At 31.6% G+C, this 72089-nt stretch overlaps 3 protein-coding genes across 3 annotated transcripts; all 3 read right to left on the bottom strand.

Annotated features, from left to right (window-relative positions):
• Nucleotides 1-31883: 31883 nt before the first annotated feature.
• LOC130981276 (serpin-ZXA-like) lies at nt 31884-34624 on the bottom strand. Its single transcript, XM_057904878.1, has 3 exons — nt 34409-34624; nt 33787-34080; nt 31884-32297 (listed from the first exon to the last, which is right to left on the bottom strand). The coding sequence occupies exons 1-3, from the start codon at nt 34622-34624 to the stop codon at nt 31884-31886; spliced, it is 924 nt and encodes a 307-aa protein (XP_057760861.1).
• An 11774-nt stretch (nt 34625-46398) lies between these two features.
• Nucleotides 46399-49822, bottom strand: LOC130981274 (serpin-ZX-like). Its single transcript, XM_057904877.1, has 3 exons — nt 49379-49822; nt 48205-48594; nt 46399-46856 (listed from the first exon to the last, which is right to left on the bottom strand). Exons 1-3 carry the CDS (start codon nt 49820-49822, stop codon nt 46443-46445), a joined length of 1248 nt encoding a protein of 415 aa, XP_057760860.1. The 3' UTR covers nt 46399-46442.
• Nucleotides 49823-58287: 8465 nt separating this feature from the next.
• Nucleotides 58288-67517, bottom strand: LOC130982529 (DNA (cytosine-5)-methyltransferase CMT3). The gene is made up of 21 exons (XM_057906565.1): nt 67054-67517; nt 65804-65835; nt 65577-65676; nt 64900-65007; nt 64684-64803; nt 64492-64591; nt 64197-64408; nt 64034-64099; nt 62210-62467; nt 62072-62130; nt 61691-61757; nt 61278-61607; nt 61076-61144; nt 60587-60673; nt 60419-60506; nt 60147-60262; nt 59964-60068; nt 59811-59854; nt 59532-59601; nt 59036-59139; nt 58288-58689 (listed from the first exon to the last, which is right to left on the bottom strand). Exons 1-21 carry the CDS (start codon nt 67318-67320, stop codon nt 58518-58520), a joined length of 2574 nt encoding a protein of 857 aa, XP_057762548.1. The 5' UTR covers nt 67321-67517; the 3' UTR covers nt 58288-58517.
• Nucleotides 67518-72089: the final 4572 nt, after the last annotated feature.

Below are 72089 nucleotides of genomic sequence, written 5' to 3'. Positions count from 1 at the left end.
GGGCCGCGCGTACGCGCACTCCACGCGCACGCGTGGCTGGCCTCAAAAACTCATCGACGCGCAAGCGTCGTGCACGCTAACGCGTGGATTCCAAACTTGCCCATCGACGCGCACGCGTCAACCACGCGTACGCGCGGGTGTTCTCGTGCCCCAGGCACAACACCGGCACAGTTCTGGCATAACTCTCTGGAAAATGGCTGGGCATTGAGTGCAGCACAATCGGCGCGCCCGCGCACATCACGCGTAAGCGTGGATGGCACTTTTCGGAAGATCGGCGCGCAGGCGCCAGGTGCGCTCACGCGCAAGGGGTCATTCTGCTAAAAATTTTCTAAGTTAAAAGCTGCAGAATTCACAGATTTACACTCCAATCTTCCAACGGACATAACTTCCTCATTTTAAATCGTTTTTCACCCGTTCTTCGAACGGCATGGACATCCCGGATCCAATTTCATTTCTAAACAGATTTGGTACAAAACGGAGATCCGTAGTCCAAGTTATGTCCCGTCAAAGTATGCCCAAAAACCATATTTTCATACAAAACCACAATATGCCATTTTCAAACAAACCATTTTCAACTCTTTCCAAAACCAATCAAAACATGCCAATTTCATCCATTTTCTTTGAAATCAATTCAAAATGTATCAAATTCAACATCAAGCCTCCTCAACTCACACATTGACACATTACCACAAATTACCAAAATCACTATCTCATCATTTTACCCCACTTCACCCAAGTGACTTAAACACAAACACATTGACATATCATATACTATTCCTCATGCCAATTCTCAACAACACCAATTTCAATAAATCATTATTGTACACAATCAACATCATACTCACCACCAACATGGTTCAACCCACAATTCAACCATAACCAATCATCAAGCATATATCACAACATGCATATTTATTATACATCCTACCACCAAGGCATCAATAATCATCATCACATATATGACCACATCATATATCTCAATCATTCAACAACATCAACCATTCAATGCCTATCTTAGGGCCTCTAGCCTAAGTATTTCCTACCACATTACATATTAGATACGGGAAACCGGAACCATACCTTAGCCGATTTTCCCAAGCTCCACCGGAGCACTTCCAAACCAAATATCCACAAGCTCTCAAGGCCTCAATACCTCCAAGAACAGATTTTTCACCACCAAACCCTTTCCAAGCTTTTCAAAATCACCAATCAAGCTCCAATATCCACACATACACAACCTAAGCCACAACCATCATACCCATACACAACATCTCAAAATCCAAGCATCATAAAACAACAAAATACACTAGGGTTGAGGATCTTACCACACCCAAGGTCCAAGGAGACAAGCTTAACCTTCTCCTTCAAGAGAGTTTGGTCCTATAACATCAAAGAACCCAAAATCTCAACATTTCACCCATGAAACTCGAAAATAAGGGCTGAGATTTCGAACAGCAACACGTGGCTTACCTCAAGATTGATTATATGGGTTTTGTAGAGCTCTTCACGGTGAACGCGTGGCCGCAAACGGGGCGGCAATCGGAGCTCTAGATCAAAAGTTATGGTGATTTGAAGATCAACCAAGGGAGAGAACTTGAGAGAGTGTTCTTCCTCCCTTTCTTTCTAATTTCAGCTTGTGTGTGTAACAAATGAGGAGAGAGAGTGCTGAAAACTAGGGTTTTGGTTAAGTTATGTTGGGCCAAGGGCCCACTTTGGGTCCAATTGGCCCGGTTTGGCCCGTTCGGTCCAATCTTGGTCCGAATTCTATAAAATTGGTACCAAAATTCTCGTCTCAGTCTCCTCTATCACATTTAGCCATAAAAATCACATTTTAGGCTTTCTAGAATAAATTCTCATTTATGGGTTAATTAGCCATTAATTAACCAGGTTTTACATGCATTAAGGAATAGTGTTAGTCCATAAATAGAAGAATGTGAGAAGAGGGGAAGAAATTTTCGAAAATTAAGTAAAAGATTTTAAAAACATTTTGAAAAATAGTAATTGATTTTCGAAAACTAAGATTGGAAAAAAAATCAAGTGATTTTTGAAAAAGATTTTGAAATTAGAAATTAAAAAGATATGATTGAAAACTATTTTGAAAAAAAGATGTGATTAAAAAGATATGATTGAAAAGTTATGGTTTTAAAAAGATATGATTGAGAAGATATGATTTGAAAAACAATTTAAAAAGATTTGATTTTAAAAATTAATGACTTGGCTAACAAGGAAAGATATGATTCAAACATTAAACCTTTCTCAACAGAAAAGGCAATATACTTGAAATGTTGAATCAAATCATTAATTGATAGCAAGTATTTTTGAAAATAGAAAGGAATTGATTTTGAAAAAGATTTGATTAAAAATATATGATTTGAAAAAGATTTGATTTTGAAAAATTTTGAAAACTTGAACAAAATCTGAATTGAAAACAGAATCTTCCCTCTTGTGCCATCCTGGCGTTAAACGCCCAGAATGGTGCACATTCTGGCGTTTAACGCCCAAAGCACTACCCTTTTGGGCGTTAAACGCCCAGCCAGGCACCCTGGCTGGCGTTTAAACGCCAGTTTGCCTTCTTCACTGGGCGTTTTGAATGTCCAGCTTTTTCTGTGTAATTCCTCTGCTGTATGTTCTGAATCTTCAATTCTCTGTATTATTGACTTGAAAAGACACAAATTAAAAATTTTTTGGATTTTTAATAATGAGGAATAATCAAAATGCAACTAAAATCAAATAACAATGCATGCAAGACACCAAACTTAAAAGTTTGCATACTACTGACACTAACAAAATGAGAATGCATATGAGAAACAACAAAACACTCAAGACAAGAGAATTTAGAAATCAGAACAAGAAAATCATCAAGAACAACTTGAAGATTAATGAAGACACATGAATGAATGCAAGAAGAACAGAAACATGCAATTGACACCAAACTTAACATGAGACATTAGACTCAACAAAAAACATACAATATTTTTAGTTTTTATGATTTTGTAAATTTTTTTGAATTTTTTGAAAATTAAGTGGAAAAGAAAATAAAGATATCAAAATTCTTAATGAGAATTCCAGGAATCATGCAATGTTAGTCTAGAGCTTTAGTCTAAAGGAATTAGACATGGCTAGCCAAGCTTCAGCAGGACATTGCATTCAAGAGCTAAATTGATGAGAATCAATCAGCTTTGGTGATGATAAGAACATCACCTTGAAATACTAGAATTCATTCTTAAGAACTCTGAAGATAAATATCTAATCTAAGCAACGAGATGAACCGTCAGTTGTCCAAACTCAAAACAATCCCCGGCAACGGCGCCAAAAACATGGTGCACGAAATTATGATCATCAATGGCGCCATCAACATGGTACGCTCAATTGCAATCTCAACTCTTTATCACAACTTCGCACAACTAACCAGCAAGTGCACTGGGTCATCCAAGTAATAAACCTTACGCGAGTAAGGGTCGATCCCACGGAGATTGTTGGTATGAAGCAAGCTATGGTCACCTTGTAAATCTTAGTCAGGCAGATTCAAATGGTTATGAATGATATATGAATAAAGCATAAAGATAGAGATACTTATGTAATTCATTGGTGAGAATTTCAGATAAGTGAATGGAGATGCTTTGTCCCTTCTGTCTCTCTGCTTTCCTACTGTCTTCATCCAATCCTTCTTACTCCTTTCCATGGCAAGCTGTATGTTGGGCATCACCGTTGTCAGTGGCTACAGTCCTGTCCTCTCAGGGAAAATGTTCAACGCACCCTGTCACGGCACGGCTAATCATCTATCGGTTCTCAATCAGGTTGGAATAGAATCCATTGATTTTTTTGCGTCTGTCACTAACGCCCAGCCTTCAGGAGTTTGAAGCTCGTCACAGTCATTCAATCATTGAATCCTACTCAGAATACCACAGACAAGGTTTAGACCTTCCGGATTCTCTTGAATGCCGCCATCAATTCTAGCTTATACCACGAAGATTCCGATTAAGGAATCCAAGAGATAAACATTCAAGCCTTGTTTGCTTGTAGAACGGGAGTGGTTGTCAAGCACGCGTTCATAAGTGAGAATGATGATGAGCGTCACATAATCATCACATTCATCAAGTTCTTGAGTGCGAATGAATATCTTGGAATAAGAACAAGCTGAATTGAATAGAAGAACAATAGTAATTGCATTAATACTCGAGGTACAGCAGAGCTCCACACCTTAATCTATGGAGTGTAGAAACTCCACCGTTGAAAATACATAAGAACAAGGTCTAGGCATGGCCGTGAGGCCAGCCCCCAAAACATGATCAAAAGACTCAAAATGATCAAGGATCCAAAGATTCAAAGATCTAAAGATGAAAATACAATAGCAAAAGGTCCTATTTGTAGAGAATTAGTAGCCTAGGGTTTACAGAAATGAGTAAATGACATAAAAATCCACTTCCGGGCCCACTTGGTGTGTGCTTGGGCTGAGCATTGAAGCATTTTCGTATAGAGACTTTTCTTGGAGTTAAACGCCAGCTTTTGTGCCAGTTTGGGCGTTTAACTCCCATTCTTGTGCCAGTTCCGGCGTTTAACGCCGGGCAGTTTTGAGCTGATTTGGAATGCCGGTTTGGGCCATCAAATCTCGGACAAAGTATGGACTATTATACATTGCTGGAAAGCCCAGAATGTCTACTTTCCAACGCCGTTGAGAGCTCACCAATTGGGCTTCTGTAGCTCTAGAAAATCCACTTCGAGTGCAGGGAGGTCAGAATCCAGCAGCATCTGCAGTCCTTTTCAGTCTCTGAATCAGATTTTTGCTCAAGTCCCTCAATTTCAGCCAGAAAATACCTGAAATCACAGAAAAACACACAAACTCATAGTAAAGTCCATAAAAGTGAATTTTAACTAAAAACTAATAAAAATATAATAAAAACTAACTAAATCCTACTAGAAACATACTAAAAATAATGCCAAAAAGCGTATAAATTATCCGCTCATCAAAGGGAAAAATACATTGTGTCTTCATGAAAGACGACATACAATGTAATAAACATTCTTTGTGTTGGACGATAATAACATCGATACCCCTTCTGATAAGTAGCATATCCCACAAAAATACATCGCAACGCACGAGGACTCAATTTCTTGCGCTGGTGTTTATGGAAATGTACAAATGCTACACAACCAAAGACATGAGGAGGTAAGTTTATTGTGGTAGGAGCTTCAGTAAGAACTTGGTATGGTGTCTTGAAATCAATGGTACTGGAGGGAATTCGATTAATTAAATATGCTGCAGATGTAAGTGCTTCATCCCAATAACACAATGGCATATGAGCCTCTATCAATAATGCACGAACAACTTCCAATGAGTGACGGTTTTTTCTCTCAGCCACCCTATTTTGTTGGGATGTTTTAGGACAAGTGGTTTGATGAATGATTCCTTGTGCTTCCAAATACTGTTGAAAACTAGAACTCAAATATTCACCTCCATTATCACTTCGTAGAACCTTAACCTTTGCATTGCATTGAGTACAAATCCTTTTGTGAAATTTTTGGAACAACATATTTACCTCACTTTTGGATTTCATCAAACACACCTAAGTCATCATTGTACAATCATCAATAAAAGTGACATACCAGCGTGCTCCACCCAAGGTAGCTATTTTGGATGGACCCTAAACATCAAAATGTATAACCATAAAAGGAATTAAACTTTTATTCAAACTCAAAGGAAATGAAGCACGATGACTTTTTCCATATTCACAAGTATCACAACGGAAACTAGAAATATCAAATTTTGCAAATAAGCTAGGAAATAACTTTTTAAGATAACCAAATGAGGCATGTCCCAAACGTCGATGCCATAACCAGATATCTGATTTCCTTTTTGTTGCTTCATCGTTGTCCATTGTCAATTCTTGACATAGTTGATTCAAACTCTTTGATTCCATGTCTAAGTAATATAGATTCCCTCTCTTAACACCACAACCAATCGTTTGCCATGTTTGGATGTCCTTAAACACAAAATTCAGGCCAAAAAATTACAACACAAAATAAAGTTGAGGTGATTTGAGATACTGACAAAAGGTTATAATCCAAGGATGGAACAACTAAAACAGAATCCAAATTCAAAGTATCAGTAAGAGACAAGGATCCTTCTCCTATAACAGGGGCTGAGGTACCATTAGCAGTAGAGACAAATTTTTGTGAGGAAGGTTTAAGGGATGAAACCTGTCTAGAATCAAAGGTCAAGTGATCCAAAGCACCAGAGTCAATTATCCATGTACTATTAGAAACAGGTGCGCAAATATACCTCCATTACCTGCTGTTGCTACCAAAACCGAGCCTTTTTCCTCAATATCTTGTTCTGCCTTTGATTTTACAACTGTAGAAGTGGAGTTCTTGTGTGAATTCTTCTTTCGTGGATCACGATTATGATCCCACCAGTCCGGATATCCCGTAAGTTCAAAACAGTGACTTTTGGTATGGCCAGATTGATCACAATGGGCGCATCTATAAGTGGATTTGTTAGCACTAGCAGTAGATTTAAAATGATTGGAACCTGTTCAATCTTGCTGATTGGGATTAGATTTGTGCTGAGTGGATCGGTTCCGGCTAACAAGGGCTGAAGCTTCAGGCTTCTTAGGTTCTCCTTTCATTGTTGCAAGCTGCACAGACTCACGATGAACCAGTGAGTAGCATTCTTCTAACTCAGGGATTGGATATTTTCTCAAAACATCACCACGAATCTGATCGAACTCACAATCCAAACCAGCAAGAAAGATATGCACCCTTTGTCTCTCAATGGATTTGTGATACAGTTCTACATCTTTCTCACATTCCATACTCACCTTATTGCGATGATCCAACTCACCAAAAATTTTGATTAATTCACCATAATAGATAGAAAGTGTTCTGCCATCTTGTTTGGCAGAGAAAGCCCTCTGATTCAAGGTGAAGACTTGCAGTTCATCAGCCCCATCATAGAAAGCTTTTGATAAAGCCTTCCAAATTTCATGAGCAGTAGGAAGACGGATATATCGCTTCATGATTTTTGGAGACATGGATATCAATAGCCATCTCTTGACTCTTTGGTTGTCTGTGTACCACTTGTCATAACTTGTATCTTTTTCAATCGGTGGTGCTGTTTTACCACGAATAAAGGAGAGTTTCTCCTTCTGAGCAATATGCATCTCCATCATCTGGCACCAAACATCATAGTTCATTTCATTGAGGACAATTCCAGCATTGAAAGATAAATTTTCAGATTGAATAATGATGGGAGCAGTCTTAGTGCCAGCGGGTTCAGAGGGGTCAGACTCTGACTTGCCCATTGTACTAGACGTAACCTGGGATCTGATACCAAGTTTTGTTTTGTGAGAAGAAAATCAATTGTATTCTTTCTAACAATTTCGATGTATATGTACACATATATAGAAAAATTGTTTACTATTCTAGGTCCTATAATTTAGTATCCTAATTTATAGCTTCCATATTTACAAAAAAGAGATCCCTAAAAATAAGTTATAGAATTCCTATAATTAAGCATAAGAAATCTCAACAAGAAATATAGCATAGGCGTTGCATAGAACCAAGGAATTCTGGAACGTCATGGATTTGAACTCTAAAAAGGTCTAAATAAGTCAAATATTAAAGTTGTGAAAGATATGAATTAACATCTTCCAAAGCATCTATCACAGAGGCAAATATCATCATCAACACACAGTTATGGTTCTATATTTGAATCAGTGAAGAAATCCGAACAGGGATCATTGAGATCAAGCATGACAATATGTCAAGTGCAATTATTGCAGACTATGCCTTCCCATTCACAACAGTCACCATCGCCTTCCCAAGATGGAAGTAGTGGTTCCGTATCATAATAAACAGGATCCGTATTATCAAAAACAGAGTTCACACATCTTTTGAAATTGAGGAGATAGAGCGTTTCTTTCTGGCTGAAGGTAGGCATAGGAAGCTCCAATTTGAGTGAAGAGTAACACCACCACAACCACAGCAATAGCAGTAACGGTTGATGGAGTATTCTTTTCTTCTGATTCTACACCATGGAATTCAAACTCGAAAGGAAACGATATAGAACTCGCATCCACATATTTATAGCGTCTCAACTCTCAACAACAATGTGTTTATGGCTAATACCAATATTCTGAACCAACAATAAAAATACTTGAGAATACTTAGTTTTGATATCAAAATATTAGTAATGGCCATAAACATATTATTGTTGAGAATTTAGATGCTATAAATATGTGGATGCTCAAGGAGATCTATATCTATACCAAATACTATACTACATACATATCTTTGCCTTTTGAATTTGAACTCTTTGGTGAAAAATGAGAAGAAAAGAACTCCAACAACGCTACTGCTCTTGCGGTGGTGCTACTTTTCACTCAAATTGGAGCTTCCTATGCCTGCCTTCAGTTAGAAAGGTACACTCTCCTTATTTTCAAATGATGTTTGAACTCTGTTTTTAATGTTACGGATCTAGGTTATTATTATACGAAACCACTACTTCCATATTGGAAAAGTGTTGGTAACTATTGTGAATGGGAAGGCATATCTAGGATAATCTCACTTGACATATTGTATCTCAACGATCCCGGTTCGGATTTCTTCACTGATTTAAATATAGAACAATTATGTGTGCTGGTGATGATATTTGTCCCCGTGATAGATGCTTTGAAAGATGTAAATCCATATCTGTCACAATAAGTGGCGGATCTTGAAACAAAATTTTGGGGGGCAGATAAAGGATAATTGCCAAGATATTTTTTATATGGACCCATTTAAGATAAGCTCGTCTAACCTCATCTCTCTGGTTTGGGTGATATTGTCAAATTTGAAACTATTTTCCAAGGTTTTGTTCCAAAGAATTAAGGCCAAAATCATTAGATTCAACTTTTTGAACTTTTAAAGGTTGTATCTCACTTTCTTTGTAATTCATTAAAGTAGAAGAACTATCTACAGGTGTTGATATTATAAAAGTTATATGTTCTCCTTCTTAAATATTAGCCTTCCTCTTGAAAATTCATCAATTTTTTTATTTTTTATGATTATTTTATATAAAAATTTGAATATATATATACTGTAAAATATGTAAAAAAAGAAGTTAGAAGAACAAATATTAAAATTTATAATATTTATTGAATTTCTTTTATCAATTTATACAAATACAATAATATCAATACTTAGTGAATATTCTAATATTTTTTATCATATAAAAAATTAAATTAAATAAACAATAAAATATAAAATAATATTAAATTAAATAAATAAAGAATACTTAATTTTTTATATTTGAACTCAAAGGTAGAGAGAGTGTTGCTTATTGAATACAGAGCTGCGAAATGCGAATACACTCCGTTCAGTCTAAATCCATCATGTTTTGAATGTTTAAAACTAAAAACTATTGTGAAATAAAAGTAAGAGATAAAGATTGAACTTGGATATTTTTAAGTCATAGTAAAATATTTAAGCCAACAAAACTATTTTTTATTTTTTAAAAAAGTACTACTAATTTTTTTTATAAAAAGTTTGGGGGGGCCATGGCCCTCCTTTGTCTCAACTAAGCTCCATCCCTGGACTCACAGTTTTAACATTTGACTCATTTGGACCTTTCTAGAGTTCAAATCCATGCCGTTCCATAATTTCATGGTTCTATGCAATGCCTACGTTATCTTTCTCTGCAAGGAGAAGACGACGCTATTCCCAACCGTAGTATTAGCAACCTCACCATGCGTGCTCTTTATCTCGCAGATCTCACTTTCACTGTTACTGCAAGTACCTGGCTTGCTCAACTTTCTTTGTTGTTACAATATCTCGACTTGCAAGGTAACCTTGGAAACGTGTCATCACTTGTTTTTTATCCGATTTTCGCTCTTTTACAAATCTCACTCGTCTCTAACTCCTCAGTCTTGCATGGATTGATCTTATTCAACATTCCTCAGTCTTTGCCTTTTGAGTTTGAATTCCTTGGTGAAAAATGAGAAGAAAAGAATACTGCAACAACACTACTGCTCGATGGTTGCGGTGATACTACTTTTCACTCAAATTGGAGCTTCTTATGCCTGCCTTCAGTTAGAAAGGCACGCTCTCCTCAATTTTAAATGATGTTTGTACTCTATTTTTGATGATACGGATACGAAACCACTACTTTCATCTTGGAGAGGCGATGGTGACTGCTGTGAATGGGAAGGCATAGTCTGCGATAATCTCACTTGACATATTGTCATGCTTGATCTCAACGATCCCTATTCGGATTTCTTCACTGATTTAAATAAAGAACAATTACTGTTCTCTTACACTTACATCTACCTTTCTGTAACCTTGAAAACGTGGCATCACTTGTTTTTTATCCTATTTTCGCTCTTACAAATCTCACTCGCCTTTAGCTCTCTTGCATGGAATCATCTTAGTCAACATTCATGAGTCCTACATGCTTTTCAAACACCACTACTATCAAAGTTCTTGACATTTCAGGCAACCATCTAAACTCTGTACCCACATCGTTATCCAAGTTTGACAATCTTGTTAAGCTGGGTTTGTCTCCGAATAATATTATAGTCTTTGAGGAAACCTAACCTCCATTAAACACCTCAATCTTTTCTATTATCACAATTTAATTTGGCTGTCGCAATAGTTTGCTCATTTTGAGAACCTTCAATTAATATCCCTTAGGAAGTGTGGTTCTGGTGGTGAACTTCTTTCTACTCTTCAGAACATGACTTTCATTGGATCTCTCAACTTCAATGAAAATCGTCTGAAGTTCAATAGTACTGTTGGGAAGTTTGAAAACCTTGTTGAGTTAGATCTTTCGGCTAATCAGCTTTATGGTCTAGATCCTTATGCTTTACACAATTTGACTTCTCATACATATCTTAGCCTTTCCAACAACCACTTGAATTCACTTTCATCGTGTTTAGGCGAGTTAAAGTGTCTTGTTCGTATTGATCTTTTTGTGAATAATTTTATTATTGTGGAAGAGGATTTTCTATCATCAATTTTGAGTAATTTATGTTATCTGAAATACTTGGATTTATCCGACAGCAGTGGTCAATGATTCACTTTCAACCACAAAGGAATTCTATCTAGATGTAATGGTTATTCTTTAGAGTATCCGGATTTGAATGGGAATGAATTTGATGGTCTTTTGTACAGTTGGTTGGAACAATTTAAAATTTTGATACACTTTGATTTGTCTTTAAATTTATTTTCCGGTCCCGTTCCTTTTTCTGTTGGAAATTAGACAAAAATTGAGAGTTAAATTTTGTAGATAACTTTTTTAAATTGATTAATATATCACAGTCTTGCAAAACTTGATTTTACCTTGTTTGTATCTTTCTTCTAATAATTTGAGTGGTATTATTCCTCAAAACTTGAATCAACTAAAAAATTTGATTATACTTGGATCTTTCTTCAAACTACTTGCAAGGCATAATAAATGCTTTTAGGAATGGATCTAATTATTTGGTTATGAGAGAGATCCAAGTACACGAGGCTCATGAACTGGGGCCACGAATTTATTAATCCGTTTATTGTGCCTTACAAGTAGTTTGAAGAAAGATCAAGTAAAATTAAATTTTTGAGTTGACTTAGGTTTTGGAGAATAATATCACTCAAATTATTAGAAGAAAGATATAGACGAGGTAGATTCACAAGTTTTTCAAGAATCTGGTGTATTGATCCATTAAAAATGTTACCTACAAGATTTAACTCTTTTAATTTAATTAAATTTTCAATAGAAAAAGGAATGAGACCGAAGAATGAATTTAAAGACAAATCAAACTGTATAAAATTTTTAAATAGTCCCAACCAACTGGACAAAAGATCATCGAATTAATTTCTATTCAAATTCAGATACTCTAAAGCATAGCCATTACATCCAGATAGAGTTCTTTGTTGAAAGTCAATCCTTAGCCATTGTTGTCCAGCAAATCCAAGTATTTTAGATGACATAGATTACTCAAAATTGATGATAGAAAACCCTTTTACACGGTAGTAAAATTATTCATAGAAAGATCAAGACGGACAAGACTCTTTAACTCGCCTAACTACGATGGAAGTGAATTCAAGTGGTTGTTGGAAATGCCTAGATATGGGAGAGAAATCAAATTGCGTAAAGCATAAGAAACTAGACCATAAAACTTATTAGTTGAAAGGTAACCCAACGAGGTTTTCAAGCTTCCCAACAATACTATTGAACTCAAACCATTTTCACTGAAGTCGAGGGACCTAATGGAAGTCATGTTCTGAAGAGTAGAAGAAACTTCACCAGCAAAACCACAGTCCTAAAGGGATAGTATTTGAAGGTTATTAAAAGAAGCAAGTCATTGTGGCAGCCAAGGTAAATTGTAATTATAAGAAAGATGGAGGTCTTTAATGGAGGTCGAATTTCTCAAAAGATCAAGGACTGTAATATTTTTCTGAGACAAACTTAGCTAACAATGGCGGCACAGAGTTTAGATGGTTGCCTAAGATGTCAAGGACTTGGATGAAAGTGGTGTTTTGAAAAGCATGTAGGATGGATGAATGTTGATTAAGATCATTCCATGCAAGATTGAGGAGTTGGAGACGAGTCAGATTTGTGAAAGAAAAAATAGGATAAAAAACAAGTGATGACAATGTTACGAAAGGTAGATGTAAGTGTAAGAGAGAAGAAAGCGTGTTAAGTACCTTGTACAGATCCATAGAAAGATCCACACCTTGCAATCCAATATATTGTAACGAAGAAAGCGGAGCAAGCCAGGTACTTGCAGTATTGTTAGTGAAAGTGAGATTTGCAAAATAAAGAGCCCACATGGTAAGGTTGCTAATACTGCTGCTGGGAATATGGCCGCCTTCTCCATGCAGAGAAATATATCATAGGCGTTGCATAGAACCAATGAATTCTGAAACATCATAAATTTGAACTCTAGAAAGATCTAAATAAGTCAAATATTAAAGTTGTGACAGATATGGATTAATATCTTCCAAAGCATCTATCACAGGAAAATATTATTATCAGCACACAGTAGTGGTTCTATATTTGAATCAGTAAAGAAATCCGAATAGGAATCGTTGAGATCAAGCATGACAATATGTAAAGTGAGATTATTGCAGACTATGTCTTCTCACTCATAGCAGTCACCATAGCCTTCCTAAGATGGAGGTAGTGGTTTCATATCATAATAAACAAGATCCGTATCATCAAAAACAGAGTTCACACATCTTTTGAAATTGAGGAGAGCGTGTCTTTCTGGCTAAAGGCGGCAGGTATAGGAAGTTCCAATTTGAGTGAAGAGTAGCACTACCACAACCACAGCAAGAGCAGTAACGGTTGATGGAGTATTCTTTTCTTCTAATTTTACACCATGAAATTCAAACTCAAAAGGAAACGATATGTTTGGTATAGATATAGAACTCGCGTCCACATATTTATAACGTTTCAACTTTCAACAACAATGTGTTTATGGCCAATACCAATATTCTAATATGAAAACAAGGTATTTTCAAATATTTTTGTCATTAGTTCTGTTCAATTAATATTGTTTTTGTTTCTCCAGTTAACTCTTGAATATTAATCTTAATATATAAATTTTATGTTAAACATTATATAATAAATGATTTTGTAACATTTGAATAAATATTTTCAAATAATGTATAATTTTATAATTTAGTCATTTTTATTATGCATATATTTTTGTTATACAAAAATTGATATTAATTTCTTTTAGCTCAGATTTAAACTATTTTTCTCTTCTAATAATGTCTGTATCTTTATTACTTGACAAAATTTAAAAATTAACCAATCAATTTTTAACAAAATATTTAAAAAAATAATAAGTTGTTTGAAAATTTTTAAATTCATTATTTAGTATTTTCATATTTTTTTGAATAACATATAATTCATTATTTATATGTGTTTAATAGTGAATTTTTTATTAGCACAATTTTTTCTACTCCTCTTTTTAGTTTGCATTACAATAATAATCACAACTAATTAAAATTATAACTTCCATAATTAATTAATTTATTACATATTATTATTCAATAGAAATATAAAGCACTACTTAAATACAATAAACATCGTCAATAAAAATATTATAATAATAATATTAATCATAACAAATTTTATGTTATTTATTTGTGACTTATTACATATATTTCATATATATGTCTTATTGTTATTATTATTTCATTTTACAAATTCCCCCGCTAACAGTTGAAATTTCTCCAAACAATAATCTTAAATTTATCACAACAGAATATCTTTATTAGATATATTCAAATATATTATGATTATATAGTTAATTTCTAATTTTATAGTATACGTTCTCATTCTCAATCATTTTTTTAACTCTATTTTTTTAATTATTTCTAAGTCATAGAATATCTCAAAATTACACAATAGAACATATTTTAAACAATATCACCGAACAAACAAATAATTAGTTTATCAAAATCTGCAGAATTTTTCTATAGAAATATATTATCATTTACACCAAATAAATAAAAAAGAATTTATTTGCATAGAAATGATTATATTAAATGATAAAGTATAAAATAAAAATGCTTATTATATTTTTAAAATGAATTTACAAAATTTTTTTATTATTTTTAATACTATTTATACTTTTTTTATTATTAATACGATACTTGATATATAATTATATTTTAAGATCCTTATAATTAAATTTATTTTAATATGCTATTAGTTGTTGTTTTTGTAATAACTAAAAAAAATTAAACGTTAACAATTTTGTGTACTAAAATTTAACTATAATTTACTAACACCTTAAAAATATCTCTTTATATAATTGTGTTAAAAGATACATAAACAAATTTAAATATTTGTTACAAACACTACATAAAAAAATAAATCTATCAATTAAAATAAATATAAAAATAACAAATAAAATATTGTTTGTTGTAACATTAATATAAAAAGTTTTTGTATTATAACATATTTTAAATAAAAATATATTAAATTTAATATTAGTTTATATATATTTTAATTAATTTTTAAATAATATAATATATATTAAAATATATTATATATATTACCCTTAATTTATCCTTCCATATATCACTCAGATCTAATTCTAGTTTAATTTAAGATTTTGAGTTCCAACTTCCGTAGTATTTTCCAAATTTTTCATAAGAGTGATTGATTCCTTCATTCACTGTATTGATGAGTGAGGAAGTCAAATTGGTTTTAAAATTGTTCATATTCTAGTGACCAAAATCGTATGAAAGTGAAGCAAAGATGGAGGTTGATGGATTATGGATAATTTTTTTTTTCTTTTTCTTTCGCACAAACAGAAGCTTTCTCTTTTTTTTTATTTTATAATTTTTTTGTTATGGATAATTTGATCCAAAATTTTAAGATTTAAATAAAAAAGACGATTTTAAAACTTAATTTTAAAATTTAGAAATGATTTTGTATGCAAAAAAAAGTTAAAGACAAAAAAAATTTTTTGTCTATACTGTAGAGACCAAAAATTAACTCTGTTGTCAAAAAAAATAAATGTGACAACTCTTGAAATTATTTTTACGTTAATTTTTTTTGTTGTTTATAGAATTTTTTTATTAGTCTAATATATTTGTCAAGAATTAATTCATTATATATTATTTTATATAAAATTAATAATTAAAAATTATTAAATAATTTAATATATTAATTTTAATTATTAATTTAATACGAAGACAATTATAAATGGATTTTCATCTAAAATAAAATATTTTATCATAATGATTAATGAGAGTCTCTCCATCCATATAATGATTAAATGAATAAATATTAATGGCAAAATCAGTTAAACATTTATCCTCGTTTATACGTGAATATATATCATTATTATCGGTGAATATTAAGACTTTTGTTATACTGAACTAAAATATATTTTCTTTTCTACTCTTTAAAAATTTTTAAATTACTTCTAAACGATTAATCTGAAATAATTTTATTTCTAACATTTGAACTACGGTTAATTAGTTTTTTGACGATTAACGAATGATTAATTTTTCTTTTCAGTTTATTCTCTATACAGATCATAATTATTCACTCCCTATCATTATTAACAGTTTAACACATTATTATTATTATTGTTGTTGTTTGAACCAACTCAAAAAGTTATTGCTAATCTAGATATGTATAATTACTATTGAATGAAATTTTTGTTAAATGAATCAAAAACTCAAAAAGTAATTTATTTTAATTTTGTAGAAAAAGTATATCTTTTAAAAATTAAAGATAAATATTTTGTAGAAATCTCTAAAAAAGATAAAAATAATATTATTTTTCCTAAATATTTTCTACAAATAATTGAGATTGAATGACAAATTGAGAGAGGATGAAACTGATCAATTTTATCATTGTATTATTCTGAACTTAGCAGAAAATTTTATTTCTTTTAGAAACATTATTAAGATAAATACAAAAATAAGCAAAATACCTTTCCTTTTTGTATTTGTATTTTCTGTCGTGAAATAATACTTAGCTGACAAAACCATATAGAAAAAACAGTACTAGTTAAGTAGTAGTAGTAGTAGTAGTAGTAGTAATAATAATAATAATACCTATCTATAAATACGAGCAATCCAATCATGTTGATGTGTAACATTGCATTTGATGAGGTCTTTTCTTGAGTCAGCAACATCAGGATTACGTTTCCAGTAAGCATATGGCTCTCTTTTAAGCCATGTTGTTCTCTTGTTCCCTTCTTTCATCTCTCCAGGCAAAATCTCCCATGGTTTTATGTTAATCTCAGACCTATACCTATTCTCCTGATTATGAAATTAACAAAATTGCTTCAACCGTGCATCACTATACCATAAACATCCCTAACATAATAATCTCCATGTTTGCACAGAATTAAGTAATTTCAAGCAAAACAAACATGTAAAATTGTAATGTAGCAAAGACTTGAGGCTTGGTTAAAAATTAAAATGGTAGTCTAAACTCTAAAGTGAAGAATAACTAGTTTGAGTGTTTGACTAAAGCTAGAATACCAAGAAACTTAACTGAATTCTCATAAATCTATGGTTCCAATTTAACAACCAAAACATAGGAATACATAAGATAAATACAGTAAAAAATGTAAGAAAGATAATAATAATCTCTTAAGCAATCATGGCCTAGTTCAATCAACTCTCCGACCAAGGAAGTTATTGTGGTGGCAAAAATAAGCTGTCATGGTAAAGAAAAAAAATCAGAAAATTTGCTTTGGAGCATATAGGAGAGTGATGGACGTCACTTGAGCTATCAATCAGAGGAAAATATAACAGGCCAGAATCAGATTTATGCAGAACCAATCTTCTATCAAAAAGCATTAACAAATTTACAGATATTTTGTGATCGAAACACTAAATTCTCAAATTTCTTGTTTTTTGGCTCCAATAGAGACTCAACGTGGCTGCTCTTGATATGTGTGCCTCTTCTTTACGTTCTTATTCCATCGTTTTAATATATATCTTGGTGACACTTTATTTACTCGCTCAAAGCTTAACGTGTTCAGAGAATGACGGCATAATATTCCTCTTGACTCGAATAATAAGTACTGGCACTTAACTTCAGCTGATATCCTATCGTATGTAACTGCAAACTTGTTGAATGTTGAGTTAGAAATCTGTTCTATAACTTCATATAATGTATAGCCTAGAGTAGAGTGTATTGATCTTGTGATGCAATTCACCTTTACTCTAAATTGTGCTTGGACTTTTCTGAACTTCTCGTGAGTATAGACATGTTGAAACTGAGCTTCTATTGAGGATTTTGTTGCACACGGTATGACGATATGCAAATCTGTAGCATCCGATTCTCTCTCTCTCTCTCTCTCTCTCTCTCTCTCTCTCTCTGCTCTCTACTTCCTAGACAATTGTCGTACTATTTGACAAATTGGATAAGTGAGCTATTGCGCGTAATAAACTTGTTAAAAAACCAGCATGCATGCTCTCGCTCCTTTGCGTGTTTTATATCCTGGCCAAAAGTGGTGATCGAGATAAAATGAAATCCATAAACGACGATCTTCGAAAAACTCTGAAATAACACCTAAATCAAAATTAAAATACATCGAAAAACATACAATTTGACACCTCTACTGCACAAGCAAAACACAGACTAAAAAATTAACAATATCAATTAACCCTAATAAAGACAACATTACCAAAAAATCACTTGTTGTTCCCAAGACCATATTTTATCAGAAAATCATTCTAATTTCTATCAAATGATTCTTTTGTAAGAGAGTTCCAAATAACATGACTCATCTCGTGTTCAATTTCTTCGTGTTCTTGTAGCCATTTAATTTATTTGGGATCTTCTTCATGATATGTCAAATACACCATCGGTGAATTTTTGTGGACATACAGGCCTCAATACCATTTGCATTGATCGGTAAAAATGTCTTTCGGAGCATTTTCTCCCATGAAATGAAGCCAACATTGAAATAACCATTTGAATGATTGAGTATTTTCGTTTTTCATCAAAGCACATCTCAAAAATGTTGACTGACCGTGGTAATTCACCCCAACAAAAGAACCAAAAACTAGATTATACATGACTACAACGACACAGAAACAAAATCGTTAATACACCAAAAGAATGTCTTCGTACACCGAAAATGATATCAAAATACACAAACTAGAATAGCATATTACTTGTTTTTATTGTAAGTGGTATCGAATGAAATAACATCTCTAAAATACTCACAAGCAGCCCTGCTTCTTGCGTCGGTCCAAAAAGCAATCTTAATTATCTGATCAACATCAAGTTCAAGCTCGAAAAAGAAATTATGATTCTTCTTTCATTCTTAGTAAATATTTTCCAAATTCTTTTGCAGCCTCTAGTTCTGAAACATTCCGTATTTCTCCCGTGATGTAATTTCTCACATCTTTTTCAATAAATCTTAATTCACAATGAACCCCTACTGCTACGACAAATGATTGGTATGTTTAATTCACTGCAAGAAAAATCACTTTTAGCGGCCATTTATTTTGCTTTTAGCGGCAATAAAAATACTCGCTAATACATTTACAAGAAATTAGACATTAGCCGTCTTATGCTTTGTCATTGAAAGGTTTTAGCGGCAAATATAACATTTGCCGGTAAAGACCTTTTTAATAGCTGCAAAAAGTATATAACTTTTAGCGGCAATTTTCTTGGCAATTTATATGGCCACAAAAAATAATTCTAAAATTACAATGTTATTCACTTTTTTTGCCATTACTATTGCCGTCAAAACCCATTTTACCTGCAAGTTATATAATCACTAAAAATAATTCCAAAATTATAATGTTATTCACTTTTAGTTGCCATTATTATTGCCGCTAAAATCTTAAGACTTTTTTTAATTATATTATACCCATTTTCTTAGAAGCAACAAACTATTTTTTTTTCTAGAATCTCAATTATTTTTGCCAACAATTATTATTATGCATAATATAAATATACTGAAATTAATTACTACAAAATGAGATATTTTATTAAACTCAAAATATTGATACACAATTTTCTCTTGAAAAATAATAAATCATGTTACAAAATTAAACAACAAAAAATGCTACAAGTTTATAACTATATTACATCAATGTAGCAATATGAGTGTTAGCAATGATCTAAAATTTCACTTTGAAAAATAGTCTAGCTTTCGTTTTTAGTAATTGATCTAAGAATTTAAAAGTAAATGAGGAAGAAAAATTGAAAATCATGAATAATAAATAATATATTAAAGAATCCAAAACTATAAACCTTTGGCTACTCTTCAAAGAATTAATAGTTTGACAATGTTTTTTGCCTTGACACCAATTACACGGTTTTCTTAGCTTCGAAGTGGAAGGTGTAACACCCTACCACACTGAGCTTTACGCATAAGTCGTAAAACAGGGGTGGTGTGGTATTACGACCTCTAAAATAAAATGTTTATATATAATAGCAGAAAAATTATAATATACTAGGAGCCTTGAAGAATAGATGAAATAAAAACTGCGAAAATAAAAGCGCAACGCTCAATTAACGAGTTAACTTGCGTACTAAAAAAACTATAACTATCAAGCATAAGATAACAAAAGTAGAAGTAGAGGGCCAAAGATACAAAATAATAAGCTCCTAACTCAGCCCGCGAAGTTTAGACTGGCCAGAGAATATATACACATATATATACATATCCAAAAAATCAAATGTACATAAACAAAATCCTATCTCTCCATATATATATATATATAATCCAAAAAGTAACTCGATAACCACTTTGCTTCAGGAACTCAGACGCTTAAGGAGGTGTCTCTCGACCTGCATCTGAAAACAACAACATAGCATGGGGTGAGAATCAGAGATTCTCAGTTTGGTAAATGTGCCACACATATAAGATATAAGGTCCTATAATGCCAGAGGCAATCCTAGAATGCCGACACTCAGATTATAAAGCTTAAAGTATTAAACAGAAGCCATAAAAGGTGGTTCTTTAATAGTAGCTAAGCCTATCTTAACCTAATCTTGAATCTAAGTCCCATTGTCTTTCCTCCATACCTCCATCTCCGATAACATATCACAGACAAATAAGCAGATAAAGGCAAATACAAGAAAGTTACAAATATAGCAGATAGCAAATATACTTTTAACATAGCAAATACACTTAGGCACACCCAGTTAATGCACAAACAAGTAATTCAAATAATACGCACATGATGCATGCCTGTCCTATGGCTGATTGGTCTCATCTGTCGTTATCAAGCCAACCTGACAAGTCCGGTTTGCTAAACCTTTGGACTGTCCCCCGACGTGCATCCCCATAAGTCTATGCATAGCTTTTACTCATATATATATATATATATATATATATATATATATATATCAAATCTCTCAATGGGGGTACCATTCCTGGGAATTTATAAGTGTCCGGTCACCCTTACGTCGCAGGGTCAACAGAGTATCGAGTTTTTAACCTGGTACACGTGGTGGCAAGCCAATGTACTTTACCCCGGGAATCTCGTATCTCATATCATTTAATTAATCAAGCCAAGTATCATACATGATCATTCATTCGATTATTCAAGTCAAGTATCATACATGATCATCCGTACATTTCATAATCAATTCATCACTTTTCAGCTTTACTTCGTCTCCAAGTTATCGCCATTTCCTAACTTCATCTGATCATCAGGTTTAATATTATTATTTATGACTAAAGAAATGAAAATAGAGGTTTAGAAATTTGATATAGGGTTTAAAACTCAAAAATCATGTTTGCTAGAACAGGGGCCACGCGTACGCGTGACTCACGCGTACGCATGGGAGTGTAAAAATGTAGCTCGCGCATGCGTCTCCTTGTTATGCGTACGCGTAGATGAATTTTTCATGTCACGCGTACGCGTGGGCCACACATACGCGTAGACATGCTTGCTAGCTCATTACGTGTACGCTTGGGGCCAATCGTGTACGCATCGTCAAAACTCCTTTCCACGCGTACGCCTGGGCCACGCGTACGTGTGGATGTACGTTCATAAAAAAAACACAAATTCAGTAGCAAGCTGTAGAATTGAAAGATAGAAAATAGTTTTTGTTCAAATCTTCCAACATCCGATCCATAACTTCTTCGATTTAAAATATTTTTCACCCGTTCTTCGAATGGCATAAACTTTATGAACCCAATTTTCATTTTAAAACAAATTGGAAACAAATTGAGGGACCGGAAGCCAAGTTATAACCCGCCGAAGTTTGGCCCAAAAACCAACTTTTGCAAACTTTTGAAACCTCATTTTCAATCAAAACAAATCATATGCCATTAATCATCAAACCTACACTTTCCAACACAATATGTCCTTCTTCATTAGCACATCAACCACCATAACAAATTATGTCTCATACCAACAATAATTACACAAACACTTCTCAAATTCAACAACCAAAACATAGTTTATCAATCCTAAACTTATATGCTTATGGCCTCAAATGACTAATCAATAATCCACTAAACCATCAACCAACCACTAGCAGCACCAATCAAATATATTTATTAGCTAGATACTAAACAGTATACATGCACATACATTCCAACCTATCCTATAGTCATCTAGCCTAAGTTTTCACAGAACATTATATATTAAATGCAAGAAACCTAAACCATACATTGGCCGGTTTTCTCGTAGTGATCAAGGCAGCCTATTAACACAAGCACAACCCCAAAAATCTCAACAAAACACTAGTGCCCAGCCTCCACCAAAATTCCAACGTCCACAATTTCAAACTCCAATTATTTATTCATAACCTAATACACATTTATAACACATATATGCCCAATTTAATACCCAAAATATAAATTCAGTAAATTAAATCAGATTTATGGTATCCTCACCTTACCAAAACTTCATATAAGTAAGAGTGAATATTTTCCTCAAGCTAATTGGATCCTAAAATATCAAAAAGCAAAGAAATTCAACATCTCTATTTAATTTTTGAAAATTTTGGGGAAGAGTAGGATGAGAGTGGATAAGCAAGTTACCAATAAAATTGTTCTGGTAGAAACGTAGAGCTCGACGCAGTGGTCGCATGGTCGCAAACGGTGCGGCGATCAGAGCTCGAACGGAGGAGTTACGGTGTTTTGAATTTTGCCGTAAGGGTTTCGTTCCCTTCTTCTTCCTTGCTGCATTCAGGGCTGTTTCTGTTGTGTTTAGTGAAGGAAATGAGCATTAAGCTCATTTAAATGCTGGGCCTACGGGCCCGGTTTAACTGGTTCGGTCCGTTCGGTCTAATCTTGGGCCGAATTCTTCGAAATTAGTGTCAAAATTCTCGTTTCGATGAGCTCTATCCTAATTTAATATAATATTCATATTTCTAATTTTTTTATTAAGAGTTAATTTATTAACTAATTATTTACTAATTTAACGGGGTTTACAAAAGATGTTTAAGAAGTTATTGGGTGAAATCCAGTGGAAAGCTTGGATACAAGAAAAGATCATCCACCTAGCTTCTGTGATATTTATGGATGCTACATCATATTTCTCAAATTCCAGCCGTCATCACTCCTTTATTCTTTTAAATCCTCTTCTTAGTTTCAACCTTTTTTTCTATTTCTTTTTTAGTGGTCATCTTTTTTTCATCAAAAGGTAAATTTTAAATTCTCTATTTTTTTAATATAACTCTTTATGACTCTATATATCTTTCAATTTCATTGTTTCTCTTTTTGATATTTTCAATTACAAATTATAATTCAAGCAATTATAGTTTAGGTATTAATCTAATTTTTTAGGTTTAATTACTCTGTTGGTCCCTATAGTTTCGTAAAATTTTTAATTAGGTCTTTATACTTTTTTTCATTTTAATTGGGTCCTTGCACCAAATTTTTTTTTCAATTAGGTCTCTCTTAGCAGTAATTGGTTTAATTTTATAGGGACACAACTAAAAAAAATGATGCAGGGACCCAAATAAAAGGAAAAAAAAGCATAGGGACCCAATTAAAAAAAAAATTAGTGCAAGGACTCAATTAAAAGGAAAAAAAAGTACAGGGACCTAATTAAAAATTTCGCAAAACTATAGGGATCAACAGAGTAATTATACCAATTTTTTATTCTCTTTATAAATTTATATATTTTATTTTATTTTATTCTCAATTTAATGATCATTATTATTTATTTGTTTATGTTTCGTTCTATTTTATTATGTGTAATTATGTTGCATATAAATTTTTAAAGTCAATTGATCAATTTACTAATTTAGAATATATATTTTTTATTTATAAAAATAATAATAAAAAAATATTTTAAAAAATATCTTTCGTTCTATTTTATTATATGTAATTTTTTATTTTTTTATTCGAATAAATAATGTGAATTTTTTTTTTAAAATTTAGATTAATATATCTTTTGATAGTAATGTATATTATTTTTGCCCCCCAACATAAATTTTCTGGGTCCATCACTGGGTGAAACCTAGTTGGTGATGTTCATCAGACGGCGATGATTGAACCCCTCGTTATCTCTAAAATGAGCCTCCAAGTCATGCTTGATATTTGGACAGATCCACGAGGTCAGGTGGTCTTTTTCTCGGCAAAATCACTCATCATCTGCTGAAAACGTTTGGCTGCCCGGTGGTCATGGATCTTCCGGATCATGAGGTTATACTCCGCATCCCATATGAATTCCAACTGTACGAAGTGATTCACTAACATTAGTTAGTTGGAATAAAATATAGTTTAAATACGGTAAATTAATTCTAACCAAATTGGGTTCTTACTGCCCACTTCTGAAATCAGCGCTCTCTGGTCTCAGCCGAAATCTGCCTGTAGGTCAGCCACGGGTAGTCGTACATGGACTTATTGACCTCGGATATTTCATGTGTGCAAGCACTAGGGTGCGATGCAAATCTATCAGAGAACAAACCACACATTAACAATCACATAAGATAAAAAAAATTAACATAAACAAACTTGAGATAAACAAACTTAATGTTAAAAAATTAAACTCACGATTGCATCTTATCGAGGCAAATTCTCAGCTAGATGATGGGCGGTGGTGGAGGAAATTTCTGCTCTGGGGCATTGGAGGTATCACCCACCGCAGACTCTCTCGAAGTCGTTGCTGCATCTACAGGGGGCGTAGCAGAAGGAGGCACCCAGTTCAGGTTTTGGAACCATGATAAATTACCAGTCCGATAGACTTGCCTGTGACGTCACATGGGTCGACGGAGTAACCGGGGTAGAGGGCAACGACTGGACAGTCCTGGGGAATTTAGTGGAAGCGTGCTCTCTACCACGACCACGTGTTCTATTCGACCTACCTTTGTTGCCTGTCGTCATGTCTGTACAACGAATATATTAATAACATATTAATTACATAACAAACACTAAAAAAATAATAACATAAGAAGAAATTTAAGAAAAAACAAATAATTCTAAAAATGGTTTAGTTTAGTAAATAAAAAAAGATATTACATAGTGTTTTAGCTTCAAAATAATTAAATTAGACTTTCAAACCATTTTAACTTTATTCTATCTTATTTTCATTTTAAAGTATTCTAACTTTCATAGCATTTTAACAAAGCATTCTAACTCTCAAATCATTTTAACTTTGTTAACAATTTTTCAAAATATTCTAATTTTCAAAGCATTCTAACAATCTAAAAATATGCAAACTCAAGAAAGCATAAAATAACATGATGAAACATCACTAACAATGCATACGGCAAAACACTACAATTAATGAGCATAAACCAGTAGTTCCAGTAACAATATGAATCAGCAAAATAAGCATTAAAATAGTAATTTCCTAACAAAGCAACAGCAACCAACGAATCATCAAAACAGTTAAGCATTGCTCAAACAAATTCAGCAACAATTCTTCAGCCAAATTAACAGTAAAATACAAAATTAATGATTCAGATCAATTCAAAAAATTCTAATAACAAGAATCGGCAATCTCAAATAATAATTTCAAACACATTGAGTAGAGATCAGAACCTATCAATCTAACTAAATTATCCTAGCCTAACCACATAAAATCAATGTACAACAGAAACTAAATTACCTAAATTAATTACTAAAAATCAACAAACTAAATAAAATTAAGATTAATTAAGCAAAAATTAAACAGCATGAAAAACAGATTCAACGAAAATCCCTAACCGCCTAAAATCAACTAAATAGAAATTAATCTAATTAAACAAATTAGAAAAGCGAAGAAAGAAAACTTGGAATAGAAATGGGCAGTTCAAGCAGCAGCGGCGGTCTTTCCAGCGGCGGCAGAGTAGGACAACAGCGGCGGTTGGAGCAGCAGCGACAGAGGGCTAAAGAGAGACTGAGAGGTGAGAGGTTAGAGAGAGAGAGAAAGAGGAAGGTGAGAGATTAGAGAGAAAAACCAATTTCGAAATAAAGGGAAAGAAGATTCGTAGTTCGAATTTAGGGCACGATTACCGTCGGATTAACGGTAGATTAATTCAATGGTAACATGGTGCGTGTAACCAAAATACAACGTTTCACTAAACAAGGTTCAGCGTCGGATTTGCTCGCCGAAAATTCTGACTGTAGCTAGCACACCAAAATTTATTTTTTCCCTCTAATTTTTACCGTCGATGTTATCATCGGAACATCAACTCCAACGGTAATATTTTTGGATGACGAATTTATTGTCAATTCTGATCGTAAATCCAATAAAAAACTCACTGCTAATGTCCGACAGTAAATCCAACAATAAATCTGACAATTATCAGCATTTTTTCTGTAGTGATAAGGCTGGCAATACTAATTTTTTCGACCGATACACAATCCAACCCAATCTATTTGGTTAGAATTGTCAACTCGACCCGCAATGCATCAGGTTAAGACCAGAGCAAGTTGAGCTGAGGGTAGCATCGAGTGATGGAGATCAAACCCATATCCTCTTTCTTTTATATTTTTAACATAGATTCATTATGATTTTTGTTATTTCTAATTTTAATATGAACTTAATCTTGTATTTCGATTTTATTAGTATGTTTATGAAATATAGAATGATTAAATATGTTGATTGAAAAAATTGTTGATAAAGTCTTGAGAAATTCTCATATTATAAACAGAATTGTGATAACTCTTCAATAAGAGTTAATTTTTATCGTGATTGTAGTAATTAATTATTTTAGTTTTGAAGAAATTTTAATAAAATATTTTTCTTTTATTTTATTTCATTTAATTTACATTAATTTTTTAAAAATATTATTCGTACATCAAAATCAGCCACTAAAATCTATCATTAAGATATTTATATATAAATATATGTATCGTTTAATTTATTTTAAATATATTTATATTTTAACATTTATTTTATATTGATGACTGATTTTGATGCACATAGCATAATCGACAATTTTTTAATTATTCCATTTCTTTCTTTTCTCATTTGTAGGCATAATAAGGCAAAATTGGAACTAAAAAGCACGTTCGTATATGATAGTCCATATTCTTCATGCTATTTTTACCAACTCACTCCATTATAACTTATCATCTATGAAAAATATCATCATTCTTTCAATAAGGTTATTTTTAAAATATTTGTTATTAAAAATAGAACGAATGACAATTAAATAAGGGATGGAACTTTATAATTAATGTGGTGACCACTTGAGTACAAAATAGACAGAAAAATAGGAGAAAAGAAGGGATCGAAGGAATCAAAGAAAGTGCACAACATATTTAAATGTTGGTTTAGAATTTTTTAAAGCAATGGAGACATCACAATAGCTACTTAAAGCTAAATTCTTATCAATTACAATCATGTACTTCTTTTTCTCAATTTCAATTACGATTTTTATTTTATCAAACTAAGATGGATAGATGCCAATATCTAAATACGTTGGTAAATAAAATTTTTTTTGATAGTACGAAAATACTATGTGTATCCACATCGAGACTGATTCTTATTATAAATTTTTTGACTAATGGATTTAATTGAAAAATTTTTTATAACTCCTTACACCAGTAATTCTTCACTAAAAATTAGACTATTTTATATATGTAGAGGTAAAAAAAATATTATTATGTTTCTTTTACCATATACATATATCTAGTATGAGACTGGTAATTGATTTTTGGATCAAATTTTATGAATCAAATTACAACTTAATTTAAAACAGAATCAGTTAGGATCTTATCCATATTTAAAACTCATCATAGAATGAATAATTAATTATTTAATATTCTCAATTATTATATCATTATATTTATGGTGTTAGCAAAGAATATAATAATATTTTATTTAAATTAATATAATTATTTATTTGATTTGTTGAATTTAAAAAACTAAAATTTGATTGAAGTGATGACCAAACATTAATGAGGTATTATCAATTGGTTGTGTAATATTTTTGTTTAAGTGTGCAGAAACTTGATCTAATCAACTAAGCCCAAAAAACAAATGTTCAAACCCGCACATACACACACTATGGTCCATTATCATATTAAACATAATCAAACTTTGCTTCGTCACAAGCCACTAAACCTTACGAGAGAAAAGAAAGAAAGAAGGTCAGAGAAAGATTCAAGCCAATTCGGTGATCATACTCAAAATTCATTTCACTTTAATCTAGTCACTACTCGGATAAACAAATCAAAATGCAATTGAATTTCATTTCACTTCTACCGAACCAACAATTCTCTCTTCTCTCTCTTATCTTTCTTTTCCATCACATTACACTCTGAACTAAGAAAGAAGAAAGAGAAAAGATCTGAAGATAAGACACGACGAAGAATAAAAAACTTGTTTCCATATTCAAGCAAGAAGAAAAGGAAGAAGGGCTATAACAAAAGGAAGATTTCAATGCATCAGAAGACACAAAAAGGTGGTTTTCCCCTTTCATACTTCAACGAGAAACCGTAAAAAAATCTTTTAAGTTACGAGCACCTCTCAAGCAATAATGAAGACAGAAAAGTCAAATGTGCTCAGAGGCTCATCAACGATTGAAAATTAAACTTGGGGTCAAAGCAAAGCTCAACGACCCAGATTCAAGATTCATGAAGAGAAAGGTTGAGAGAGAAACGTAAGGTTGCATGTCATTGCTTCTGCTCCCTCTCACATCTGACCACGCTGTTGCTGGTTCTGATACTGAAGAAGAAGACAATCCAAGTGTTGAACTTGGTTTAAACCTTGGAAGCTTCAGTCTTCTATAATTTATTTTTTATTCATTCAAACTCCTTGACTAAGGCATTGTTTAATTCATTCATTATAATCGTAGAGCTCGAACTCATTACCATAGTTGATAGATTCCATATTGACTAATCATTAATTCTACAAATATTTAAATCATACCTAATATCCATTCAACTAGCACCGTAGGATACTCGGTGTCCGGAATCAAAGTATAATAAATACATTATGAATTACTATGATAGTCACAAGTCAAAGAAAAATTTTAATATTATGTTCATCATGAGAATATCCTATTGACAAATATACGATAACTATAACCATTAAGAATTTTCAAAGTGACTCAATTCAATGGTCATATATATATATATATATATATATATATATATATATATATATATATATATATATATATACCCGAATCACTAATGTCCTAATTTTAGTGATTCTATGATTAAAAATAATTTAAATTAAAAGTACTAAAAAACGTATATCTCATTATTATAATCCTTGTCGTAATTATTCGTTTCTAATTTTAATTAAAAACACTATCATAACTTTCAAAAGCTTATTCTTATAATAATAATTCATGATAGTATTTTATTGGACATACACATTTAGAGAGGGAGAAAGAGAGAATAATTCATGATAGTATTTTATTGGACATATACATTTAGAGAGAAAAAGAAAGAGGAGAGAGAGAATTGGGAGATTTACTGATTAAATTGAGAAGGAGAAAGAAAAAGGGGTCAAGAGTTTATATAACAAAGGAACAGCAAAATAATAAAGTTTAGGCGCGAACAACAAAACGTCGTCATTTAATCGTACTACGTCATCTTTTTGGTGATAAAAATAAACGAAAAGGCCAACTTAAATCAAACCTTAAAATTTTAAGATACAATTTGGGTTAGGGGTCAAATTTTAAAAATCATTTTGAGTATTAATTTAAAACTAATATATAGATGGTAGCATTGATTCCAATATGTATAAAATATATTACTTCAATAGAGCATGCTATATTTATCTCTACCCTTTTCTCATTTTAGTTAGTTTCATATTTAAAAGAAAAACTTTACAGCTTGTATTACGTACTTTTTTTAATTTTAAAAATTAATTTTTTCGGTCTTTAACCATTTGTCTGTGTGATATGTTGCATTCCAATCATTCCAAAATTTTTAGACACCCTCATTTTAGATGAAAATTGGATAATTCAAACCATATAATCGGTTAGCAGATGATTTCTCATACGATGTGTTAGTTTGTGTGATATGACAAATGTCAGTGCAAAGTCATCATAATGAAAATTGTTATAAATAACAAAAAATATAAGTTAAAATATACCATTTTTAATTTAAACCATTGTTTGGTATTTGTATAAAAAACAAAAAAATATAAAATTATTTTATATAAGTTAAATAATCATAATAAATTTCATTTAAAAACATATTTTAAACATAAATATAAAAAAATAAATATTTTTTGTGTATCACATAAGTACATACATTAGTTTAAATATTAAAATCAGTCATGATATATTATTTTATATAAGTTAAATATATTCATAATAAATTTCATTTAAAAACATATTTTAAACATGAATATAAAAAAATAAATATTTTTTTGTGCATCGCACATACATACATTAGTTTAAATATTAAAATCAATTATCATATATTTACGTATAAAAATATATATTATTTAACTCATTTTTAATAAATATTTTAAATTTTAGTATATATTTTATACTAATAATTAACTTTAGTATATATTTACTATAGTATTATTTCTTAATAATGATAATTAAAAGTTCTGATCAAAAGAGACATTTTTAGAAATTAAATCAATGGTTTATATTAAGTGTATATTTGGATTACAGTTTGCAAACGAGAGTTTACATAAAAGTGATTTTGCAAACTTAATTTTGATCAAAAATAAGTTTGTGTTAAAGTGATTTATGTTTGGTAATTTTTGTATCAAAATGTATTATAGTAAAATAAATGTTGTTTGGCTTATACCATTTAAAATCACTTTTAAATAAAAAATTACTAAAATGGACATCAACTTAAATTTTTTTTATATTATCCTATTATTTTAATTTAGATATTTAAATACATCTTATTAGTTAATTTTATAATAAAATTAATATTTATTTACTAAAATAAAAATAACATATAAAAATAGATAAAATATATTTGTAAATAAAAATAAAAAATATAAATTATATATATATATATAAAAGAATATTTAATCAAATATGTTATATTTTTTAACTATTAAATATTACTTTAGTATTTTTTATATCTAACTCTTATTCTAGTACTCTCAATAATCTTATTCTTAATATTAATTTGGAATTCAACGTTTATGATTTTATTATTATCTATGATTAATTTTTTATTTAATTTATCTTTTTTTAATGGAAACATAATCTATATTATAAAAAATTACACTAAAACATAGTATACGAAAATTACAATTATAAAAGAGAATACTGAAAATAATAAAAAAATTAAATATTTACTTTATAGTGATTGAAACAAATATAAAAGTTCTTCATGATTTTTTTATATAATATATTTTTAGTATTTTTAGTACTCGTTTTTTAATATGTTATAATTTTTTACTATTATTATTATTTACAGTTAATTTTTTGTTTAATTTACTTTACCTAATAGAATTAATAAATTATATTATAAAAAGATAATAACAAATATAATACACAAAAATCAAAATTATAAAAGTGTATAATGTCAAACAAATAATTGAAAAAAATAAAAATAATAAATAATAGAAAATAGAACTCATATAAATAGAAATAACAAGAATTTTATAAATAATACAATAATATATATAAAGGATAAAGTTGGTAAAAGGTAAATAAATTGTTAGTATTTATGGCTAAAAGCCAGTTAAGAAAACGCAGAAGCTATAAATAGTTAACGTGATTTTGGCAGCAAAATCACTTCTGCGTTCATAAGAAAAAAATTTGCCAAACCAAAAGTCGAAGCTTTCAAGAAATTTAAACGTGCTTCTTCCCTTCCAACAAGTTTCCAAACACACCCTAAGTCGTATACATAAAAGTCATAAAAAGTATAAACCATAGCTATCAAAATCAATTCGAATTAGCCAATTTAAATAAAAACTGGTATCCTAGTCAATTAAGCATTTGCATTGAATAAATAAAGGAATTTACTCCTTAACTGACACTATTCGTCTTCATATCATAAAGTTCGACCAATAACTGATCTTCACTTAATAAACAAGTAACCTAGTAACTTGAGCTTTTTGATAAATTGATAACCATGGCATTAACCGTAAAGAGGATTGAGCACTTGACCAACAAAAAGAACAGTTCCAGTATACTGTTCTCTGATCAGAAACAAGAATGGATGGTTTGCAATAAAGTCAAAAGGAGGAGGAGGCTTCTTCGTTGTTCTTCCTGCAGTCGTAGGTATTTGACACCTTACAGCTGCAACAGCTTTGGTCCCTTCTTCGTTCACTTCAATGATGCATTTCTGGATAATATCGGAAATATACGCAACTCTCTCTTCCACCAATTCAGTCAAAGCTCCTTTCATGAATGGTAACACCAAACCCATCTTCTTTAGCATTGGAGAAGCCTCAACCATAAAAGATAGCCTAAATCTTAGGATCTTTAACACACCTAATTTTTTCCAACCGTTTGGGAACATGTTTTCAAGAGATTCAGATTCAGTACACACCTATATATATATATATATATACAAAAATGTTATACACACAAAAAGAATAACTATAAAATTAGCTATTATGTATCTGAGCATAATATATATTATTTAATTTATTTTTAATATATATTTTATATCTCAATATATATTTTATATAAATAATTTATTGTGACTATTTTTTTTTTAATAAATCTAGTACGATTTATATATGTACACACAGTTTTTTTTTTGTTTTTCAATTATCACGATATATAAAATAACAATAATGTTATGTAAAAGACAACCATCAAATTAATTATTATATGATATATGTTGAAATATAAAATATATATTAAAAAATATAAAAATACGCATACAGCATACATATATATATTAAAATAAAAAATATTGTGTACATTTTAAAATTATCCATCATATCAATTATCATATATTTATGTTTAAGTGTATATAATATTTAATTCATTTTTAATGTACATACTATATTTCAACGTGTATCATACAAATATGGATAACAAATTTAGTAATTAATTTTTATATATAAGTAATATGATTAATAGACAAATCCATGATAATTTATTTGATTATTTTTTTGTGTAAATAGTATTCACTAAAAAGGAATTTTCTAAGGCTATATTAAAAAGAACATACAAATAAAGAATCTTCTAAGGCTACATTAAAAAGAACAAACAAATGCATGAATATTATCGCTTAAATTTTTTCAGAGAAAAAAAAACAAATATTTTCTATTAACTTCTAGGATAAGTATGAAGAAACAATAAATATCAGCCACAATTACTACTTGTTATAAATTTTAGATTCACGGAATTTTTTTTCCCTAAACGTATCTATTGTAACTTTTGTTTTAGTAATACTCTTTTGTTAAAGGATTCAAACATACTTAATTATGTCAAATAAAAAAATATTAAATAGTGATAAAAAAAAATCATTCTTGGATACATTTATAAAATCCCCTATTTTAGATAATGAAACTCTATCAAAATTCCTTCAGTTTTATCAATCTCTCTCGGTTAAATACCAAACACATAATTTTGGCATAAAAAATTAATTACTTTTTAAAATTTATTTCCTTCCCTTGCCATATGAATGCAAATAGAAACATTGGTAGCTATGTGTGTCAAAAGTGGTAAGAATAAACTGTCATCTCTAATAATAAAAGATTGAATAATGTTTAACAAAATTTTCTAAAACATTTAATGGAACTACTTAATATTTGAAGTGATTAAAATCGTCAACACTCAAATGGTTAGAGTAAATATTTTTTTCAATCTCTAACCATTTGTGCGAAGGTAAAATTATCATCAACAATTTAAAAATTTCTATTCCAATAACACATAAGCTATCTTTTGCAGAAATTGCTCATTCCAATATTACTTAGTTGAAAATTAGTTAATTAATTAAAAATTTTTGAATTGTAGAAGATAATCCTTCTAACAAGTGCAGAAATCGAAAAGAATATTTACTCAAATGATTATTGTCTACATACCTTTTGGACCAAAGCCGGCAAGCCATTGATTTCATCAGGAAGAAAAATGTGCATGGTGTACACCCTTTTGGGGACATTTTCGCTGGCTTCCATGTAATTAAGACTGAGGACCTTGAAATCTTGATAATGATGAGCAATGGCGTAATGGTGGTGACTTCCATCCATGAAGGGAACCTTCACTGAGCCACCACCATCCAAGAGATGAAAGTCACCATCCCGTGTATCTTTTTCTCTGAAGGTGCCGATGTTTCTCCATAATCCTTTGAAGTAGAGTGTGTTAGCCATGATCACGTCCTTCAATTCGATTGAATCAGGATCAATGATGTTGTTAACAACGCCTTTGTCTCCCTTTCAGCCCATGAGTTAATCTCCTTCGCTATTTCGCTCTTGTTTGTGAAATCAAGTGAAGTCAAAGTGGACTTGTAAGTATTTTCCATAACTTGTGAGAACGAAGGCTTCAAAGATAGGCTTTTGTCAACCCAAACACCATTCGCGTAAGAGAGGAGAGGTCTGCCGCTCGAAGAACGGTCGACAAGCATGGAGGACAAGAGCTGAGTTGCCCCGGAGTTGAGATCGTTGATGTGGATTCTGATAGGAGGAACGAGAGGAGTTCGTCACAAACCGGACCTTTGGACCCGGCGGCAACAATGCCAAGAAGGAGCATGATGCACAAAGACGAAAAGGCAACGTTCTTGTAACCGCCGCTTTCTTTGGAAAGTAGTAAGTGTTTTGCAAGCCTAAATTCAGGAGTGATCACCGGAGCGGCCGCTTTTTCACCGTCATTGGTGGTGGTGGTGTTGGTGGCAGAGTTGGAGAGTGTTTTCCTTTTCCTTGTCATTTTGTGAAACTAATCATTCATGATGCATTTTCCGGTATATATATATATAAGCAGCGAAATTAAAGGCCAAAGCCCTACGTTAGTGGCCGATTTGCTTGATCGGTTGTTAGAATCAATTATATTTTATTAATAGTTAATTTAATTTGATTGAGATAAATATTAAATAATTTAATATTTTATTTAATTATATTAACTATAATTTAATTTAATTAAAATAAATAAATTAATTAATATTATTTTTGTGTATTTTAATTATTTATTTATTTAATTTAATTAAAATAAATATTAAATTATTTAATATTTTATTTGATTATATTAATTATAATTAATTAATTATTTGATTTGACTTAATAAACGAATTGATTTTATTTTAATTTATATTAATTTTTTGTTTTATGTATTTTTTTTAAGTGAAGAATTTTATTTATTGAAATAAAATGAAAGGTTTGGTCCAAATAGGATAACAGGACAAAAAGAAATGGTATATCACTAAATGAATTGACTTTAACCTCTAAGAAATAATGAGATATGTGTTCACAGCAGAAGACTTTGAGACTTCATCTTCTCCCTTAGGCCATTGTTTTTTCATCCGTTTTTTCGCGGCCAAGATAATGTCAACACTCATCACCACTTTCAGAGAGTAACAGCAAAGAGGCTTTTTTTTCATTTTTCAACCGAGCCATTTTTAAGTCTTTGAGTTATGTTCTTCCACCATTTTCAAAAATTTGAGTTGCCAAATAATGCGGAAATTCAATTTTATTCCAGACTTATTGAGATTTTTGACAATAGATCAAACAATACATTATAATTTTGTCTTCCAAATTACATCTAGGGCATGTGGCTGAAATTATTGGCATTTTGGAGTTATTTTTTGTTGCACAAGAATTTCTTTGTGTGCTGCCTTCTATAAGAAAACTCGGATTTTTGCCGGAGCTTTGAGTTTCCAAATTAATTGCTACAGATCTTTTTATTTAAATATCTCCGGAAGAAATTCTAGTGGTGGATGAAAGAATTGGAATGCTAGCTAATAACCAAAATTAACCGTGTAAGTACTTTTTCGATCTTTGCCCCAAATTATTCGGTCCTATCTTGTTATTCTTTGTGTCTGGAAAATAGCTTGAGTGGTATTTATTGGGAAAGTTGATGAAATCAAATCTTCATTTCAGGTTCCGTCTGTCTTGATTGATTGGCTTATCCATTGCAGATTAGTGTTATTGTTTATTAACTGATTTCTTCCTTCCTGCATTGTTTCTCCATATATCATAAAAAAATGTGAATTCGGCTTCCAGTACCCACTTTTCATTTAATTCCTTTCTCTATTATTTTTCTCTCTTCTAGCATACTTCTCCAAATGTAGGAAGGATTATTACCTATTTGAGCATTCAAGAAAGATGAAAAGGAAAATATCTACTCTGGAAAACTTTATAAAGCAGTGAGTTAGACTTTGTCACTAACCTCTACCCCTGTTTTTCGAGCATCGTCAAGTTAAACACATTTAAACCCTTAAATCCGAGACCACCCTGATCTTTTTCTCTACACATCATTCCCCAATTAATCCAATGCATCCTCCTCTCGTTATTTTTCTGACCTCACCAAAATTCAGTCATACTTTTTTGAATATTTTCAATGAGAGTCTCAAGTAATTTGAAGCAACTCAGAGTTTATATAGGTATAACTGTGTTCACAGCTTTAATTAGGACTTCTCTTCCACTAACCGACAACAATGATCGCTTTCAAAGATTCAATTTCTTATTAACTTTGTCTTCTATATAGCTGAATGTAGTTTTCTTTGATCTATTTACCATTGTAGGGAGGCTGAGGTATTTATTTTGGGAGCCGACATGAGGTATTTGGAGGATTTCAGCAAGTTCATCCCTGATTTCATGTGGAGTGTTTTGGCTGAAGAACACGGAGGCTTATGCAGGTTAACAATCAGACTGCTTACCTCACCATATTCTTTTAGTATCATCAATAGGTTATGATATGTCTGGTTGTTAGCTTTAGCAAATAGAATAGAGTCATCAGCAAAGAAAAGATGAGTGAATGTAGGGCACCTCTAGTTAAGTCTTAGGCCAGTGAATTTATGTCTCTGCTCTCTTTTCTAGAGCAGATGGGATAATCTCTCTGCACAAAGTAGAAATAGATAGAGAGAGAGGGGATCACCTTGACGTAATTTCCTTGATGGTTTAAACAAACCATGTGAGAAACCTTCCACGATAACAGAATAGGATACCGTAGTGACACATTCCTTCATCCAACCAATCCACTTTTGACAAAAACCTAATTGTTGTAGCACATCCCAAATGAAACTCCACTCAACCCGATCATAAGCTTTACTCATGTCAAATTTCAGGGCTAGCTCATAGTCACCATACCTTTTATTCTTCAGAAAGTGCATGAATTCATGAGAAACCAGTATATTGTAGCTAATCAGCCTCCTTTTGATAAACGCATTCTAATTCTCACTTATGATGTTGTCCAATAAAAATTGCATTCTATGCACCAGAGTCTTTGAAATTGTTTTATAAAAGACAGAACTCAAGCTAATAGGCCTGATTTGATTCATTGTTTCTGCACCTTGAACCTTTGGAATTAGGCATATTTGTGTGTGATTTAGGGATCGCAACATTTTACCACCTGAGAAGAAGCTTAGGATGGCTTGAATTACTTCTTTTTTTTATGGTGTTCCAGTAGAATTGGTAGAACTTTGCTGTGAAACCATCCTCTCCCGAGACAGAAAATGTAATACCCTAATATTCAAATTCTTATGCTCGAGTCATAAGTCAATAATAATAAGGTGGTACGACTCTCAAGATGGATTTTTAATACATAGTTTATAAGTATAATTAAAAGGAGTATTAATCGAGAAATCTGAAAAGGAGTAAAAATAAAATCGCGGTCGTATCACTCGCGGATCAACAACTAAAAGATAAAGCGTGAAGTCGAAAGCGTTATATGGACAAAGGCATAAAGAAGAGTAAGAGAAGGACAGTACAAAGATATATAACGTAAGTAAATACCCACTGGTCGCGACCCGCGAAGTTTAGGCCGACTAGGGTACAGTATGAAAGTAGTCGACAACAGTATCTCCTAATCTCTCCCAAAAGAAACATAAGAGCCTCTATAGGCAAGTTCAAAAGAGTTCAATACATAATATAAGCTTTTCAAAATAAAGGTGGAGAGATTCTAAGCAAAATATAAAATAGAGAATATAAAGATCTTCGTCATCTCTCAGATGAACCACAGCTCACTTCTGAGCACCTGGACCTGTATCTGAAAAACAAGAGATATAACGGAATGAGAACTCCCGACCCATGGGTTTCCAGTACGGTAAAAGTGCCAAATAAATACAATGCATTATAATAAAAACTCACTAAGCATCCTAACTTCCTTTCACCAAATATTCATCCTATGTTCTCGCTAATCCATAAATAGGCAACTGTCATAAGGGAATGCTAAATCTATTTCATCTTCCTCATGCTTCCCAACTTTCTAACTCTCTAACGAATTAGAATCAGAATCATAAACAAAACCATCACCAGTTATTCCGTCTCAACAATTCTATATTAATACTTTATATCCTCACCTGGAACAAGTGAATTCACTTCACTGCGTCTACCCAGGGAGCTCAAATTACCTCATTCAATAATCATCATTTCAAATTAATCATATCATTACTCCATCTCAACAAGAACAGTCCTCAATGTCAACCAACACCAGCATGAAGGACCTTTCAGTTGTATAAACACAAGTAATACAGACAAGTAATACACAGTAAGTTACAAGTAGAACAAGTAGCACATAATCAGGTAACATAGCATATATGATATAGCAATCTAAAATAAATAGGCAAACCCAAATAATTCAAACATATGCATATGATGTATGCCTGCCCTATGGCTAATGATATCATCTGTCGGTTACAAAGCCAATCCGACATGTCCTGGTAGCTAACCATTGGACAGAAACACCCATGCAGAGCAAGTGGGCTTGAGCTACAACCCCCTTACTACTACCCGCTTAACCCAGAGCCAGTGGAACAACCACTACTGCGGCTACTACCCAGGCGGGTGGTTAAAAGCTCAACTTGGAGCGAGTGGAATCACCACTACTGTCGCTACTACCCAGGCATCACAATCTCTGACCTGGAGCAAGTGGGACGAACCACAAACCTTGCTACTGCACAGGATCTCAAAACATACATTCATTCAGTTTAAAATCAATCATCATTATCATCAAATCTCAAACATTAACCTGGAGCAAGCAGGACGAACCACGACCCTTGCTACTACCCAGGTATCACAAATATACATTCATTCATAATCACCCTTCATTATTACCGATTCTCAAACAATAACCCGGAGCAAGCGGGACGAACCACGACCCTTGCTACAACCCAGGTACAGTCTCTCTGTTGCGCCTTATTACCATTAGTGAGAATCTATGCCTTGTTACCATTAGAGGGTATCTGTACCCTGTCACAATTAAAGGGTATCAGTGCCCTGTCACCCTTACAACCAGAGAGAAAACACAAGCATATTCACATTTAACATTTTCCATCATTATTCATTTACCACATTCATTCATTAATCATATATGCATCTCCGACATACTCGCCACATGTTTAAGCTTCCTCAATCAATCATAATCATTTAATCATTAATCATATACATATACATACTCAGTCATAATTCAATACTTATCATAGCCATTCAACTCATAACATACACAGCACTTGCACCATCATCCTCAGTAATTCATACAATCATCATTACTCATCATTCATCATTAATCCTCACTTCACTTCACCCACAAGTTACCATATGTCCTAGCTTCTTTTCATTACTAGGTATACTATAAATATTTAGGACTTAGAGGATGAAAATGGAGGCTTAGAAGTCTGAAATTCGGCTTTAAAAACTCAAAAATCAATTTTTGTTGAAAACAGGATGACGCGTGCGCGTCTCTCACGCACACGCGTGGAAAGCGGAAAAAGGGAGTGACGCATGAGCATCGCCCATGCGTACGTGTGGAAATCAGAGAGGGGAAGTGACGCATGCGCGTCAGGCACGCGTACGCGTGGATGCGTTTTGTGCTCCTCGCACAAAACCGGCATGCTACCATCACAACTCTCTGGAATTTATACCACACACCTAAATCAATACAGTGACGCGTACGCATCGGCCAAGTGCACGGGTGAGAGAGTAAAAATCATGAGTGACGCGTGCGCGTCGTCCATGCGTGTGCATTGGAGTACGTTTTACCAAAAATTTTACCAAGTTTAAAAAGCTGCAGGACTACATTTTCAAACCTCAAACTTCCGCCACACATAACTTCTTCTACAAAATTCTTTTTTCAACCATTTCTGAACCGTTGGAAATGTCGTTGAATAAACTTTCATAAAAATCTTATTTTGAAGAATTTCTAACTTCGAGGGCCAAGTTATGGGCCGCCGAAGTTGGTCAAAAATCAGTTTTTACCCAAAAACATAAATCACCAATTATTCCAATGTTCACAAGCCAAATTCATTTTCACTCATCCAAATGACCACAACCAACCACATTCACATAATCTCACTCAACCAAAACCAAACCTACCTCATCTACACAATTCAATTCAATTTCGTCATCTTCCACTCCTAAATTCCTAATAATTTCTTATTATTCCACATTCCTCCCATTTATTCACACACTCAATATTCAACATCCACTCAATCTTATATGACATCACACAATACACACATCACTTACCTTCCTTACCTCTTTCTGGCCTCCGGCCCAAATTCACAATTTAAATGCATACTTCACAAACCAATATTCATTATCCAATTCATCAAATTCTCAACACATAAAACATACAAAATTCATACAATTCTCAACTCAATCATTAATTTACATTACATATCAATTATACATATTATTACCAACCATTTACACAATCCAAACTTAATCCTAAGGGTATCTAGCCTAGGAATTCTCATCACAACACACGGTACTTAAATAAAACTTAAACCGTACCTCTTGTAGCCAAAATAATTGAGCTTCTTCTTTGGAAGTCTCCACTAACTTTAGCTCCAAGCCTTACCAAAGTCCCACAAACAATATCAATCTCCCAATTGTGCACCAAAATCACCCAATACTCTAACATAATCAATTTTCACACTTATAATCAACCTAGGGTTCATGAAATTGATAAATCACAAGGGTCAGATGATTTCTTACCTTAATCCACTGAAGTTTGGTTGATAGAAGCCACCAATGACTCATACTAGAGCACTCCTAAATAATCAAAATCATAAAATTACTCAACATCTATAACCAAACTCGAATTTAAGGGAGAAAACAAAAACTGGGAAGAAGACAGTGAAATAATCACCATAAAAGTTAGATAAAATTATAGAGAATGAGAAGAGCGACGCGTGGCCGCAAACGGTTGGTCAATTGAAGTTCCGGAGAGAAAGTTATGGTGATTTGAAGTTTGATGAATTTAGGATTTTCTCTACTCTTCTTCCTCTCTTCTCCTTTCTTTAGGGTTAATGAGCTGAAATGCTCATAACTAATATTTATATAAGTTGGGTCTTGGGCCCACTTGGACCCGGTTCACTTGGTTTGGTCCGTTGGCCCAATTTTGGGCCAAAACTTTTAAGATTAGAGTTTTAAATCATATTTTAAATACTTCTATCTTCTCAAATTATAAATTCTTATTTCTTAAAATTATTCACTTCTAATTAATTTTCTCAGCCACAGTATCGGACAGATCGCAGTCGGTACTGCCGGTCAAATTTTTAGTGCGCATTTTTATTCAGAAAACTATGTTTTTCGACTCAGAAAAATTCACTGAGTCCAAATATTACATTTAAATTAATAAATTCTGATTGCTAAATTTTCTAATCATATTCGCTCCTATTTAATTTATTATTTAATTAGTTATGATTTAACTGGATTTTACAGAGAAAGGGTTGATGGAAAAGACAACTCTTTTAATTTCCTTTTCATCCACCGGTCTGTTCAGCCTATGATTCATCTGATTATCCACCTTTTTCTCCAATCCTTCTAAAACATCTCTTGGATCCTTTAGGCCGGAAATAGTTAACAATTGAGTAAAAAAATTTTGAGCTACCTCACAAATACCTTTTGGATCTGATTTGATTTGTCCTTGTTCATCTCTTAACTGTGTCAACCTGTTATGCTTATTCCTCGACTGAAATTTAGAGCGAAAAAATTTTATGTTTTGATCTCCCCATTTCATCCATTTCACCCTTGATTTCTCTTTGCAGTACTTTTCTTCCTTTTCATAAGCATCTTGCAATTTGTCTTCCAACAAGAGAATTAAGCGTTTATCAGCTTCTTGGCCCTTTTTCTTTTTCTTCCTCAATTTTCTGTTTTGTGATTTGAATAGTCCAAGCTGAGTTACTTGGTTTATAAGTTTTCCATTCAACAAGCTTATGCCTGTAGTGCTTAAGCTTTGTGAATAAGATAAACATTGCTGAACTGGAGCATGAGATTTGTCAGGCATCTTAAATAATCTTTGAGGCTTCTTCACTCTTATACCATCTTTCTTGAAACCTAAACCTCTGCTTTGCTTTTATATATTATTTATCTGAGTCAATTAGAATCGGTTTGTGATCTGATCCCGAGTCTTCTAAATGCAGCAATTTGGCTCTCAGATATTCCACATATTAATCATTTGAAACAAAACATCTATCTAGCCTTTCTTTTATGAGGTTCTTACTGTACTGTCTGTTGCACCATGTGTATTTACTTCCCTCAAAGCCAACGTCTCTCAATCTTTCTTCATTCATAAAACTATTACACACTTCTAGTGAGCTTGTAGTCTTTGGTTTTCCTCCTTCCTTCTCATGCCGAGCTAAAATTGCACTGGAATTTTCTATTACCAATTTCATTTCATCAATCTGATTCAGTAGCTTAAGAATCTTAGTGTATTAATTGTTTCTGTGTTTTTTTTACTATGCAAGTGGATAACTATAACAGATCAGATTTTATTATTAATAGGGTCTGTCCAATTAAAGTGGATAAAGAAACTCTCTGATTCTAGCACATTAATATGAGTCCCAGTTTGTCATGCTAATGCCAAGCCTCCAACAAGTCCTTGTGGTTCCACACAATAACAATCTCCAAAACCCACCTTCTCACACTGAATCTTCACGTACGAAGAGTTGTTTTTTGTTTCACATGAAAACAAGACTTCATGGGAATGAGATCTCTTGATCTCTTGGATGTTGTGAACTGCTAGGGTCTTTTCCAAACTTCAACAGTTCCACATCAGCATCTTCATGGGAGCTGAGGTGCCTCTTTTAGGTAGGCACCCTCCCCTATTTCAGTGATCTCCATACCTTCAACATCCACTCCCAAACACCACGGTTCGTCCTCCACTTCATAATTTTTTATTTTAAATTCTACCCTAATTTATACTCCGGAATTAGCTTGTCTTGTTAGGTGTTTGAGTTTGGGTCTTTTATTGCTCAGTAGCTTCTTGTATGTTTGACTAATCTAAATCTAGTTGCGGTTGTTCGTCTCTTGTTTATTCTCTAAATCACTTCCTATGTTGATAATAGAAAGTAATTCAGGGGTTGTTTTTCTTTGTCCACTAGTAGCCAGATTTTCATCTTTATTTCTATCTTTTTCGCTTAGTAGCTCCCTTCTTTTACCCTCCAATACCATCCCAACCTCCTTTATTCTCGTTTGAGCTTCTTTATTCTTCTCTTATGAATCTTCCATAGAAAGAGCTGCCATACTCCTCATCAAATTAACAGGAGTAATTTTTGTGATTTCTCTTTAGATTTGTTAGGATTTGAGGGATTGGTGGTGCTATTACTTTCTTTTGTAGGATTAATTCTCTTACCCGGTTGGTCCACCTTTAGCCAGTCAGCCCCATTCTTTCTCTCTGCTGTCTTCACTAGCTAAATTATCCAGCCAATTATTACAACTCCTTATCTCGTGCCCCAAATACCCGCAATAGAAACAAAAACATCCTATGCGTTCATATTTTAATTTGATCTTCATAATCTTCTTATTAGACCCTGTTATGTTGACTGTTTTCTTCAATTTTTGTGTTACATCTAAATTAACTCTTACTTTTACCATCCTTGTCTCCTTTCCCCTCATGATAAAAATTCTAACATTTAGGACCTCTCTCACTTTATCTCCAATCTTTTGTCCCAGATCACATGTTTTACAATATTCAGGCAGTCCCCACAATTACATTCATTTCGAAACATAAGAGAATCCTTCCACGCCAATCTCCATCTCCTTATTCCATCTCTTAACATTCACGATATAATTCTTGAGAAATCATGGGATCTCCTTTTCTACCCGAGTTAGATCCTATTCTTTTTCAAAGAAGAACTGAAAAGTATTGTCTCCATGATCGATGACTCTAAATCTCTCCGGTTGTCTCCATATAACATACATTGCTGGTTCTATCGTACCAACTGTGAATGCTTTGTCTGCGAGAATCTTTTCGATAAGACTTTTTCTACATGCCTTCAAATCTTCTTTAATGTTAGCATCATTAAAGAAGATTACCCCTTTTGTTTTAAGTCTTTCATAATCATTCTCATTAGTCAAGTTTGTCTCCTTTCTATCCATACTCCCCAACTCAATCTTTATCACTTTCACTGATCATCTCTGAATTTTTTGTGAAGATCAGAATTGCTTCCTCAATAAAATTTTAAAGAGTGCTCAAATCCTAGCAGAGCACCTTAAACCTTATTAGGCACCTTAAATTTTTACTTCTAGGAATCAAAATAATTTTTTTTGTTTTATGTGTTTTGACTAATAATTTTTAAAAATATTATAATTTTTGTATGATATATTTATAAGATTTTTTATTTATTTAATTTAATAAATTTAAATATATAATTTACTGTCATATTAATGTTTGAGTGATTGTTTATCAAATTTTATTTTATTTTCTTCTTTGATTATAAATATTTTATTTTAAATTTTAATTTTTTATTCATTATTTATCTTTTTATTTTAATATCAAATCTAATATTATTTTACAATTTATTGTAGTTATATAGTAGTCGTAAATAAAATAAAATACAGAAATGTTAATCACGTACAAATAATTCTACATTTATTTTCAATACGAAGAATGTTAAACGATTATTAGAATATATTATTTTTTGTCATTAGTTAGTCATTACAATTTTAAAATATAGGATAAAATATGTTGTTATTAGGAATGGTAATGGGTAGGATAGAATATGATTTGGATCTAACCCTAGCCTTACTTGTGGGTTGAAATTTTTATATAAACGTAACCCTATCTTATTCGCGGGTTGAGAATATCTCAACCCTAACCCTACCCGTTCTTAATCTGCGGACACCTGACTCTATCAGTGGGTTACTAAAAAGATTTAATATTATTATATAATAACTTAATGATAATTCTTCTATAGTAGCTAAGGATCTTTTGCATTTAATGAGAGGTCTTTGATTCAACATTCAGTTAAAACATATTTTTATATAAATATATAGAGAAAGTATAGGGAGCCAATGGAATATTTGTACAATGTGTACAATTGAGGTTTAGGGAATATTAGAGATATAACCATTAGTATTATCTTTTTCCATCAGCGTAAGCTTTTGGAATGAGTGGTATCATGACATGATATCAAAACTCTAAATTCGAAAGGTCAAGAATTTAATCTTTGGTAAATCCCAAAATAAGCTTAACTTTTGTGATAAGTGGTTTTATGACATGGGATGTTTATTATCCCTAATATCCGGATGGTTATTCTGAATATTATGAGTGATGTTCATTTTATAATTCATATATCACATTGTACACATTGTACAAATATTCCATTAACTCCCTAATAAGACTCAAATATATAATATATACATATATAGGTGTGAATTAGTCAAATAGGGTTGAGATTTAATCCAACCCATACGAAAATTCTATTTACATTTTACTCTATCCGCTGCAGATTGTGAACCCTAATTGTTAAATTAATAAATTAAAAAAATTAAATTAATAACTAAAACCAATAAATTTTAATAACCTCATGACATTTCTCTTTCAATAAATTATATCTTTTATTTAAATCTTTCGTCATCTTATTGCATAATGACTTTAAAATATTTATCTCTAGATATAATATTAATGGTACAAAAAAAAAGTAAAAACGTGGGGAAGTAAGAGGGGAATTAATCTGTAGATAATAGTATTGATTCCAATATGCTTAAAGTATATGACTTCAATAGAGCAGGCTATATTTATCTCTACCCTTTTCTCATTTTAGTTAGTTTCAGAGGTAAAAGGAAAAACTTTACAGCTTTTGTTGTGAATTTTTTATCTTTATTTTAATACTACTTTGTGCTAAAAAAATTCATTTATTTTTTCTTTAATAAATTCATTGACTAAATTATATTTTGGAAAAGAAACGAAAATAAAATTTGGAGAAAAAATATCAAAAAATACTATTTATACATTAAAATCAGTTATTATATATTTATATACAAAAATATATATTATTTAATTCATTTTTAAAGTATATCTTACGTTTTAATATATATTTTATACTCGTGATTGATTTTAATATATACATAATATTATTGAAAAAAATATTATTTTTAAGTATTAACGTACAATTAAAAATTCTAATCAAAAGAGACATTTTTAAAAACTAAATCAACGATATACATTATTAAATTAAACCATATACTTAAAGTAACAAAAAGTATAAATCATATAGCTATTAAAATTGATGGAAGTAACAAAATTAAATAAAAACCGGTAGCCTAATCAATTAAGCATTTGCATTGGTGTATTGATATCTATGGCATCATTCATCAAGAGGATTGAGCACTTGACCAATAAAGAGAACAGTTCCACTATACCTTTCTCTGATCAGAAACAAGAACGGATGGTCTGCAATAAAGTCAAAAGGAGGAGGCTTATTCACTATTCCCCATGGAGAAGTCGGAGAATACATTATCGCTGTTGCTGCAGCAGCTTTGGTCCCTTCTTCGTTCACTTCAATGATGCATTTCTGGAAAATCCTGGAAATATGCACAGCCCTCTCTTCCACAATTTCAGTGAAAGCTCCTTCCATGAATGGTAACACCAAACCCATCTCCTTTAACATTGGAGAAGCCTCAACCTTGAAAGATATCTTAAATCTTGGGATCTTTAATTTACCTAAATCTATATAACTGAACGGGAGCATTCTTGCAAGAGATACAGGATCAGAACACACCTATATATATAAAAAAATATTATATCCCACAAAAAATCAGTTATAAAATTAGTTCTCCTATATTTATATATAATACATATGTTGTTTAATTTATTTTTAATATATATATTATGTTTTGATGTGTATCATATAAAAATAACTAATTTGATATCTAATTTTTTGTATATGAGTAGTATGGTTAACAGATAAATACATTATAATTTATTTAAAAATTATTTTGTATGTAAATAATATTTTTATATTAAAATATGTTATAATTATATTTTTCAAAATTGATAACATATTTAAGAACAATAAAAAGATTTGGTTTTTTCTTATAAATTTTTTTTTAAAAAAAAAACTCTCAACAATTCACTTAAAAAGAATTTTGTAAGCTTATATTAAAAGAACAAACAAATAAAGATTCTTCTAAGGCTACCTTTAAAAAACAATCAAATGCATGTATATTATCTTTTACGGTAAGTGTGAATATCAACCACAATTAGTTAGTATAAATTTCAGATTCACGGAACTTTTTTTTCCACAAAGTAACTTTTGTTTTAGTAATACTCATTTGTTAAAAGGGTTCAAAGATACTTAATTATGTCAAATAAGAAAATAATAATTCATGATAAAAAAATATCATTTTTGGATACTTTATAATAAAATCTCCTATTTTAGGCGATGATAAAAACTCTATCAATATTCTTTCAATTTTATCAATTCTCTCTCCGTTAAATACCAAACAAATAATTTTGGCATAAAATTTAATTGCTCTTTAATTTAAAATTTATTTCCTTCCCTTGCCATATGAATGCAAATAGAATTATAGAAGCATTGATAGCAATGTGTGTTAAAACTTTTAAGAATGAATGCTCATTTTCGATAATAAACGATTGAATTAGGTTAACAAATTTTCAAAAGATTCAACGAAACTACTTAGGATCCGTTTAAGAAGTTTTAAAAATAATTTTTAAAATAAAATTATAATTTTTAAAAAGTTATTTAAGAATTTATAAAAAAATAAAAAAAATATTTTTTATAATAAAAATTTGTTTATCATATTTTTAGAACTAATTAAAAATTCATACAAAATAATTTATTTATAAATTATTTTTAATAAATATTTATTGTTTAAACTATTTTTTTTTAAAAATTAATATTTTATGTAATTAAAATTTTCATCACTCAAATGATAGTAAATGTTTTTTTTTGTACTTAATTATTTATTCAAAAGACAAAAAAAATTCCATAATTCGAAAACTTTTACGTCATTGACAACCAGACGACTTAATCCAATATTATCACATTATTCAAAAATATTGTTAGTTACTTATACTTTTCAAATAAGTATATTAGCTATACGTACCTTTTCAACCAAAGCCGGCAAGCCGTTGATTTCATCGGGAAGAAAAATATGCATGGTGTACCTCCTTCTGGGGACATCTTCGCTGCTGGCTTCCTTGTAATCAAGACTGAGGACCTTGAAATCTTGATAATGATGAGCAATGGCAGAATGGCGGTGACTTCCATCCATGAAGGGAACCTTCACTGAGCCACCCCCATCTAAGAGGTGAAAGTCGCCATCCTGTGTACCTGTTTCTCTGAAGATGTCAATGTCTCTCCATAATCCTTTGAAGTAGAGTGTGTTAGCCATGATCAAATCCGTCGATTGGATTGAACGAGAATCAATGAAGTTCTTAATTACGCCTTTGGTCTCCCTTTCAACCCATGAGTTAATCTCGTTCGCTACTTCAACCTTTCAAATCACCAACAAATAAACTAGTATCTTTTTTAAATTTATGGACATCGAATATGATCTAAGAGGGTCAAAAATAAAATTATGATATTTAAGTGATAAGTCATATTAATTTGTTCTAGGTTTTTGTGTTAGTTACCAATCAAATTCTCAATTTTAAGGTTATAATTTGTCTTTTTCTTTTTATTTTTGAACAATAAATTGTAGGATTAGATTTTAATATGTTATAAAAATTTTATTTTTATTTAAAATGTAGCTAAATAAATAAATCATATTTTTTTAAAAAAATTATAAAAAAATATTTTTAGTATTTCATTTGAGCAGCTTCCTAATTTTAATATTCTCTTATTTAAGATATATTTTATATAAAAATATTTTAATAAACTCACAGTATAATGGTTAATTATTTTTATTAATGTAACATATGTAAGTGAAAATTTATTTTATACTATCACTATATTAAAATTAAATTTTTCATATAAATAATTTATTTAATAAAAAATTTTAATTAGCATGCTTAAAATTTTAATATAAGTGATGAATAAAATAAATTTTTAATAAATTTAATTATAAAATAATAATATCTCAAAAAATAAAAATAATATTATATATAATTATTATACAAAAATTAACTATTAAATTAATTAGTATATATAATTATTTAATTTATTTTAAATAGATATTTATATTTATATTTAAAAATATATTTTATTTTGATTTTTAATTTGTTAAAAAAAACATCGTTATAGACAAAATTAGTCTTCCAATCCCACTAAAAATTTACCCTGTTTGTGAAATCAACTGAAGAGAAAGTAGACTTATAAGTGTTCTCCAAAACTTGTGAGAAGGAAGGCTTCAGAGATAGTGTTTTGTCAATCCAAACACCATTCGCGAAAGAGAGGTGAGGCCCGCCGCTCGAAGAACGGTCAACAAAAACAGAAGACAAGAGCTGGGTTGCGACCGAGTTGAGATTGTTGATGGATTCTGATTGGAGAAACGAGCGGAGTTGGTCACAAACCGGGCCGTTGGACCCGGTGGCGGCAATACTAAGAAGGAGTTTGATGCACAAAGGCGAAAAAGCAACGTTATTGTAACTGCCGGTTTGTTTGGAGAGTAGTACGTGACATGCAAGCCTGAATTCTGGATTGATCACCGGAGCGGCATTGGTGGTGGTGGTGGTGGCGGCAGCGGCGTAGGGGGCATAGTTGGGTGTGTACCTTGGCATCATTTTGTGAAACTAATAAATCATGATTCATAGTTGATTCTGTATATATATATATAAATAGCGAAACTAAATCCCTATTTTAGTGGCGTCCATTTGCTTGATCTGTTATTAGAATTCAAATTAATTCTCCAACAAAATTCAAGAAATAAAAATAAAAAATATCGATAAAAAAACAAAGCGCACCAACAACTATGCGTGTATAACTGGATCAATTGAGTTACTCAACCGATACTGATTCAACTGATATTATTGATTGAACCCGTTAATTTAATCTCACTCAAATAAAAATATAAAATAATAAAAAACATAAATTAATATAAAAATAAATATCAAATTAGTCTATTTTATAATAATATTTTAATTTGACACAATAAAAATATCAATCAAATATTAAACTTGTAATAAAATGGTAACAATTAAGCATTAAAACGACACTAGAACAACAACAATCAAATATTAAGTCTGTATTGAAATAACAACAACTAAGAATTAAAATAACAATAATTAGTATGGATAATTTACGTATTTAAATCAACTCTTAGCACAAATTACACAAATACAATAATTGACATTCATTTACATGTGTGCATTTTTATATAATTTTTTCAAATTACATTTATACCGCTACCACTTATATCGGATTATACACCATCCCTCTAAAATAAACCACTCCTATCTGTAGTAGTTTACAATAAAAAAGAAATGAAGAGAAAGTCGCTATAATTTATAGAAATAACGAGCAGAAAATATCGAGGAGTTAATTCCCTTTGAGTTGCAGCAAATCACGTGAAGTTTGGTTTGGAAAGAAAAAATAATAATTTATTTATAAGAGATAATAACGTTATTCTTATTTTGATAATCTTATTTTTTTATAAATTCATTCAACATATAATACAAAAAAAATCATGTAAAAAATAACGTTATCAAAAATACAAATTTAATTGATGATTAATTTTCTTTACATATCATTTTAAATAAGTAATAAGTAGATGCATATATGGTAAACATACTAATTATAATGATCAATTAAAAATGGTAGATAATGACTATGTTATTTAATTAATCAATAGATAATGAACATGTTTAATTGATCATTAGTTATCCTTTTTGTTTTTTTTTTATAAGATCTCAAAAGCAAAAAAGATTAAAATATAAAAATACAAATCAAATAAATTCTATCTTTTTAATCTAAAATATTTTCATAATATATCAAACTGTATAAAATTTATAAAAATTATCGGATGATTTACTAGTTTAAACGTACGAACTATCCAAAAATGCAAATTTTATACAATTTGATATATTAAGTTTTAGATTAAAAACATAAATTTTATTTGATTTATATTTATATTTTTTACTTTTTTTCCTAACATCTTATAAAAATACAAAAATGATAACTACAATGATTAATAAAAATAATATGTTCATTATCTATCATTTTTAATTGATTAATTAAATAACATGACCACCATCTATCATTTCTAATTGATCATTGTAATCAGCATACTTATCATTTATCTATCACTCATTTAAAATTATATATAAAAAAATTAATGATCAATTAAATTCATATGTTTACTAATGTTGCCTTTTACATGTTTTTTTGTATTATATTTTGTATGAATTTATAAAAAAAAATAAGTGATATTATCAAATTAAGGGTAGCGTTATTATCTCCGATAAATAAACTATTTTTTCTTTTCAAAACCAAACTTCCATCTGTTTCAACTCAAAGCAGTTTAACTCTAATATTTTCTGCTCCTAATCTATTATACTTTGCCGTAATTTGATAAAACGCTACAACTCGTAACGATTTACATAGTTAAATAAAATATACACATATAAAGAAAGATCAATTATTATATATTTATATTTATATTTATATTTATGTAATTTATACTCGGAATCAATTTAAAATACATAAATTGTTTTAGTATTAATTTATCTATTCTAAACTTATATTAAAATAGCAATAATTAATTATTAGAAATTAATATAGAATAACTAAAAAAATAATTTTATTAAGTTTGGATGACCTTTTGAAATTTGATTGGCATAATGTCCTTTCGGACTCCAATTCAACCATTCATTCCATTAAAGGGATAGGTAGATTAGAGTTCCAAAAAAAAAAACACACAAATAAAAAAGGGATAGATAAAAATTGGTTTTACGTTCAATGTCTTAGTTTCTTGTGTTTAGTTGTTTTTTCCCTCGTCTATTTAACTGTATTTGTTTATAAAAATAGATCACCTAAATATAAATATAAAAACACAAATAATATTTAACAAGTAAAATAAATTAAAATTTTTATTATTTATTCAATCTTATATTCAGTTTACCATAAAAAAATGTAAATTTTATTGTATATTTAAAAAAAAGCTTACTAAACAACAACAACAATAATATATAAAAATATATAACAAATTAACATATTAATGTAAAACTTAAATTTAACAATAAAATAATATTAACTCATATTTTGGAATTTGAATTGGATTAATTTATTTTTAAAAAATAGATATGAAATCAGATCGAATCTATCCAGTTTGCTAAAAAATTAAATCGGATCTAATTCAAATTATTACAATTTTGATCAATTGTCGATTTTGATTGGATAATAACTTTGTTTGGATTGATTTGGATTTAAACACATCTATTTATAAGTAATAAATAATTCGTTTATATTTAATTTTATTTTCATCTGTTTAATGATTTAGATTTGAAGCCTTAACATGTACTCCGCTTTTATTTTATTTGATTTGTTATAATGTAATGATATATGCACTATGAAACTCAATTATTGTTGCCCACTTTATCAAAAAATATTTTATATGCATATGTAATTACCTTACAAATGTCTTTAAAATAATATTTTAATCGATATTTTTTAAATACCAAATATTATTACCAATAGCTTCTTTTAGATACTCAAAAAAATGTATAAATTTTTATAACATCAGGCCGACGAGTAATACAATCCATACGGATACATATTTTACCCTTAAATTGATAAAAGAGAATAGAAAATTCAATGATATTATTAAAGAAGACCTAAGTCTCAATATTATATGTCAAAAGGTGTTTGTCATTCGACTACCTTTTAACAAGATCTCAAGACCAAAATATATATAAGATGTGGAGCTCTCAATAATATTTTATGTCAATAAACAATAATACAGTAATATAATTTTGTTAATTTTTTATATTTTAAGTTATTGAATTTTATTAGCACTATTACGTATTATGTGTAGAATTAATTATGTGAGATAATAATTTTAAATAGTTGTATTTATTTGATTTAAATGAAATTGTACAATATTGTGACAAAACTCTAAGACTATCTTTTTGTATCTTTAGCAACTGAAGTAAATAATATCTAGTTTTTGTTAGCTAAAAGAATACCTATAAAAAAAACTAAATTGAGAGGGATAATTTAAAACATAATTTCAATCACATTATCCTTTGGAACACATCTAATATATATATATGATAAAATTATTACATTTGTGTATTGAGAAAAGAGGTTTTAGATTTGTTTATAGTTATGGAGTAGAACATTTTTTTTAACTTGATTTCAGTTGAAATTTACTTGATAAAATATATGTACAATAAATGCTATTTATATACAAATTATATATTTTAAACAACACATTATTATGATTATATTATTTTAAATAAAAATGCCATGTATATACAAAAATCAACAACCATATATTTGTATACAAATATATATAAATATATGTATTTTTTAGCTCATTTTAATATATACTTTATATTCTAATATATTTTATATTAATAACTAATTTTAATATACAGCTAATATAATTATATTTTAATGCATGTAACATTTGGCACAATAATCATATTATCATACAAAATACACAAATAAATTTTTAACCAATTTGACAATAACAACATAACATTTGATATGTCAACTCATCACCAAACCTTTAAATTAGGAACTTTTTGAGGTCACATCTTACTAAAAAAAACACCAAAATATACTCTATATACTAGACTCTGCCTATCTAAATAATTACTCACAAAAATGGGCTTTGCTAGTGTGTAGATTAGCAAAATATTCTATATGTATAGAATACCACTTGTCAAACGAAGAAATGTGCACATAAAGGCTAGGGGCAGAAGCTGTCGGGCAAAGGTACCCACACCTGCATTGGGGTTCGTGCTTGAAGGAGACAAAGTCTGTATTTTTGCAGTTAGTTTGGTTAGATTAGAGTTGGTGTTTAGCTGATAATTAAAAGGTGATTATATTAATTATTACCTGGATTTATGGTTGGGCTTTTTTGGGCTTATAATTATGGACGTGGACTATTTAATAATGCAATTTTTGGCTGTGGTATTTTCCTTTAATATAGCCCAAATACAGAAACAATTTATGAATGGCTTTACGTTTGAAAACCCCTTCAATGGAGCGTGGTTTTTGGCCTGTTTATGAAAAAAAACACTAAATCTCCTACCCGAAGCCCAGACAAACCCCCACCAAAAATCCAACACTCCCACTCATCTCCTCTCCGCTCTCTATCGAAAAATCAGATTGAAAGAACATAAGGAAACCCTAGCGGACCAGCTGCCGCACCTACCGCGACCACTGCAGCCGCCGCACCAACCGCAACCGCAACCGCTGCAGCCGCCGTACCCACCGCAACCACCGCAGCCCCACAGCCCCGCGGAACCCACAGACACTGGAGCTCCTCTCCTCAGCTCGCGCGTGCTTTCTCTCTATTCGCCGCTGCTGCGCCGCGGAAGCTTCGTCGCCATCGCAAGAGCTGTATCGCCGTCGTAGGAACCTCGGTCACCGTCCCAGGTAGCTGTGTCGCCGCTGGAGAAAGCTCCGTTGCCGTCGCGTGGAAGCTTTGTGGTCGTCGCCGTCTCCCCTGTTCAAGCGCTCTGTCTCTCTGTTCGGCGGTGTGGCCGTGTCCTTCGTCGTCGCCGTCACTCCCCTTCCTCCTCGCCGCTGGGAAGCAGTAAGCACGCTGACTCTCTGAGTGTTGGTCCCAATCTTCATATTTGCACATCACTTCACTCGAAAGCAGACGGATTTAAGACAAGTATAATTACATTTGGCATCAAAATTTTCATTATTTCTGAAATTGTGAATGAGTACATTGTCTCTTATTTTATGAAACTGGAATAATCCGGTTAATTGATGATTTATGATTATAGAATGATTTTCTAAAATGATGATGATGTTGTTACTGATATGTTGTTGGCTGCTTGTTGATCTTCGGATGATTACTGATTGGTGATGATCAGTGGCCAAGTTTAATTCTGAATTGGGGTTGGATATAGTTGAGTTACTGGATTTAATTCTGAGTTGCTGAGTTAATATTGTTTATTTTGTTGATGTTTGCTTATTCTGAAATGCTGAGTTTCTGAAATGAGTATGATGTTGCTGATTTTTTGATGATTACTAATTAGTGATAATTAGTTCCTGTGGGTAGTTGAATTTTGTTATTAGTTTTTGGGTGTAGAACATTAGGTGCAATTTTGAATTTAGTAGGTTAGAAATGATCAAATTTAAAGATTTAGAAATTATATATTAAATCGTTAATTAATATTTAATTAAATAGGTTGATCTCCGGTTGAATCCTGGTCGAACTAATAAATCAGTGAACCAATTACTTTCCCGGTTCATTGACTGGTTTGGTTCTCGCAACCTTGATAAAAAATGAACTAGCATAGGAAACGTTGTCAGGAAAAAAATTTTTTCCATAACTATTGTTTATACATGAAATTATTCTTGTTAGGGAAATTGAAAGAAAATAAGTGTTTGCAATTGTTGTTGCCGTTGGTGGATAGGAGGTGTTCTCCTCTAGTCGTCAACGTCTACGCAGCCGTGCTATCCTCACCGTCGCGATCTTCTGTACTCGCCCTTCTTGTCGTCGTGGTCACATCTGTTCCGTTTCCCTAAACTCTTAATATTATTAACATGGAAAAGAGGTTAGTACACACTTAAAAATAGTGTAGATATCTGATCAAGTTAAAAAAAAATAAAAATACAACGACCTAATTAAAAATTTGGAGATTCAGTAAAGACTAACAGAATAATTAAATTTAAAAAAAATATTTGAACAAAATCAAAATATGTAGAATTAATTTATCGAAATTATTAAATATTACTTGAATTATGATTTATTTATCGTCAATATTGGTAAATTAACAGCTACTATCCCTGCTATTAATTTTTGTTATTATTAATATTATTTTTATTACTATTATTATTCAGTAAATAAAATAGAAGATAAAGAATTATATAGTTAAGGATGTGTGAGACTTATAGCATGAATTATTGTGATAAAAAAATAGAAAAATAGGTAAGTTACATTCTCATAACGACAACCAATTGAAACATCATAAGTTTGGATATTTAGAATTTGTGCAAATTCAATCTATCCTATTGTTAGATAAGTTTCATCCTTCGATATCCGTTCAACACGGCAAGGTATAGAATTGCTACACCAAATAACTAAACTATTCCTTATTCCCCCTAATGGCATTACATTGATGCAAAAGAAAGTCGCTAACTTCTGAAAAAAATTACAATGTCTTATAAAATTATTTTAATAACAAAAAACTTAACATAAGAAAATTTAAAGATATTGCCAATCATTAAAATTTCATGTCCCAGTTTGACACGAATTTAGAAAAATAGAAGTTAAATTGAGGGACTTCAATCTCATTATATAATCCGCTTCGAATATCTCCGAACAGACGTACAAATCACGGAGGGCATGGAACTTGAAATTGGCCAACAAAGCTCCGTGGATACAAATCCTCAATTAAAAATCTAGAACCTGTCAACGAAACTAATTTTACCCACATTTCATCTGCTTGATCACGATATGTGAGTAGATCCAACCATCATTCGGTAAAATAGAGTTTGCTGCTTCTTTTTTGGATGCTGACATCCATGTAGTTGGAACCTAAGTCAGTGAACCCTCCTCGATGAGCTATTTCATGGATGTGATACATTATAAACGATTGCGGCAAGAGACAATCGCACTGGAACATTAGACGAAAAGAATAAGTTGGAGTAAAAACAATCATTAAATATTACATTAAATATTGATTTTATATAATTATAATAAAAATATTTTCTAAAATTAAAATAAATATGCATTAACTATTAAATACTAATTATAAAATTGTAATATAATTATAATAAATATTTTTTTAAAAAATAAATTTATTTACATAAATATAAATTGGCTATTAATAACTGTGCCCAACTCATATATTTATCATATTATTATTATTATTATTATGATTAAAAATATATTCGATTCATAATTGATAATTAGTTAAATAATCTATTAAACATTGATTTTATATAACTATGATAAAGATATTTTCTTAAATTAGTATAATTATGCATTACTATTAAAATGTTAATTATAAGCTTATTGTAGTAAAGATATTTTTATAAAATAAACTTAGAACAGAAGATAGTACATTCAGTTTGGTGAAAAAATGGATTCATAAAGAATCGACAATTAACTTCCATTAACTGGGGAAAAAACTCAGTTTCAATATATTAAAGTAGATTCTTTTCATGCTTCTTACAGAAATATTTTCCAAATCATTGGCATAAATGCTCTTCACCAATATTTCAAAACAAATTTATAATTTATTACTTAATAATAAATCACCTAACTTCTTTATCTTTACTGCATAACATATTTCTTTAAAATATCCTCTTAATACTAATTATAAATTTCAAAATGTTAATAATTACATTACAAACACTTATTTTCTTTCAATTTTCTCTAACAGCAATAATTTAAAGTATAAACAATATTTATGCAAATGTTTCTATTTTTTTTCCCGACAAGATATTTCATGTTGGTTCATTTTTTATCCCCTTCCAATTTTTTTTTTGGCTTTATGTGATCATCATTCCTCAATCATTACAATTTACAACAAAAAAGTATTTCAATGTTAGCCATTTTAAATCAACTACAAAAGCCCTCTTTTTAAAAAATCATTCATAAAGTGTTTTTGTATCTGGGCTGTATTAAAGGAAAATACCACAGCCAAAAATTGCAACAATTATAAGCCCAAAAAAACTCAACCATAAATCCAGGTAATAATTAATATAATCACCTTTTAATTATCAGCTAAACACCAACTCTAATCTAACCAAACTAACTGCAAAAACACAGACTTTGTCTCCTTCAAGCACAAACCCCAATACAGGTGTGGGTCCCTTGCCCAACAGCTTCTGCCCCTAGCCTTATATGCACACTTCTCCGTTTGACAAGTGATATTCTATACATATAGAATATTCTACCAATCTACACACTAGCAAAGCCCCACAAAAATATACACAAACATACAAAACACGGATTAAAAATATATTTATGCACTATAATTTAATAACTATTTTGTAATAAACACACAGCATGATATATGACAACTTAATATTAAAACATAAAATAAGAAAAAATTAACTAGAAAATGTAATATTCGTGGCTTGCGTAGCCGAGTTTCTTGCTTGTAGTCCATTGGACAATCAATTGCTTTAATTTACCAATACATATCATATCTTCAATACAGCATATCATGCAATTCTAGGCTGGAAGATCAGAATCATCCTATAGCCTTTTTAAATACAATTCCTCCTTTGAAGGATGTGATGAATCCTTAATTTGTCATAAAAATACAATAAAAACTGAATTCATTCAACATCTTCAGATGATACAGAAGAAACACGTTCCCTAATCATGGGAAATTTTTCAGGTAATTTATACAAAGGCCCATCAGTTGTAGAACCTTGAAATGCAAGACCAAGTGTATATCCCAGAGCTCGTGCTACTGGAACTGCAACAGCATTCCCAACTTGTATGTACCTAAAGTGAAATCAATTATATTATACAACGTGGTGTATAAATGCTAGAATATATACTTATATTGTGAACAACTTTTTTCAATGTAATTTAATCTGAACAAAACTAACATAGTAACATGGTGATATTTAAAAGGTGAAAAATGTTTTTGCGAATACTAGAATATGAAATATCTCGGGATAATGGTATCTTGAGATTTGGCAACTTCACAAAACATATCTACAATGAGTCAGTCCGTTCTTGTTTATATATAAAATTTCTATTCACATCTATAACATCATTCGCAGATTCATATTTGACATAGTGAAGAAAAGATAAAACCGCATACTAGAAAGATTATTATGGTTACCTTTCTTTCACAGGCCCACAGAGTTTGTAAAAGTCTGGAAAACCTTGAAGCCTTGCATTTTCTCGAATTGACAACACTCTATCTTGCTCAGGGTGTAAAATTGCCTAAAAAATACAAATTTTGGGATGATGTGTAAAACCTTCATTCTAAAGAGTGGGATAAGGGGGAAAGGAAATATAATCCATTTAGGGCTTCACAAATTCACTGTTTCTTGGTAGTGTTTAAATACTATCAAAACTATAAACCTTTACTAATTCATCTAATTCCATTTTTCAAAAGCTCCAGTCACAGATAGCATTCAACACCTAAACTATATTTTACACAAAATGACACATTTCCATTAATATAGTTATAGTGAAGCACCTAAGTATAGGAATGAAAAATTTTGGAAATTTGATAAGATGGCAATGTATTCACTATTCATGAAGTAAATCTATAAATTCGACAAAATAATCAGATATGAATGAACTGTACTCCATAAATAAAAAACACGTACATGATTATGAGGTTCTGGCCTAGTCACAACAGTTGGAACAGTTTCATCCCACCACAAGCGAGCAAAAGGTCTAGGACATGGACACCAAACATGAAAACAATAAGGATCAGAGAAACAGCAGCATGGTACATATGAATTTCACATTAAAATGTGAGAGAAACAATTGAAAAACTCTCATCATCACCTACTCAGGAAAAAAAATTAGATGTCATGCAATATTTTGAATGCAACATAATGATCAAACCCCCAACAGATAAAAACATATGGATGAAAACTTACTTTGATGATGTTCCTTTCACAAAAGTCATGGCATAATCTGGAACCTGAAGTAACATTTAAAGAACATGTTTTAGAAATGAGTTTCTAAGAATTAAAAATATAGTGCCACAAACGAAGAATGCATAGAGAACTTTAGAATAAAACTTTTCTTACCAATGGTTTTCCAGAATCCAAATATACTCGTTTAACATTAGGATCCCATTCCACTTTATTATCAGGTCGCACTCGAACACCTGGTAAATCTCTAAAGCATGCACCCTAATTGCAATATATAATGATTGTTAACATGTTAATGTTAGAATACTTATATAACAACCTTACAGAAATGAAGAAAACCTTTTTCTTGGGGATCCGACATGCACGCTGGTAATCATCTCCATTCAATCCAAACGGACGATGATCATGAAGCAAAGACTTTGATGATTTTGAACTTCGTGAAACACCCAACATTGCTGCACATAAACAAATTAGAGCTCATATTTCATTTGCCACACAGTCTATAACCAAATATTATTAAAAAATAACTTTTATGCAATATATATAACAAACTATTAAACAATACTGTCTATACATCTTACAAACCAAATAGTGATGTAAGAATGGATTACCACTCTTGCTTAATCTAATAAACTGTTGGAAGTCCGTCTTCGCAGGTTTGTCATATGGCATCTCATCCCGACTTTCATCATTCTCAATCTGAATAGGGTAATAACATTCATCAACAACTAACTTATCATAAAACATAAAGGCAATAAAATCATGAATAAAAAATATACCAAAGGAAGGTCAGAAATAGCATCTTCCAACAAAAGTTTTTTTTCCAATGTAATATGGTGACCTTCATCATGTGCAACTGTATTTATCTGCAAGTAAATAAATTTTCTTAAGGACTTTAGTATATTATAGTTCAAGATTTTGCAATGCTTTTTTAAATTTAAAAAAAAAATGAGACATTAATCATCCATTTAGCATCAGAATTATAAAATGGATTTTATTTTTGTTTCACACGGTAACCCCTAGCCATGTAAGTTAGACTAATCCATTACAAGTCTGAGCTCCATTTAAAGATTTTGAATTGGCCAATGGGTTTCTAAAGAATCTTATCATAAAACAATTTAGGAGTGAATAACTAGCAACAAACCTATGGCTGGTAGAAACCAATGATCATGCCAATTAATCACAATGCCATGACTAATAAACACTTCTGAAATGTTATCTTACAATTCAAAACAGTTACTCAAATCCAATGTAAAATTTGCACATACCTCAAATTCTAAAGGAATAACACCCCTGACAATAACATCATGAGTTGGAAGAGGGAATTGAGGCAGCTTCTGTACCATGTAGAAAGAACAATAGTAATATAACACAAATTTGAACTTCAAGACCAAAATAGTATTTCTTTTTTATATAAATAACCATGATAACTATATTTTGAAAGATACTGCAACAAAAACATTAGTATACCTCAGAAGGTTTAGCACCCCATAAAAACACTCGCAGTCGAAATTGAGGCAAGCCATAAGCTCCAGCTGCCAGGATTCCCAAGCGACTCTGATAATTCATTTGAAGAAGACGAGCCAATGCATATCTTCCAAGAAAGCCTTTTGCAAATTTCAATAAATCAACCACATTTTCCATCAAGGAAAATCTAGGTTGAAGATATTGAACAGTATCCATGAAAACAATAAGCTGCTTGTTTTTCTCATCATCCAATGGGTTATCTTTGTTTCGAAACCGGTTGAAACCACTGATGCCTTGGCAAGGAGGCCCACCACATATTACATCAGCATCTCCCTACAAGACAACAATGATGATATATATGACATCAAATAGCACTCACATCCATGTGTCAAAACTTCACCCAATATCAAACTTACAGGCAAAGGTAACATCTTTGACTTAAAGCCACGAGTAACAAATTCCTTTATCCTTTCCCGGCAATTACTGATCAAACAAAACATAGGATAATCAATAAAGGGAACCAAAAAGGAACAATATTGTAAATTAAGTACAATAAATTAATATCAACTGGGAAAAAATAGTCACTTTAGAAAAAACAGCAAAAAGAATTTACATAAAATTATAAAGAGAATACATCAAAGAAGAGAAATCCTCTAAACTTAAAAGGGTGAATAAAGCAATGAAAGTATTACAATGAAGTAGATTTATCTACATAAACAATACAGATTTGTTGTTTCAACTACATAATAAAGAGTGCATTCTCAGCTTCAAGTTATCTACACAAAATTCTAACTGACCTTAAGCCAGAAATTGGCTCCCAAGTGTCTTCATCAGGTCCATAACCCTTCCAACGAACCTGCAATTAGAAAAAGAAAACATTTAAGATATACTTCCATGACAGAAGAAGACTGGAAAAAAAGAAGTTACTATCAGACCTTAAAGTGTAATCCTTGCTCATTTTTGTTATTGGGATCACCATAGCATATGTCTAACACTTCAAAAACTTCAAACACTTCTTCATCTGCTCCATCGTCGTTCTCTTCTTCACTACTCGCATCATCATCATCTACTGCACTAAAAACTTCATCATACTGCTCATGTGCCACTTTGCTTTGGACCAACGAGAAGTAACTACATAGCTTTTCCCACTCCTTCAATAAGGAAAGGAAATTTTCTGCTGATTCATTTCTGACCTGATTTAGAACATAAATAGTCAACAAATCAAGAATGGTATGACAACTAAAAATAACCAGAAAAGAAATGCAATGTCAACCTATTCATGTGAGTGTTAAAGTCGCTTAATTTTTCCATCAAATGACAGTACTACAATTTCTAAACAGTAAACATATTTAACTAAGGATCATTTAGCAACTTTGCAAAGACACAAATATTCATAAAGGCATTCCCAATCCCAAATCCCATTAAAGGTTAACTTGTAAAATTTGGATTGTGACCTAGTCACTTCTTTTAAACCATCAAGCTATACTCTCAGTCACGACCAAAAAAGTCCCTAGCACGCAGAACTGTCTAACTTCAAGTCTAATAGCTTTAAAGGCTAATAGCTGGAAACTTTGGAAGAGCAAAAGCAAGAAACAAAATACAGCCATTGTCAACCAACTCCTATATTCTATGTAATGGAAGTTGACAGGCAACAACTTACTGCCAATGATAAAGCAACAGTAAAAAACCAGCCATGATTGTTCTCAACTGCATCAATATAGCACAAAACGCTTAAAGGAAGGAAGCTTCTAATCCCTTAAAAGGAAGAGCACACGAGTAAAACACTATTACACACCTCCCTAATGAGGAAAACAATTAAAGGAAGGAAGCTTCTAATTCCCTTAAACCAGCAGAGAGGACAATCCACACAAAATACCTCATTTGCCATCTTATTGTAACAGAAGAGAGAAAAAAGAGTAAGGAACCAAAAGATGAAATTAAATTTCCAACTGGCACTAGTGGGGTGAGTGCGGATTTTATTGTGTGTGTGTGTCTGTGTGTGTGTGTGTGTGAGAGAGAGAGAGAGAGAGAGAGAGGGAGGATGGGGAACACTCAATCTGGGGATGCAAGGAGGAAAGTCAGGAAACAGAACCAGGAGAGAGGCAGCACTCCCAAATCACTGACACAGCCATTTACTTCTCTAACTTTTCTTTCAAGAAAATAAAGTTATTTAAAAATACTGAATTAGTATATTTTGTATCTATGATAACAAGGAAAACACAAAAATATTAAAAAAAAACAATTTATTTTTATTTTTCTTTCATTAATTTTATTAATTTTTTATAATTATATTTTTTATTATTATATTTTTTTTTCGAATTTTTTGATAAAAAAATAAAAATAAATTAAATTTTTATAATTTAATTTAATTTATCATTAAACAAAATACAAAAATACTAATTTTTGTGTTTTATTTTCAATATTTTGTCTTCTCCTTCTCAAAACCAAACACAGCCTAATATATCACCAATAGGGAAGTTAGGTGATATTACACTGGTATCGCTCCTCCCTGAAGCTTCTATCACTGTTTCATTCTTTGAACCTTGTTAGAGACACCAGTTGTTACAATCACCCTTAAAAGATAATATCTATTATACCCTTTAAAAACTATATTATGTTATTTTATACTATATAAACCCATGTATATACATGGATATATCAACATATTTTGTCCACTGGAAAGTAAGGAGAAAGACAGAGAAGCATTAGCATTTTCCCACAGGTAGAAATAACAAAGGAAAAAACAAGCATTGTATTACCTGTGTCTCAGGATGATTTAACCTAAGACTTTCACAAGCATGTTCATTCAAGTCCACTGCCCATTTCTATTTGAAAATATAGCATACCATTAGAATAAAATAGGCATCAGCAAACAAAATAAATTCAATGGATTATTTATCAAGAGAGCAACATAGAACTCACTGTAACAAGGTTCAAGCCAGACAAAATGCCACCAAGGCACAAACCAGTTGACATTGCTCCACAACCAGAATATAAATCTAATACTCTAAGCTCTGGTTCTTTATTAACTTCATGATTAACACCTTCCACGTGTTCAGAGTTTACTTCTGATCTTCCATTTACATCAATATCTGAAGATATTGTTGATGTCTCACTGCCACTTTCCCTACATTCTGCAGTACAAGTTTGTCCAAAAATGAGATGCAGTTACAAATTAAAATGGTCAAATAAAGAAATGCAAGTATAAAATAAAAACCTGCAGGCAAATTAACAAAGGTCGAGTATGGCAAAAGATATAGTGTATCACAATAATAATCACAAGGTGGAATTGTTCTCTTCTTTGCATCCAAATCAACCTGAAATCAAACTTCAGCAGTAAATAAAATTACATAAATGCAAGAAGAATGTCAAGTAACATAATACACACAAGTAAAACCTGCTTCCGTACATTTAGAGGTATTCTAGCAATGTTTAACTTTGCAACAAGACAATCCAATGGGTTGTCATCTTGAACCTCTGAAAAGAAAACTCGGTTTGGCTCAATAAGGTAATCAAGATCTTTAACAACCTGAAAATTTTAAAGAGATGTTAAAACTTCCCACATTATTATTCAATACTATTATGGCTAAAGTTTTAAAAAGCTTCATAACACTATAAAACTTACAGTATCCTTTGCCCTATAATACCATTGTGCTGTGAAATACAATGTTCCATCAACTGCCTCAAACATCTCAACAATTTTACAAATATAATTGTCTTCACCTTCCCCTGCCTACATACCAAAAAGACTTATCATATCCTTACATTTAGACCAGAGCATACATGAAGTAGATATTGATAAATAAGATGCATGGTGAATAAAACATTCTCTCAACGACAATTTCATAAATAGAAATTTATAAAGTCAAGGACTAAACCAAAAAATTTAAAGAAATGCCCCCCATGTTCATTGTGAGTTCAGGTTATTGGTGATACTTTTATCATATGATATAGATACCAAATCCAACTTATTACCCACATCAACATTCACATCTTTTTGTGGTATGTCGTGATTCTTTAACTTGCAATTAACTGATGATGCGATGATTACTCAAGTTTTTTCGGAGTAGTTGATTCATTTCTGCAAAATGTTCTGGAATGTTGCTCCGGTTATCAGTCACTACAATAAATGACTAACGGAACTTTGAAGTTGACCAAAATAGTAGAAGTGAAACACAAATTTCTCTAACTAAACAATCCAGCGTTATATACAAAATGCCAAACACGAGTTCATATAATAATTTGCATGCAGCAAAATGCAACGACTCATTATGGCACTATTAAAAATGAATCTCAACTAACCTTGACATGAGCGTCATCATAAAGCTTGTAAAGGGTACACCCATCTACTTTTGCCTGAGTGTAGTGACGCCGAGCAAGTCTGATTTCCTCGTCACTGTCACTGTACAAAAAATTACACGATTCAGTGATATATTAGCTTTCATCATAATTCATTGTCATGAACAGCTTCTACAAAAAGAAAAATGGCATCGCAGTAAATTGTACAGAATTTTAAAACTCCCACGTACCTTTTTGATTTTGTCCCAGCAGACTCTTTTGCCTAAACACAATAAAAATATTCGAGCTAAATTGTTAGAATCATATTTTATATAAGGTTTCTGAAACTCTGGATATTATTTTCATTTCCAATATTCAAAACCAGACATTTCTGTTTAGAAAAGTGAAGACAGCTACGACATTGGCTTTCCAAGTAACAAACATCGCTGTTTCGTCAATTTATTTTATAAACATAAACTGTTTAAAATTAAATAACATTTTAATAATAGTTAAGAAAAAACAGATATTTCTAGAATTTAAGTTTAATTGGAAAAGGAGACGAATAATTTTAATTTTTCGGATAATAATCAATGATAATGGAAAAAGAGTACGAAACATGGGATTATGTAGAAAAGGGTACAGTAGAGCTGTACAGTGAATATTAATTTATGTAACGAACATGAGAAAAGGTGAGTATAATACAAGACTAGAATAATTATGTCACGGTGTTATAGAAGCTATCTAAAAATATCAACAAATTATTGTGTCTTGATTTCTCTATTTATATATTATAAATAAATTAAATTTGTCCATTTTCCTGTGAAAGAAGGCAGGAGGGACAGAGAGAATTATTGCAGCAATGCCATGCACGCTTTTGACTATGTCGAAATTAGTTACAGTATTATAACACTGTTGTAAACTTAGTTAAATAATTTCGTTATTAAGTATTTTTTAAATAATTTCGTAATTAAGTATTATTTTTCATAAAGGAAAAAAATGCATAGCTTTTTTATTCTTTTTTTTTCTTACAAGGAAAATGTTGCAAGATCATTGGAAAAATGCAAAATCAATCATTTTAATCATTTTTGGAAGAAATTTAGATATATGATGAAGAAAATTAGTTAAGGATAAAAAAATATAAAAATTAAATGTTAACAATATCACCACTAACTGCATTTACTGTAATAGAGAAAAAGAAATATCCGTAAAAATCTTGAAAATTATTCTTTCAAGATTCTGTTTTCACTACAGCCACTAACTTCACCTGAAGAACCATTACCAAATTAACGATGAAAACTTTGCAATAAAATGAGCCATATTTGGGAATTTAATCTTTCCGATAGAAAAAAAAAAATCTAAACAGGAGGGGAAAAAAGAAGAAGAAAAAAAAAAGAAAACAAGCAAAGCTTCATCCAAATCCAAACACAGACCAACTTCGAAATCATCGAGCTTCACTTACAGCAGTTCTTATGCTTACTACTCAGAGTCAGATAAGGTTTACCTTCTCATACCGCTTAGGCCAACGCCTCCTAGCCTCCTGGTTGGGAACCGGATCTCCGACGAACACCGCATCAGGTCCTTCTTCATCGCCACCGGCTTCGTCCGCCTTCATGGAAGCAACAAATCCGGCGTCATTCATTTCCTCCTCTTTGACGACAGTCGAAGCAGCTTGTTCAGCTTCTTCAGCTGCCTCAATCTTCAGATCCGTCTTTTTCCTGTTGGATGAGCGAGATCCAGAGCCAGCGGAGGACTTTCGCTTGCCAGCCATGGTGGCAGCACAGGCTGTTGCGGCGGAGGAGGTGGCGCAGAAATAATAAGTTGAAGAAGATTTTGGGAACAAAAAGATTGCGCAGTAGAGAAATGGGAGTGGTGGGAGTGGGTATTTATAGAAGGCGCTTAAATTTCGAGGATCGTGGCAGTGAGCGGGAAGGCGAAATTCAGGTGCATTTTGGTATCTTTTCACGAACCGGCGACAGTGTTCGCGGGCTTTGCGCGTCCATGGAGCCTTTTATTTTAAATTTCATAATGGGTTGGCCTTTTCACTAGGCCCAAAATGGCATGTCATAATGTTCAACAATGCTACCCGCAAACTAAGTTTGATTGGTCTAGTAGTTAGCTCACTAGTCCGCTTAAACAAATGTCATAATAGAATCAGATAGCGGATATTGCCATGATATCCGCAAATCTACACCAATAATATAAATACTATAGTTAAGAAATGAAAATCTTAATTCCCTAACCCAAACACTCAAGTAAAGGTGTTATCTCCCTCTCCTCTCTCGTCAAGACCTATTCTCATTCTTTGTCATCCATCACTGTCGTTCAGCTCATCCATCGTCATCACGTCTCGTCTCCTCCTTCGACATGGTGGTCATCTCCTCCAAGCTGTGATCGCAATTCTTCTTTAACTCGGATGCCTCCGAGCTCAATGGTGTTAACCACCTTGCCTTTACCTCTCAGGTTTAGGCTTTCGTTGTAGCACTTTCTCGTCAGCTTCTTATCTCCTTTGATGGTTGTTATTTCTTCTAATGTTGAAAATTTCATGCAAATGTGGGGGGTGGATACCACTGCTCCAAGCCGATTTAGGGTCGTTCTACCTATTAAGGCATTATAGGCCGAACCCACATCGACGACAATAAAGTCAATGCTTAGAGTTTTTTATTTCATCCCCTTTCCAAAAGTTTTACGTAGATGTATGAATCCTAGTGATATGGGTGTGTCACCCAATCTAAAGAGGGTGTCAGGGTATGCCCTTAATTCCTTCTCGTCCAATCCCAACTTGTCAAAAGCTGGTTTAAACAATATGTCTGCTGAGCTTTCCTGATCCACCAGGTTCTGTGTATATGAGCGTTGGTGAGAATCATGGTAATTACCACCGGATCGTCATATCCGGGAGCGACACCCTGCTCGTCTTCTTTGGTGAAACAGATGGTTGGGAGGTCGGGTAGTTCGCTCCCGACCGGTAAACTTCCTTCAGATGTCTTTTACGAGATGATTTCGTGATTCCTCCTCCGACAAACCCTCCCGAGATCATATGTGTGTGTCGCTCTGGGGTCCGTGGTGGCAGATCTCTCTTATCTTCATCATCTCGTTTCCTTTTTCCATGATTATCCGTCCTTTCCATGAGATATATGTTAAGCTGACCTTCCATGACCAGCTTCTCTATCACATTTTTTAAGTCACCACAATTGTTGGTAGAGTGCCCATATAACTTGTGATGTTCACAGTATTTGCTACGACTTTTCCCCTTCTTGTTCTTGATAGGCCGAGGGAAAGTAGCTTTTCAGTATGGCAAATTTTCCTGTAAATATCGACTAGGAAAACTCGTAGGGGAGTGTAGGAATGATATCTTCTTAGCATTTCAAACCCGACTTCTTCTTTCTTTTTGGGCTCCCTCTTCTTTTCCATTGATGAGTTAGGGTGCCGGATTGCCAGTTCGGTTCCCGCAGTCTGCCATTTTCTTCCATATTGATGTACTTTTTTGCTCTTTCTTGTACATCACTCAAAGAAGTCGGATGCCTTTTTGAGATGGACTTGGAGAAGGGGCCTTCTCAGAGTCCATTCACTAGGCCTATGATCACCGCTTCTGTAAGTAGCTCTTGAATTTCTAGGCACACCTTGTTAAACCTTTTCATGTAGTCTCTTATGGATTCTCCGATCTCCTGTTTTACTCCCAGGAGACTAGGCTCGTGCTTGACTTTGTCCTTCTGGATTGAAAACCGCATAAAGAATTTACGAAAGAGGTTGTCGAAGCTTGTGACCAACCTTGGGGGGAGGCTATGGAACCACTTCATCGCCGCCTTTGTCAAAGTCGTTGGAAAGACTTTGCAGCGGGTAGCATTAGAGGCGTCGGCTAGATACATCCGACTTTTGAAGTTGCTCAGGTGATGTTTTGGGTCGGTAGTCCTGTCGTATAGATCTATGTTAAGACTTTTGAAGTTTCTTGAAACTTTTGCCCTCATGATGTCTTCACTGAACGAATCTTCTCCCCTAATGGGCTGTCTTCTCGGTCAGCGTGAAAGCTCCTACCTCGGATATTGGATTCTAACCTTAAGAGCTTTTCATCATACTCTTTTTGTCGCTCTACCTATCTCCTAAGGCTTCTTTACGCGTCCCGCTGTCGTTTCAGTTTTTGTTCCGACTGTTCTTGCCGTTTTTGGTAGCCATGGAGCAGCCCCATGAGATCGGCAGCGTGAGGTTGCCCCTCCTTCTCTGGCTCGTGCACTTCAAAGGAGATTCTTCTTGAATCTTGAATGCCTGAGGGGCCTTCTCTGTTTTGTCTGTCAACTCCTTACAGAGATATGATTGCTCTGTCATTGTTAACTGCATCTTGATGCCCTTGCTTGGATTCGGATGCAGTATGTTTGTCCTCATTTTGGTTGTCCGCCATTATGAGGTGATCTCCTAGGTCCCCAGTAACGGCGCCAATGTTACGTGGGTAACCTGAGGTAGGTGGATTGAGCTGGAAGGATTGGCCCATACGTTAAAGGAAGGTGGTCTCTGACTTGTTCGTGTTTGGGAGCCGCCGTCCGAGTTATGTGTTTGAAGGAATGGGGGGTTGTACCTGCAAAGACACTCCGATGCTTAAACCCTAAACCCTAAACAGGTTTTGAGTGTATTGGAACTTGGTTTTACCTGAGTGTGTCAGTGTATTTATAGGTAATGATCCAATAATCACCGTTAGAGTAGTTCCACTTCTAAAGGTGGATAACCATCCCTTTATCTTAGGGTTGTTGAGATATCTCTTCTAGAAGTGGATGAAAGATTTTAGGGGGTAGTTACTTATTTGAATAAGTATTATCTGCCAACTCATGCTGAACCCGACCTCTTAGGGGAGGAGCTTATATCGAACCCGACCTTGGGATTAGGCTGTTTTAGCTTACTTGAGCATATGCCATAATATTGGGTCAGGACATGAACACTACATATCATGTGCGTAAAATATATTTTATATTTTAATATATATTCTACCGTTATAATAAGTTTTAGTATATACATAATATAGTTGTATAATTTTATAATATACTCGTAATTTCGTATCATCTTTTATATATTTATATTTTTTATAATAGATATTATTTTGACACGAGTATTTTGTTATGATTATAAGAATTAGATTAAGCTAGTAAGATTAACTAAGCTCAAAGATAAAAGTTAATTTTAAATAGATTGGTCAAAAGTAAAAGAAAATTTGATAAATTGGTCAAACTATTTATTTTGATTATTTAACTAATTTAAAACAATAAAACAATAAATTTATTTTTTTAAATATATTTAATATATAAATATTCTATTTTATTTTATTATATTAAAATCAATTTTGATTTAACTTTTGAAATTTTAAACATTTAATTTTAATGGTTCGATTTTTAGAATTTTAAATTTTTTTAAAAATTAATATTTTTTATTTATTAATTAAAACAATTTAAATATATAATTAATAATTGTATTTTTATATAATTATTAATATTTTCATATTTTGTGTATAAATGATATTATTGATATTTGTATACCACACGCACGTGCCTTAGCTCAAATTATTGATTTTGAATATTAATCAAATTTCTAATCAAATATTTACCCTTAATTGTGTACCGGATACTATAACTCTTAACATAAGGAAAGATATTTTTTGGGGAGTAACATAAGGAAAGATATGAAACAAATTCCTAATTTTCCTGCTGAAAAAAATTTCCATAGAAACGTTTTTGTTTTGGTCATACCATAAAAACTTGTTAAAATGTCCCTTTTTTTTTGGGTCAAGCAAGTATCGAGGGCCGGGGTTTATGTGATAGCAATGAAGAATTGATACTTGCTATGGCCTATATTCGATGAGAGATGGGTAGCCCAAGAAAATGCTCGCTTTTTCCACCATATCTATACACATATATGTTTTCTCCAAAAAAATTTCACTAACGTTCCTGTTATTTTTTTTAATAAATGTCAAATTTATTCTTGAAAATTTGTTCCTCTTTTAAATTGATTTTCCAAATAATTTTTAATTGAATTCTTCGTTCAAATTTCAAACTTTTAAATTGGTCACATTAATCAAGTAGTGACACCACAACGACAATTTTAATTATATATTAACATGATAAGTTTATAAAATTAGATCAAATTAATTTTAAATTAAAAAATTTCAATGCTTCAAAGTCTCTTAATTTGGGACTGATTTGAGATTTGATCTAATTGCATAAACTTGTCATATTAAGTTACCAAGGGTATATATGGTGTCACTTAATATGCCATATCAGCAAATTTTGATGTTATGGAGAAGTGACGAAAGAACACAAATTTAAAATCTTTGAAGTACAAATTTAATTAAAAAAATATTAAAGATATTTGAAGTACCAATTTAATTATTTATTTTATTATATATAAAAATTAATTATAAATATAACATTAATCAAGATGATAAATATTTTGTTCTCTTAGTAAAGAGTTTTAGATTCAAGTCTTGGTAATAAGAATAAAATTTTCATGAATATGTATATTTTATGAACCAACAAAATTACATAGCAAATTCTTCCATTTTTT

Source organism: Arachis stenosperma, chromosome 5 (genome assembly GCF_014773155.1).
Source record: "Arachis stenosperma cultivar V10309 chromosome 5, arast.V10309.gnm1.PFL2, whole genome shotgun sequence".
In the NCBI taxonomy this organism is placed as follows: Eukaryota; Viridiplantae; Streptophyta; class Magnoliopsida; order Fabales; family Fabaceae; genus Arachis; species Arachis stenosperma.
This window is presented reverse-complemented; position numbering and strand designations above follow the sequence as displayed.

Coding starts and splice junctions, on each gene's coding strand:
- LOC130982529 (XM_057906565.1), bottom strand. CDS start 67,320: ATGGCTGGCAAGCGAAAGTCCTCCGCTGGCTCTGGATCTCGCTCATCC. Junction 61,608..61,690: donor CAAAGATGTTACCTTTGCCT/GTAAGTTTGATA, acceptor GTTGTCTTGTAG/GGAGATGCTGATGTAATATG. Junction 60,263..60,418: donor TATTAGATTAAGCAAGAGTG/GTAATCCATTCT, acceptor GTTTATGTGCAG/CAATGTTGGGTGTTTCACGA.
- LOC130981276 (XM_057904878.1), bottom strand. CDS start 34,624: ATGACAAGGAAAAGGAAAACACTCTCCAACTCTGCCACCAACACCACC. Junction 34,081..34,408: donor CCGCCGGGTCCAAAGGTCCG/GTTTGTGACGAA, acceptor ATCGAATTGAAG/GACGTGATCATGGCTAACAC. Junction 32,298..33,786: donor TGCCGGCTTTGGTCCAAAAG/GTATGTAGACAA, acceptor ATATATATATAG/GTGTGTACTGAATCTGAATC.
- LOC130981274 (XM_057904877.1), bottom strand. CDS start 49,822: ATGATGCCAAGGTACACACCCAACTATGCCCCCTACGCCGCTGCCGCC. Junction 48,595..49,378: donor CAGTTGATTTCACAAACAGG/GTAAATTTTTAG, acceptor GTGATTTGAAAG/GTTGAAGTAGCGAACGAGAT. Junction 46,857..48,204: donor TGCCGGCTTTGGTTGAAAAG/GTACGTATAGCT, acceptor TTATATATATAG/GTGTGTTCTGATCCTGTATC.